Source organism: Salvia splendens, chromosome 1 (genome assembly GCF_004379255.2).
Source record: "Salvia splendens isolate huo1 chromosome 1, SspV2, whole genome shotgun sequence".
NCBI classification, from domain to species: Eukaryota; Viridiplantae; Streptophyta; class Magnoliopsida; order Lamiales; family Lamiaceae; genus Salvia; species Salvia splendens.
This window is the reverse complement of record NC_056032.1, coordinates 20,498,655-20,570,743: the sequence shown is the minus strand read 5'-3', so window position 1 is coordinate 20,570,743 and position 72,089 is coordinate 20,498,655. Positions and strand designations below refer to the sequence as shown.

Genomic DNA, 72,089 nt, shown 5'->3' with positions numbered 1-72,089 from the left:
TAGTTCGAAATCTTGATTTATTATTCTAGAATAAATTCCAATCGGCCGAGTTTCTAAAAAATAGATTTTTTTTCAAATTCATTTTGAGGATATTATCAAACTAGACTCACCCAGTACACGATTCACTGCAATTAAAATACTAACACATCTAGACATTGATCACCACTACCCAAAATATCAGGATTTTAAGATTACGAAAAATCCGCACCATTTGATAAATCAAAGTAGTGCATAATCATTATTGTATGCAAATGTTGTGTCAACAACGATTAAGAAATAACAATCACTTAGACCTTGTCTTTAGTAACTAGCAAGAAAGATTTATCTCAACTATTAAATCTTTCAGTGCTATATCACTAAGGTAAGGAAACATGCGGACTGACACTGCAACCTTTCACAATAGGTAGTCAAAGCCTATCTAGGTTGTGAAATTCTATTTCTCTTCTACAAAGAAGCGACTGCGTAACCTTCTGTGAACGTCGTTCACGACCAGACTACTATGCATAAGAATTAGACTTGACTGCTTCTTATACATTTAATGTTTGAGAAACATCTTATAAATGTATAAGGAAATACCAATGCGATAAAATTACTTCTTTTTGCCTTGGGTTAAAAGTGGATTGTAGAGTTTATTGTATACAAGCAATTCTATCCGCGCAACATGCTAGAAATATGCTTTTTAGTATACTAATCCAAATAATCTCCACTTATACTCAAAATCATGCTTTCGAGTATACCAACTGTCAAAACTCTCCCACTTATACTCTAAGCAGGTCTCGGACCATGATACATCGAACTACCATACTTTTCACCTCATGTGTAAAACATGTTGCCATATAGGCATTTTGTGAAAAATTCGCCAGATTGTTCTCTAATAATATCTTGGAAACCATAATGTCTAGTTTCGCACTTCATCCTTAATTAATTTTGTACTTCCTCTCTACGTGTTTGCTTAGTTTCATCATCTCGTGTTTCCCTCGAGTTAGACACATGATTAGAGTAATCGTAATAAAATATAATACTCAAATGCATACTCAGAATCACAGTCAAAGCTATTGGGAAGTTACTGAGATGAACAACTAGCTTAACAATATCCGATGAAACAACACTTGTAATTTTCATGATAGAGTCCGTGATGTAATCACACTCCTTCATGCCTTAGTTTTCAACTCCTAACGTTAACACATAGTCAGAGGAAGACTTGTTCGATCATCGGTCAATCATAAAATATGAGTCGATGTAACTGAAAGAGCAGGTTTCAACTACTTAAGGTGCGCAGAATCGTGTTAATCAACTGGCCAGGAAGGTACCTAGACCTAGTCGTGTCATTGACACGAAGACCAAAAGGAAACCTGTTATTAAGACCTCAACCCACTTCTATTGCCTAGTATAGTGGAGTAAAGGGTCGAATCCCATAGAGATGGATGCGTCTGAAGTATGATTGAGATGACATTTCGGAAGGTTGGTTTGCTACCACGCTCTGGGTTGAGTTTACCTAAATACGAAACGTAAATGGAACCTATACTATTCTGGTAGACTGCTAACTTATCGGCACGTGACTGTGTATGGAAATGTTGAACTGGTTGATCCTAGTGCATGTGTGATAAGGCTCATTTCATGCATGGGTTATGGGGTGAATTCTATGATTTCAATGAGCTAACGTGTGTTTATAAGTTCAGGTGCGTAGAAAATCTACCTGGCCCAGGAAACAGATACAAATCGACCGAGCAGATGTAATCAAAGGAAATTTCAAGTAAAGTACGCCAATTCGCCAAACCGACATGGGAGGATCATGGAAGCGATGGCAGGAGCAGATGTGAAGCGAAGAGGATATTTTAAAGGATCTTTCTCGTGGGCATATGTGTCAAATCAACAAAGAAAAGCGCCATAGGGATCCGAGTCTCAACTATAAAAAGGGACAACCATCTTAAGAAGAGGCAGCTTCAATTTTATTATTCATTCTTAGCTCACTCTTCTCCATAGCTCTCTTCACTTTTACATTTCTCTGCGCTCTTGGAAAATGGGTTCATATTCTGGTGGCCGTGGTGGTTTGTGCCTAGTGTTAGCCACGTAACACCGTCCCGTGGGGGCGAAGATACAATTATGGATGTGTCAGTTTGTGTTTTCTTTTGATTCTGATGCATTGATATTTGGTTTTTACTGATTTGGATGCATTTAGCAATTGATCGTAGTTTGGGTTTCGAATCGGTGAATTCGAGTTAGATTTTATGGATCTGAGGGAATGCGGTTTAATTTGACGGCGGTGATGTTGCGATCTTGTTGAATTGTGATGAATTTGGGTTGAAGTTGGTGGATCTGAATATCTCTGTTTCAATTCTGCATGATTATGGCTTCTTACTGTTTGTTTTCGATATGCTCGACCTAGTAGATTAGATCTGGTAGTTTTCTACTTAATTGTAATGTTAATGTTTTAATTCGAGTTTTTCTCTGTTTTAATGGTGTTCAATGCTCTATTTCGTTTTGTTGGCGTCAGTTTCCTGAAGAAGATGAAGTCAGTTGGTAGTTAGGGATCAGATCTGCATTGTTGAAGTGTTTGTTTACTTTTTGCAGCTTTCTCTGTCACCGTAGTTAGTTAGAGAAATTGGTCCCCACTGGTTTTTGCATGCTTGTTTAGCCATTTTAAGAAATCCTCAACATGACCCGGTAGTTGTAGTTGTTTAAGTTCCTCTAGTTAAATTTAAGTTTCCAAGTCATGCATGCATCTCTACAATCCTTGTTTCCTCTTCCTAGTAGATAGGATGGTTTCCTTAAATTCCGTTGAGCCTAGTAGTTTAAACTTAACCCATTAGTTGCGTGGCAGCAACCAACCCTTGTCCAAATCCTTCGAATACTTTCTAAACTCTTTTATCTCTGTGGGATCGATCCTCACTTCCATATACTAGCCTATAGTATAATGGGTTAAGGTTTTGAAGTAGCTTGAGAGTGCAACCAACGACATTCCAGATAGACCCGGCGGTTTAGTAAATCCCCTAGACCTGTTTGTTTGCTATCTGTTTAAACTCCAACGTGTGTGAACAAACGGACTGCATCTATCTCTCATCTCACTTCAATGTGAAAAGTGAAAGATTAGTATAAATGGCTAGACACGGTAACAGAGAATATTAGTGGGTACTGGGATTCTAATTGCCAGATCTGTTGGAAATGATTGAAAAGGTTAAAGGACAAAAGGTAAAAGGTGGCCAAAAGCATAAAGTGGTCCCAGAATTCAAATGAACACATTGTCTTCCTCACCAAGAAATGCACAAACACAGAGATTCACGAACTCCATTAACGACTTAAACGGCTCTCGCAACAGATTTAAACTCGAAATTAAATCCTAAAATTTTACGATTAAAAGATTCAGTTTCAAATCTATGCTAACTGGTTGACATGCGAGATGGCAGAAACAAACATAGATGATTTCCATGCATTTTCGAGAGACATTACTGATTAAAACTTGTAAAAACTTGAAGAAAGATTAGATCTAACTATGCTAAGCAGATTTAAGCATCCAACTACAGAAATCAACATAAAACTAATCGATCTAACTAATTAGGCAGAAAAGAAAATAGACGATGATCAAAACATGCAAGGAAAACGAAATCAACTTCATTACGAACGAATTCCAAAATTAGCATAGTTAAAACACGGAAATCAAGTTCGCAAAGCAAAAGATCTTCAAATCAACACGAGATTCACAACTAAATTCAAAACATAAAGATATAAAGATTATTTTGCAACGCGGGCGATGTAACAGTGAGTTTTCTAACTACGACAGCTTCACTGATCCGACGACGAACTATCCCCGGCGAATGACGGAGTCTTCAGGTGATTCTAACTAAGGGCAAGGAACGAGAAGTGGTGGAGCTAACCTCCATCTGTGGAATGGATATCTCTAAGTACTTTCTTCTTTCTTCATGTGACCTTCTATTTATAGGGTGGCTCCCACTGATTTTAGGGTTGTCTTTTGGCGTGAATAGTCGCTTTTACCCCTGTTGATTAGTTGGTCCTTCATAGCAATCCTCTCTTCTCCACCTCAATCCCTGCGGCATGCATCCTGACCAATATTGCACCCTTCTAATGTTCTTTTCACCTGAAACACTTTAGCACCCTTCCTTCAGACTCGTACCCTATCCTGCACACTTTAGCGGTATTCTTGCACAAAATATGCGATTAAGCTCAACAAACTGACCAGTAACCAAGGCCTTGTTAGGATTAGTATACTAAAAAGCATGTTTCGAGCGACTTCGCACGAATAGAATCTTGCTTGTGTACGGAAAAAACTCTACAATCCACTTTTGACCCGATTCAGTATCATTCGAGCAGTTTGCACGAATAGAATCAATATATTATTACATTGTGTTTGCTTGTGCGTTTATAAGATGTTTTATAAACATTTAAATGCATAAGAAGTAAACAAAGCCTACGTCTTTTACTTAGTAGACTGGTCGTGGGCTGCGCTCACTTTAAGGTACTACAGTCGGTTCTAAGCAATGCTTTGCAAAAGAGAAGAAGAATTTCACAACCTAGATAGGCTTTGGCTACCTATCGTGAAAGGTTGCAATGTTAGTCCGATTATTTCTAAGCCTTATTGAAATAAGATGACGTTGGTATGGTATAGCACTAAATGGATCTAACAGCAAGATGTGTCTTTAAGCTATCTACTGAAAGACGAGGTCTTGATAAATATCTATTTCTTAATCTACATACGTTAGCATTGAGCATACGACATTGAGTATCTACTACTTTGACCTACCAAATGTGCGGGTTTTTCGAAGGTGCTATTACGTTGAATCGTGCGCGAGGAGAGTCTCGTTTGATAATGTCCTCAAGAGGAGCTTGAACAAGGTTTTATTATTCGGAAACTGACCAGTTGGAGTTTTATTATTCTATGAATAATAAATAAGTGTTTCTTGCTAAGTCCACTCTTGGAATTAATAAGATGTTAATTAATTAAGTCCATAGCAGACTTTAATTAATTAATGGATATTTATATCTTAAGCACGAGAAATAAATAATAAACAAAATCGAAACCCGGATTACTTGTAATTTTGGATTTGGATGGGGAGTTCAATATTACTTCTGTAGTGGCTGCTCGTAATATTCCAATATAAGCTTGTATTAAATTGTGGGTTCAATTTAATTAGTAAAAAGCTAATTGGGGGAGCCCATATCCAAAACCTTCCATAGATCCTTGACTGGGACTAATATGAACTATTATAAATAGGAGAATAAAGGAGACAGAAGATAGACAATTAATCGTCATGAAAATTTCGCCCACTCTAATTTTAGAGGGGATGAAAATTTCAAAAAGATTTTCTACTCCGTGAGATTTTCAGCTCCTCCTCCGTGAGAAATTTCTGTCTTCTTTATTCAAGTCCTAGTGTTTCGATAAGATCAGCCCACCCTGATGTCGGAATAGAGTTCGGGACACCAGTCAGAAGATCCGTGGTCTAGTATTGAAGATCATCGTGGAGAAGGTGCGAGCAATCGATGATTCTTTAGAGAATCAACGAGGTAAATTGGCTAACTCCGTAGCAAGCATGCTTTAGGGATTTTGTGCTAAAGCATGTTTTAAATTCAAGTTATGAGCATGATACATGTGATAATTACGCGAATAGAATTTGTCTAAATAATCTGTAAAATAGATCCGTATATGTGATCCGTTAGAACGCATGCTTCCGCTGCCAACCCCTTCAATTGGTATCAAAGTCAGGTTTTGTCTCTGATTATTTGGATTTAAATTTCGCGAAATTCATGTATGCATGTATTATTTGAATTCGAAGCATGGTGTTTTGTTTAATTTATTATGCAAGATGAACTCAAGAACTATCGAATCAAAGAACTTGAATTACTCGATCGTACGAGACGCGCGATCCGTCGATGCTCGCGCCGACACGGATCGCACCACGCGCAATCGAGGTAGGGATGTCGAGACAGTGGGAACTGGGGAGCCACGATCACTGGGCGACGCGCAGACAAGCGAGGGCTCGCGCGCGCCGCCGGCCGAGACCGCAAGCCCCAGACGCACCCGCGTCGAGATCAACGCATGAAGCTGGCGAGGTGCGGTGATTCGTCCGAGAACTACCGAGACACCAGGCGCCGAGAGCTCCAACCCTAGGCGGAAGGACCGAGATGGGCGGTCGGAGATGGCCGAGAGCAGGCGCGCCTCCGTGCGCGCCGCTGGCCGAGAGCTCGCGCCACCCGACGGCTCGGATGGCCGAGACGGGCGTCAAGACGCTGGCCGAGAGGCGCGCGCCGCCGCGTACTCGCTTGGCCGAGAGGAGCCGCGCCTACGCGCACGCTCCTGGCTGAGACGCTGGCGACTCCCGACGAGTCGATGGCCGAGACGCCGTGTGCGTCGTATTCTGACAAAGAACTCGTCGGATTTTTGTCGTTCATCGTTCGTGCGAACCTCGTACGATGAGATAACAATGAAGGATTATTTTAATGATTATTTATTTATTTTATTAAAAGATATCATTAAAATATTATTATTTAATAGAAATAAAATCTTTTGGGAAGATTTCCCTAGATTCTTGGATTTTATTTTGGAAAATATTCAAGATGAATTTGGAAATAAGATTTGAATATAACTTTTATAGATTTTATGTATTATATAAGATTTGATTTAATATCAAATCATGGATTAATTATATTTTTTACTTATTCATTGGATTTATATGGATTTTATTCATAGATGAATCCTAGTTATATTTGGAAAATAATAATCTAAATTTTATCTATATCCTATGGATTTATATGGATGTATTCCTAGACAAATCCTAGTTGGATTTAGATAATAATAATATTATTTTATTCTTATCCTATGAATTTAAATGAATTTATTCATAGATAAATTCTAGATGGATTTGGATAGTGATAATATAATATTTTATTCTTATCTTATAGATTTATATGGATTTGTTCCTAGATAAATCTTAGATGGATTTGAATAATTATAATATAATATTATCTAATTCTATGGATTTATATGGATTTACTACAAGAATAAATCCTAGATGGATTAGGATTAATATTAATATTAATTTATTTTATCCTATGGATTTGAATAGATTTAAGACAAATCCTAGATGGATTAAAATAAGTATTAATCTATGATTATCCTTATCTTTTAAATTTATATCCTAGATAGATTAGGATAAAAATAATATATAAGAAAATCTGTATTTAATTGGATTTAGATAAATTAATTTATCAAAGAAATCCTAAGTAATATTTAATATATTCTAGATGTTATTCTAAATAGAATTAAGATTTGTATAAATCTTGGTTGATTGGATTTTATTTATCGTATGGATTATGATGGAAATATTTCTGTCTAGTAATATCCTAAAACGATTTAAATAATCATAATCCTAGATCAACGTTATCTTGAATTAAAGGATTTGATTTTATTTGGTGTTTATCTATTTTAAGTGGATTATCTGTCTTATCTGCTTATGTGATAATTATGCAAAAACCATATAAAATATCTAAGCGACAATTACAACAAGTGCGTTGTATATGGTCTCCATCAATTGGTCTGCAATTTATGAAGCTTTTTTCTAATATTATTGTCACCTGCTCTGTGGGGACAATAATCCTAAGAAAAAGCGAGTTCATGAGGCGGATCTCTCGAAAATAAATAGTATGAACTAGAATGTGGTTTCCAATATTATCGCCACCTGCTCTGTGGGGACAATAATCCTAAGAAACTGCGAGATTCAGAAGTTCACACAGAATTTATAAGATAGCTTGATCTTGTTAGCAGCACATGAGCATTGTTATGGGAGTGTGTTGTAGAAATGAGACTTTGTAATGCTAAATTCGGTGGTCTTGCTTAGGCAACATTAGGCTGCCATGCCACTCTATGGTCTCTGGACTATTTGTCGGTGTTGTGACCAGTAAAAATGTAAGATTTTAATGCGTATTGACTTCCTCTGGAGGATACAAAATTTTAATTTTACAGTTGCAAGATACATAATTGTTTTGTGGTTATTTGCAATTATGTATTGAGCATAAGTATGTGATAATAAGTTTATTTGCCAAATCTTCATTATGTCATTCAATATCTTGTCTGCGATCCTTAAAGAAATAAACTCGAATGCCGAAATTATGTAGACTGGAAATGAAAATGGATAAGATTCTCATCGCTAAAACTTGGAATTTATACTCAATGATTCATGTCCTCCATTTCCTCGACATAATTCCACGAAGATTGTTCGAGAATGCTTTTTGCTTGTACTTGACAAGTTCTTTAAGGAATAAGGTCAAGCTGTTTTCTTTTATTTAGCACGACAAGTCTTGGTTAGTGACGATGAAAGATGGATATCAATAGAATCTGTCAAGATGATTCGATTGGAATATCCTAAAGGGACAAAATATTTTGAGGAATCTTTTGATCACTCAAATAGTTTCTGACTCAAGTCATCGCCTGAAGTAATAAGAAATGACTAAAAGAAGGTTTAACCGAAAAGTAGAAAACCTTCAGAATATTAGTCGTTATATTACTGTTAGAGGAAAGTAATATGAAGATGATGAATTCGTAAAGGCTACATTTTTCCTAAGTCCTAGTTCATTTGAACAAAAGACTAGATATTGAAATGAGAGAGCCTGAATTGTCACCGAAGTTTGTTTAAAGCGAATGAAGATGTTTTGTAAGTTGGATTGACCTCTTTTAAAGAAGGACAATGACTTACATGGAAATGCAACTTCTAATTATGAGATCTTGATCCAGTTAGGTTTTTGTTGCAGTGGGAGCTATTTTTTGTTCAATTATTGTTTTATGGTTGATGTTTAAGGCATCATAGTATTGAAACAATATAGATGCAACAAGATTGAGTAGTAAACAACACATCAACTTCTTAAACAATGAATGATGAAGTATTTATGGCTCTTAGTCTTAAGGCCAAGAAAATACTTGGTTATTGTTTAAACTGATCTAGACTATCAAGATTTTAACAATTTGTTAAATAGTTTGAAAGTCGAGAATGTCTATTCGATGCACTATGAGTTAGAATCATTTGATTCAGAATACTTATATAAGTGCAACGTAGAAAGACTAGCAAGTCTCAATGGTTTACACTAATGAGGAGACGAGCAAAGCGTTATGATCAGTAGTGGGAGTCTAATCTCCATTAACGAATCCAAGCATTCTTTCAAAGAATGGGATAGTTATATAAGAAGGAATCGAAGTCTTTCTAAGACAAGTTTGATCAAATGAAGAGTTGTACTCATGAAAATCTTATCATTGATGGGACAAGCATTAAATATAACGAGATACACATTAAAGAAACTACCATCATCAGTACCTTCTACAAAAAAAGAGTTGTGGACTAGAGCGTCTCTAGTCTAGCACATCTCAAGGTGTATTGTTGTTCCAATGCATGTTGGAAAGGTATCCACATAATTGGAGTTGAGTACTGACCAGACATGTTTTAAGGTTTTCCCAAATGATGTAAGGTTATAAGTTTTGTAATCTTCAAAGATTGAATTCTTGTATGAAGATCAAGAAAGGAACTAAAAGCCTAACAGTGTGATAACTCTCAGTACAAAGAGAGATATCGAATTTTCCACGTTACCAAGGACTAATACCATTAGAAGCTTATGCACTAATAAAATCAACTTCAACACCTAAGATTGTTAGAACCATGTCGTGGTGGGAGCGTTCCTAGGAACATAACAAGTTCATGGGTCTAAGAGTGTTGCAAGATTCAGTCTTAGATTAACTTGAACATAATCCCTTTAACTACAATGTAGAATTGGTTCATTTGGATATTCATCCTTGGAAAGGTGGTAGATTCCAAACTACAATCTTAGATAGACAACATATTTTACAAGACTTGCAATACTGCCTATAGGTTGTGTCAGTCAGTGGGAGCTAGTACATTTGCAAGTGTAAATGTGGATCTCAAATGGCTAGTTAATGACAATGGGCTATTCCCAAAGAGAAATATCATATTCTTACTGTTGTTGTGCCAAGATTTGTTTGATCCTTCTGTCTATCAGCACTTATATAATTAGAATGACTGTATCATGATTGTCAAGACAACTTTCTATTAATAGAAGTCTTGAGGAAATCATCTACATGAAACACATGATTGGAAGCTAATGAAGACCTTTATGGTCTTAGGCATGCATCTAAATCAGAGTATGTGTTTTAGCGAGATTGTCAAATGTTTGGAATTTGACATGTGCCCTTAAGCGTGTTGTAAGCACAAGGAAGTTGAAAGTGCATTGAATATGGTATTATTGGTACTCTACGATGATGAAATCTATAAAAGTGCAAACAACTAAGATTGGCATCTAGCGTAGGAAACTGGTTGTCTACCCAGTTTAAGATAAAGGATTTAAGAGAAACTAATTACATTCTAAGCATCTAATTCTTTGAGTTTCCTAGAAAGAATGTTGAGATTCTCTTAGGAATCCTATATCTATACATTGCTTGGAACATTTTAGCATTAGAATTTCCATGAAAAGGTTTTTACCATTCAAGATGGAATTGTCTTGTCTCTAGTCAAGTGTCGTTTGACAGTTAGTGAGAACAAGAATTATGAGACTGGTTCTGCAGATAGATGTCTCATGTATGCTATGATGTGTACTAAGTTCGATATTAGTTGTGCTTTTGCATAGCAAGTATATATCATATTAACCATGGCAAAGGACTTTGATTGAGGTAATGGATATACCATAGTACTTGAGAAAGACTAATCGCTATATTCTAGTTTACCAGTCATTCATGTAATGTCCTTGGGGTTACACTGACTAAGTCTTATGACTAATCAGTGATCGAGTAAGTCATCCTCATTATATGTGTTTACATTAGGAGTATACTCCTAGAAGCTTTGATCGTAAGTTTGAGTATGCCTATGAGTATTTTTACTCTAGCAAAGGCTAACTCAAGGGAACACGAGATCATAAGCTAAGAATTCACACAGTGAGATGAAATTAATTAAAGATCAAGTACGCAACAAAGACATAGTGGCGGAAAAGATATTATCAGAGAACAACCAAGCAGATTTTTCACATAAATTGCCTTTGTGGCAACATGTTTCAAACATGATGTGAAATGAATGGTAGTTCGATATATCTAGGTCCAAGACCTGCTTTGTGTATAAGTGGGAGAGTTTTTGGTAGTGGGTATAAGTGGGAGATTGGTAGGGTTAGTATACTGAAATGCATGTTTCGAGCGACTTTGCACGAATAGAATCTTGCTTGTGTACGGAAAAAACTCTACAATCCACTTTTGACCCGATTCAGTATCATTCGAGCAGTTTGCACGAATAGAATCAATATATTATTACATTGTGTTTGCTTGTGCGTTTATAAGATGTTTTATAAACATTTAAATGCATAAGTAAACAAAGCCTACGTCTTTTGCTTAGTAGACTGGTCGTGGGCTGCGCTCACTTTAAGGTACTACAGTCGGTTCTAAGCAATGCTTTGCAAATAAGAAGAAGAATTTTGACAACCTAGATAGGCTTTGGCTACCTATCGTGAAAGGTTGCAATATCAGTCCGATTATTTCTAAGCCTTATTGAAATAAGATGACGTTGGTGTGGTATAGCACTGAATGGATCTAACAGCAAGACGTGTGTTTATGCTCTCTACTGAAAGACGAGGTCTTGATAAATATCTATTTCTTAATCTACATACGTTAGCATTGAGCATACGACATTAAGTATCTACTACTTTGACATACCAAAGGTGCGGGTTTTTCGTCACCCAACGAACGAGGTATATTGGGTAGTGGTAATAATTATATAGCGGTGCTAGGATTGCTATTATGTTGAATCGTGCGCGAGGAGAGTCTCGTTTGATAATGTCCTCAAGAGGAGCTTGAACAAGGTTTTATTATTCGAAAACTGGTCAGTTGGAGTTTTATTACTCTATGAATAATAAATAAGTGTTTCTTACTAAGTCCACTCTTGGAATTAATAAAATGTTAATTAATTAAGTCCATAGCAGACTTTAATTAATTAATGGACATTTATATCTTAAGCACAAGAAATAAATAATTAACAAAATGGAAACCCGGATTACTTGTAATTTCGGATTTGGACGGGGAGTTCAATATTACTTCTGTAGTGGTTGCTCGTAATATTCCAATATAAGCTTGTATTAAATTGTGGGTTTAATTTAATTAGTAAAAAGCTAATTGGGGGAGCCCATATCCAAAACCTTCCATAGATCCCTGACTGGGCCCAATATGACCTATTATAAATAGGAGAATAAAGGAGACAAAAGATAGACAATTAATCGTCATGAAAATTTCGCCCACTCTAATTTTAGAGGGGATGAAAATTTCAAAATGATTTTCTCCTCCGTGAGATTTTCAGCTCCTCCTCCGTGAGAAATTTCTGTCTTCTTTATTCAAGTCCTAGTGTTTTGATAAGATCAACCCACCCTGATGTCGGAATAGAGTTCGGGACATCAGTCAGAAGATCCGTGGTCTAGTATTGAAGATCATCGTGGAGAAGGCGCGAGCAATCGACGGTTCTTTGGAGAATCAACGAGGTATATTGGCTAACTCCGTAGCAAGCATGTTTTAGGGATTTTGTGCTAAAGCATGTTTGAAATTCAAGTTATGAGCATGATACATGTGATAATTACGCGAATAGAATTTATCTAAATAATCTGCAAAATAGATCCGTATATGTGATCCGTTAGAACGCATGCTTCCGCTGCCAACCCCTTCAGGCCTAGAATAAAATTAGTCAAACTGCCCACACTTAACATATACTTGTTCTCAAGTATGAAGAAACAAGTCAAAACAAGCAATAAGTCGAATTCTGGCCTGGCCTGATCAACCTAAAAAGACGCTAAAACATAAATTCACGCAACATAAAGGAAAAATGAAAAATAAAAATAACACATAAAAGAATACACATAAACACATAGAACAAGCTATATTTTCAACTAACCCTCCCCTCCGGTGTGACTTCAATCCGGCTGTAAGCAGCTTCGACTTCGGCCACCCCCTATTCAATCCCAGCTAGTACATCAGCTTGTCAAGATCGCCCAATCATTAGCCAACACTGGATTTGCTCAGTCACTCATACCTCATCAGGGATGTTAGGACTGTTCTCTCATCAATGCTAGGCCATAGATGTGTCAGACTCAGATTCACTAGCAGCTTCTAAGGGTCTTTAAATGGTTGTAATGGGGCCATGGGTTTGTAATGTACATGGTGGTTGTTACTAAGGCTCTATGGTTCAAAAAGTGTTTTATTTTGATAGATGGGGGAATGGTGTAGGTTCGAGGCATCCGATAGGTTGACCTTTCTCTTCTTGGTTTGATCTTTCTCACCTTATTCTCTTCAACTGGTCAACAGACTTGTCAGTGGCTTTGCCACCTTATTCGTTCTTCCTTTTTTTCTGGACCGGGTATTTTTTTCTGGCCCTTCTTTTCTTTTTCTTATTTTTGTGTGACCAAGTGTTGTTCTGGTTAATTTCTTTTCTTTTCTTCTAACTTTTTTTCTTCATTTTTCTTCCAGTTGGGTTCTGTGCTTCAGCTTCCTTGTCAGATATCCTGCCTCGTACTCTTCACAAACACCTTCCCTTGTGCCTTTTGGAGTTCAGAAAAAAAAAGTTATAAAGGCTCAAAGATCGTTACTAAGGGTGGGGATTTATTTTTAGTTTTTTTTCGGGTGGGGTTTCCTATTGCCCTTAAGATTTGCTGCTCACGGTCACCTTGCCCTAAACACCTTATAGTAGCCACTCTCTATTTTTTCAAGTGTTTAGCTGAATGTGGTTCCACTTTAGGCATTTTACTCACCATTTAGGAGGGCTTTCGCATTCAGCTTTAAGATTTGACTTTTTCTTTCATACTCGTATCCTCTATGCTGGTCAGGATCTAATGGGGGAGGTGGTTTCAATTTTTAGCATACTTTGTTCCCATCAATCCCTCTCGCCATAAGTTCAAGTCGATTGAGTTTTAAGCCTATTCATTTAATACATACCCTAAAAAAAACCATCCCAGACTTACGACATTGACAACACATATATACGTATCATACTGGCCATTATCCCCCTTCCCACTTCATGTGTGCTTACCCCCAAGCTTGGGCAGTGAAGTGGAAAATAAGATGGCTAGTATGATGACTCACGTAAACACATAAAACATGGAAAACATACTAAGTACATAAAACATTCTCACACTTGGACTATACAATAGGCTAAGTGAGAGAAGGTCTAAAGACGCACATAAAACAAACACACTTATTAAAACAAGCATTACGAGTTGTGAACCCTTCTCTTCTCACACTTAGACTATAAAATAGTCTAAGTGCAATGAATTAGGGTTCACGCATGCTAACACATATACCTAACTAACATGATTAACTAAAATAAACATAAAAAAACAAAATAAAATAAGAAAAACTAACTGATCAGTGGGGTAAGGTGGTCATCGCTTCCCCTGGGTCCTCCTCACGGTGAGGCTCGGTGCAGGTGGTTTGTCAGGTACATCCTCTGGTGCTTCACTCATATCATCTTCCGATTCTTGGGGTTCGTCGTCCTCTTCCCCTGGTTGCTCTGGTTCATTTATCCTGCTGGCGTGGCCACTCATCCATCACATCCGCTAGCCTGGTCAACTCAGTACGGGCCTCCCTATTCTCCGTTGCCAATTATGCCACTGCCCTTTCCATATTTGTCTGCCTCTGTTGGCTTGTCCTCCTTGGCCCGCGATTACCCTTCCAGCAGGGATTGCAGCTTCACTCATGGCGCAAAAGTGGGGAACGCCTTCCTTTATGTAGACAGTGTTCGTGCGGGTGAAAAACTGAATATCAAACAAGCTAGGAGGGTCCACCATGAACATTGGGGATAGATTCTCTGTTTCGATTATTGCAATGTTGTTGCGCACAAAGACCCCTAGTATATGGCAAAGAGACAAGTTCCTGGCAGGGTGTGTGGCAATTAGATGGCACTGGTAGGCAGTCCGAAATCCCAAGTGTACCATCCTGCCGCGCCTTGCACACCACAGGAGGTACAGTTCTGTCATAAAGATCCAAATGGCTAAGTTTTTCTGGCCCATTAGGTTATAATCAAGGTAAAGCTGAACAAGGCGGAGGATGGGATTATTAAAGTGGATCGAACGGGATAGGGTAGAGGCAAACTGGCCAGCAGCTGGGTGGGTCAATTCCTCCCATGCTGCCTGGGGGTTTAAGTCGACATTCCTTCTTGGTATCCCCCTCTCCCTACTCCTCCGTTTAGACCCAATCGCCTCTTCCAGGCTACACATCCCCAACCTCACAGTCCATTCAATCAAATTCATACATAGCTCCCTGCCAAATACCCGGAAGGAAATAGACACCTAATCTAGGTTCGTAGAAACTTGGAACCTAAAAGTGGTGAAAAATTCCTTTGCTAGACAAACGGGTATAGTGGTACCTTCATTCTCCAACAGCCAGTCAAAACCCAAGGCACGCATATACGAAAGGAAAGGATCACGAGCAGCTAATTCATCCAAAGAGGGGAGATGGAGTACCTTGCCGCACTTGATTTGTTTACTGTTGTCATCATTGTCATCGAAGGCATCCTGGAGCTTCTTTGTGTTGTAGTGCTTCATATCCTCCACCATATCATCGTCAAGCTCCACTTGACACGGCTGGTACTCTATTATTTCCACCAGAGGATGAATAAGCTCGCGGTGGTTCTCAGCCAACTGCTGCTCCTGGAAGTCTTCATCCTCCAATGACACGTCTTCATCTAAGTCTTGTTCCTCACTAGAGGCGTACACTCCATCACTACTTTCCTCTTTTGGTGGCAAGCTCCTTTGCTCGGGTTCACGGATCACCACCCCTGTATTGGCTGTTGATAAGTCGCATTCTATGCCTTGGTTACTGATCAGTATGATGAGTTTAACGTGAATTATCTGCAAGAAAGTTGCTTAATTGTGAAGGAAAAGGGGTACAAGTCAGTAAGAGAAGAATCGGAAGATTCAAGTGAAAAGGACACTAGAATGGTGCAATACTGGTCAGGATGCATGCCATAAGGCTCGAGAGGGAGAAAGAAAGATTGCTAGGAAATGACCAACTACTAAAGGGGGCAAAAGCGACATTTCACGGGGAGAAACAACCCTAATTTTGAGGGCCAACCACCCTATAAATAGAAGGTCACATCAAGAAAGGAGACACAAACTAGAGAGACACACTCGAATATCCTTAGTTCCTACCACGAAGAAAAGCTCCGACACTTCTCGTTCCTCGCCGCCAGTCATGATCACTTGAAGACTCCGTTACTCCGCTGGAGGGAGTTCACCACCGTTCCATCCAGCCGTTGTAGTCTCCAGAATTACTGTTTTATCACCCGCGGGGCCAAACAATCTTTACTTTCTTTCTGTAGTTTAACTCTAGTTTTACTTGTTTTATTTGGATCTCTTGTTGATCGTCGTTACTACATGGATTTGACGTATTGTGATTTAGATCCAATCGTTATGAAGTTGAAATTTACTTTTTTTTCATCTTTAGGTTGCAAATGCTTTCTTCCTGCCTAGATTAGTTAGATCTAGTAGTTTAGCGTAAATTTCCAACTATTTGAGCATGCATTCTTTTCAATAGGATAAATATGGTTTTATAGAGCGAAATTCCAAGTGTCTGATCGATTAATTCGGTCACCTTGCATGTTAGTCACTTTGCATGATCTAGGATTACCAATGTTAATCTTTTCGATTTAAGCTTTTAATTTCATATCTCAATTTGTGGAAAGTGTTAATTCAAGATGTTGTTCATGGAGTTTTTTTTTTATCTGCAACTTTTGCATACTTGTTGGAGAAGACAACACCCAGATCTGATTTGTGGACCACTTTACACTTTTTAGCTACTTTACCTTTAGTCCTTCCACTTTCGCAAGCTTTACTGCGGATCTGGCAGTTCATCAGCCAGTTCGGTCGAATATTCGTTGCAGTAGTTGTTTGTCTATTTTTAGTAAATTTCCACTTTTCACATGCACTTAAGTCTTATAAACTCACTTCTCACGTACTCGACTTCATTCCGATATGAGACCGTCTTACCAGTCAGGAGAGTATAGGTCTTTTTAGAGTTTTTGCGTCAAGGTAGATCTAAACCTAAAGCATGGTAGCTAACCAACCCCTTCCAGATTATCATCTCAATCACATTTCGCATTCATCCATCTCTGTGGGATTCGACCCTTGCTCCACCATACTAGCCAGTAGAAGTGGGTTGAGGAATTTTGTTGATAATAGGTTTTAGGTCCTCGTGCCAACAACGCAACTAGGTTTGGGATTTTCCCCAGAGCAGTTGATTACATGACCCTACATAAAACCTGCTCTTTCAGCTGTGCGGGCCTTCTTGTTGCTTTGTTTCTTTTGAACTGGGTCCTTCCCCTTCCTTTTCCTTTCCAACTAGTATCTCTTCTCTTCATCTTCTCCTTCTGGCTTTATGTCTGTTGTTGCCGAGGGTTCATCCTCGGCAGTAGGCTGGGTCACCTGTTCTTGAACGATCACCTCCTCTACTAGCTTGGGAGGAACTTTGGTTGGATTCTCCATAGGTTTTGTAGGAGTCCCCTTCCCCTAGCTAGTAGGGGTAGGCGTTTCTGGTTCAGTAACTGGGCGACTCTCTTCTTGGGTGGCGGTTGAGTTGGGATTCTCCCCAGGTTTTGTAGGAGTTTCCCGTTCTTCGCTGGAAATTTCCACTGCTTCAGATGTAGTGTTGGCCACTGCCTTTTTGGCCGTCCCACACCCTTGGCACCTTTGTGACACACGCTTAGGTTTCTGCTGTTGTTGACACCTCTGCCTTAGATTGGGCAGTCGCGATCTTGGGTTCCTTTTCCACAACTCTTTCTGACTCTGCCTTACCTACTGGCTTACCGGGTTCCTTCTCTGATTCTTTTAACGATTCCGTTAGGCTTTTGTTTCCTACTACCTCAGATGCGAGATCCGGACCCTCAGCCATCTTGGGAGCGTCTTCTTCAACCTTCCTAACCCCATCCAGAATTGATTGGAATTCCTCGTCAGTCATCAACCCTTGCTTTATCACCGTTTCGTTCAAATCAACCTCCACAACTCCCCCTCTTTCCGTTGCGTCTTTCTCGGTTGGGGTCTCCTCCGCCATACGCTTCTCCTATTTACTCCCTTCCCCATCTGCTACCTTTTCTTCTTCAATTTCTTCTTTCGCCTCCGGTTCCCTGTACATTGAAATAGGGCTAACGTCCAAGGGTTCTGTTAAGGTTGGTTTTGGGGAGGGAGTGGTAGTATCGGTGGCTGCAGCCTTGTTTGGGCAGGGTTTGGTGGGATTTGGGTTGGTTGCAACCGGAATGGTTTTAGTAGAAATAGTAGCGGCTGTAACAGGTGCTTGGCTTAAATTTTCCAACGTCGCCACCCAATTTACTTTGGAATTTGTCACTTGGAGGATCGCGGCCAAGGAGTGGGCCTGAATCATGGTTCCTGGTTGTAAAACTGGAGGTGCTGGCGGTTGATTCGTTAGTTGGGCTCCACCCGGTGGGTTTTCCGGTTGCTCTCTCTGAATCGGAGATAGGGGTTTGGATGGGGTTGGTTTTTGGGTAGATTTTTCCTTAGTCATGGCTTGTATATCGGTGGAATTAGGTTTCCGGTGGTGTTTTTGTGTAGTGTGGTAGTGGTGGTGGTGGCTTCGAATTTTTGTAGTGTGGTGTGGTAGTGGTGGGCTTCGAATTTTTGTAGGGAGGATTTTTGATCTGGGTTTGTGAAAAAATGAGAGGGAGGGGTAGCTTATGGGTTATATAGGGGCCTGAGGCAGCACTTGCATGGTTTCAACCAGCTTGAGCGGTTACCAGGTCGCGCCTCTTCACCTCTGGCGGTTTCTGACCCATGCGGTTGATTGGACGGCTCCCGTCACTTCAGTGACTCATGCGCCCGCTTAGTCGCAGCCTACACCTGCAAGGAGCACACTAGAAGACAATTAAAATAACCACCCCTTCCCTTTAATTCAAATTTCCCCATCTTTTAGCTAAGAATGGAAATAAAGAAAAAGGACACTTAAAATTTTCAGAGTTTGCACAAATTCGGAAACTGCTTCCTCAGTCAATACACACCCTAAATAAATATTTAAGTTCCGAAAATATTTTTTGGGAAACACCTAAATTAAACTATTAACATTATTTACATTAATTACAGCTCCCGCTCTAGGCAATTTAGAATTCCACCTGGTCCGTAAACAACATGCAAAAATTTAGATAACGACCAGGCTTTCCAAATTCCTAGCTTCCTGATCCTTTGTTGGTTCCCATTTTCCAAAAATATGGGTCGTCCCAGAAGTTATATTTTTCCTCACTTCTGATCTTCATTTCCTAAGCTATCGTAACATCCAGTGCATTGGGCAGCTCCTCAGTCACTAGGTAGTTCACTAGATCAGCGAACCAGGGTTCCCCCTACTTTCTCTTTCCCTTTTCTTGTCGTCTCCTGATTAGTAATTTTTCATAACCTTTTCCCAACCAATAGGTCGAGCAGCGAACGTTACTTTACATAGATGTTCCTCCGGAAATTTGTCTTGCACGTCCTCGCTACCAGTGGCGGACCCAAGAATATTTTTCAGTAGGGGCTCCATTATATATACGATCCCTTCGTTGCCCAATATATGTCCTATTTTGATCCGACATGGGTTTATAAAAAATACTTTTACTTATTATGTTTGCATTTTCATTATATTTTTATTATATTAGTAAATAGACCGTGCATTCTAAAAAAGTAGACTCTGGTTCCAAAACATTTCGCTAACTTTTCTTTATATTTTTTTAAAAAAATGCAGAGTTAAAAAAAACATATACCAAAAAATATGTGAAGTAATAGCATAGTATAAAAAATCACAATTATAAAATCTAATCAAAATAATGAAACAATTCATAATTTACCTATTCCTTTTCTTATCCTTGAATGTTAATAAAGAAATAAAGAATGATAAAAACAATTCTGCATGATTTAATAAAGAAAAGAAATAATTAGAAAATTGAATAGTAACAACAAACAAACAGCGCCTAAAAAGAATTAAAGGTTCCAATGTAGAAAATGATATATAAAGAATTAAAATGATCAAAATAGTAAGTTAGATTCATTTTAAAATAATTTTAAAACTAATCGATAGTAGTTTTGCACGTTTGCAGAGACACTTAACACTTAAAAAAGTTACTGTAATAATCATAATATTATAATATTATTATTTTTTTATTAGCTAACATCATCTTCTTCCTTAAAACACCAAACTTTTCTTATTGTTTTCTCTGCCATTTAAAATTTTTTAATTTTCAGCCCTTTTTATCCTTTAATTTCCAAGCATTTAACCTTCGATATCATTAAATTGGTGAGGGCAGAGCAAAATTTTTTAAGATTTCGAAAATTTTATAAATTAAAAAAACACAAAAAAAATATTTGGGTAGGGGCTTAAGCCCTCCCTCTCTTCCTACTGTGTCCGCCCATGCTCGCTACTTTCCCCTTGCATAATTCTACTCAAATGATCCGCGACCTTGTTGTCGACTCCTCTCTTATCTTCGACATCCTAGTCAAATTCTTGCAGTAGGAGCACCCAACTGATCAGTCTGGGCTTCGACTCCTTCTTCACAATCAGATACTTGATCGTTGCATGGCCAGTATAGACAATTACCTTAGATCCCAACAGATATTGTCTGAATTTCTAGAACAAATACACGACGGCCAACATTTTCTTCTCAGCCGTGTCATAGTTTGGGCTTTATTCAGTGTTTTCGATGCATAAAATATCACATATCTCTTCTCATTGATTTTCTAACCCAGTATAGCTTTGACTGCGTAGTCTTAGGAGCTTGTCGAGTTAGATCCACGTAGTTACGGATCCAGGATTGACAACCCTAGTATTAGTAATCTACGCTTGCGCCACATGGACAAAACTTATGTGACTCGTTCTATCGAAGTATAAACTATGCTAGGGTATTGTAGTTGGAATTTGTATAACCATAACTGTGAACACACATACCTGGAATTCTCTTATCTCTCATATTTTATCTCTTTAATTATTTGCAATTAGTTGTTTTATTGCTTTCAAACTGTTTTTAGTTTTCAAAATATCCAAAACTTTCGGTTTTCCAAATAGTGAACGAAGCTTCACAGAAAGTAGCCAATCAGTGATTGTTTTCCCTGTGTTCGATATCCAGTACTGACCTTTAGCTATACTATATATACTCTGTATACTTGCAAGTTTATTTAGTGCTAATAAAAAGTGCATCAAATTTTTGGCGCTGTTGCCGGGGAATACTTTCACTTCGTGATTGGTATCTTCAAATAGATGAATTTGCTACTTTGGATTTTACTGCTTTTATTTTTATTTTTATTTTTATTTTCTTTTTAGTCTAACGGATTTCTCCACAGGAATGGAGGGTCCATACAGTTACAGTGATGAGCAGCAAAGAGGATACTATGAAGAGTGCAATAGCCCCGACCAAGGGGGATCATATTATGACCCAGACTGCTTTGATTTTTCATACGATGCACAAGATCATTATACTAATGAAAATTTTGAAACATGTGCAGGTACGAAGGGACAACCCCTCTCCAAATGGGAGGAACTGCTAGAAATCTGAATCATCAAGTTTCAGGAAAATAGGAAGGTGACTAATCAAAGGCTGCTCAATTTGGAAAGAAACCCTGGCCTTTTGGAGCAAGGATTGGAAAGTCTAGCCGCACAAGTGGGGGAGTTATAATTTAACATGGGAGTTCTAGCCACATCAATAGGGAGCAAGCACACTTCAGGGACACTTCCTAGCCTACCAGAGATCAATCCAAAAGGAAATTGTCATGCTTTGAAACTTCGTAGTGGGACCACATACAAGCCTCCACAGGCAGGGGATCTAGGCATGGGAAGAAAAGAAAAAGAACAGGGGCCGACCGACTTCATGCCAGCTGCCGATCAATCCCAGCGGCTCGTTGCACCACCACGCAGCGGTCCACCGGAAATTCCCTAGCTAGCTGAGCTCGATTCAGATACTGATGCAGAGCTGCTGCCAGCGACCACTGCACCACTTCGCAGCGGTCCGCTACCCGAGAGCCAGCCCTCAGATTTGCAGTTTCCCAGCACTGCCACCATCCCGTATCCCTAGCGATTGAAGAGCAAGAAGCTAGACGCCCAGTTTACCAAGTTCTTGGAAGCCATAAGCAAGGTCCACATCAATATACCATTGGTGGAAACACTACAACAAATGCCCAACTATGCCAAGTTCTTGAAGGATGTGATGGCCAAGAAGACAAAGTCGGGTAAATATGAGACCGTGGACCTAACAGAGAATTGCAGTGCTATAATTCAGAAAGGATTGCCTAACAAACACAAAGATCCAGGGAGTTTTACTTTATCTTGTGTTTTGGGAAATAATGTAGAGGGTAAGGCATTTTGTGATTTAGGAGCAAGTATTAATTTGATGCATTTATCTTTCTACAGGAAGCCCAACATTGATAATCTCCGCCCCACTTCGATCACCTTGCAAATGGCAGACAGAACAACAACATCACCAAGGGGAATTGTAGAAGATGTTTTGGTAAGAGTAGGAGATTTCATTTTTCCCGCTGACTTTGTCGTTTTGGACATGTAGGAGGAAAAGAAGGTGCCTTTGATACTTGGAAGACCATTTCTAGCCACGGGGGGAGCCATGATAGACGTCCAGAAGGGGGAGCTAACAATGCAATGCATAATGAGACTATCACCTTCAAAATCTATGACGCTTTGAAATTCCTTAGGAAGGAAGGTGCAGAAGGCTATCAAGAGGGTAGCGTCATCTAAGTGGTCACAAATTGTGTGGGGGAAGTGGAAGTCACATACCACCAAACTCAGGACCCTTTTAGAATCTTGTCTCATAAATTCGTTCACTCCTACTTCTGATTCATCTTCTTGTGATGCTAATGTGGTTCTATGATTGCAGAACTCGAGGTTCTTCCTGAAAGAATCCCTCAAAAGAGGAACATATTCTTGCCATTGCGCACCCCGGAAGAAGAAGAAGAGAAGAAGGAAACATTAACAACACCACGAGGACCACCTAAGGTAGAATTGAAGCCACTCCCGGAACACCTCAGGTACGCGTTTTTAGGGCCAGATAATACTTACCCTGTTGTCTTGTCCGCCGCCTTGAGTGAAAAAGAATGTGAAAAGTTGTTGTGTGTGCTAAACAAGTATAGGTCCGCTATAGGATGGTCTATTGGTGATTTGAAAAGGATTAGCCCAACCACATGCATGCATAGCATTTTACTTGAGGAGGGGCATAAGCCTCGTGTGCAAAACCAACATAGACTTAATCCAATCATACAAGATGTAGTAAGGAAAAAAGTAATTAAGTTGCTAGATGCAGTGATTATATATGCCATATCGGATAGTGAATGGGTGAGTCCTATGCAAGTAGTAGCTAAGAAAAGGGGCATGACTGTGGTGCCCGGAAAGGATGGTGAGATGATTGCCACGAGAGTAGCCACAGGTTGGAAAGTTTGCATTGATTATAGGATGTTAAATGCAGCCACTAGGAAATATCACTTCCCTTTGCCTTTTATTGATCAAATGCTTTATACATTAAGGGGATATGATTACTACTGTTTCTTAGATGGTTATTCTGGTTATAATAAAATTGCAATTGCCCCCGAGGATCAACATAAGTCTGCCTTTACTTGCCCTTATGGGATATATGCTTATAGGAAGATGTCTTTTGGCTTATGTAATGCTCTTGCCACTTTCCAAAGATGCATGATGGCAAATTTTCATGATTTGATTTAGAATGTGATGGAGGTCTGTATGGATGACTTTTCTATTTTTGGGAAATCTTATGATCATTGTCTTGACATTTTGGCTATGGTTTTGCAGAGATGTGTAGAAACTAACCTTATTTTTAATTGGGAGATATGTCACTTCATGGTTAAAGAAGGTATAGTTCTAGGTCACAAAGTGTCTTCTGCAGCGATAGAGATTAATAGAGCCAAGATTGCAGATTACCACCCCATCTAACAAGAAGGCCGTGAAAAGCTTTTTGGGACATGCAGGGTTCTATAGAAGATTTATCAAGGACTTTTCAAAAATCTCTAAGCCTCTTTGTAAATTACTTGAAAAATATGTGAAATTTATTTTTACTTCTGACTGTTTGCAGGATTTTGAAGATTTGAAGAAGGCTTTAGTGAGTGCTCCCATTCTCATCACCCCCGATTGGGGCCACCCATTTGAAATCATGTGTGATGTAAGCGACATTGCCGTGGGTTCCGCCTTGGGGCTGAAGAGAGATAAAATTTTTAGTCTTTTATTATGCTAGTAGAACCTTAGATTCTGCACAATCTAATTATACGCCCACAGAAAGGGAGATGCTTGCTATAGTTTATTCTTTTGATAAATTTAGAGCTTATCTTGTTGGGACTAAAACCATTGTTTACACTGATCATGTAGCTATTAGGCACTTGTTTACAAAGAAGGACGCAAAACCAAGACTCATCCGGTGGATCCTACTACTACAAGAATTCGATATTGAAATAAGAGATAGAAAAGGATGTGGGAATGTAGTGGCGGATCACTTGTCTCGGTTGGAGCACCAGGTGGAAGGAGAAGATCTATCACGGGAAATCAATGAGGACTTCCCCAACGAGCATCTATTCTTCACTCAGGCCACTTTTCCATGGTATCCCGACATTGTTAATTATTTAGCAGCCAAGAGATGTGCAGATACAATACTTAGGAGGTGTGTACAACAATAAGATTGGGCAACCATAGTAGAAAGATGCCACTCGTCGCCAACTGGAGGACACCTTGGTGTGCAAAGGACCGCCATCAAAATCCTACAAAGTGGGTTCTATTGGCCAACCATTGACCGTGACTCTGCCAGTTTTGTGCTCCAATGCAACGAATGCCAGCGCACGGGGGGGGGGGGGGGGGTATCAAAAAAGAAGGAGATGCCTATGAACACCATCATTGAGGTAGAATTATTTGATATATGAGGGATAGACATGGACCATTTCCGAAATCAGGAGAGTACCAATACATTTTACTTGCAGTTGAATATGTGTCTAGATGGGTGGAAGCAATTCCTACTAAAACTAATGATTCTAAAGTTATAACTGATTTTGTGAGGAAAAACATTTTTAGTAGGTTTGGTACACCCCGCTCTCTCATAAGCGATGGAGGACTTCACTTCAACAATAAGTGGCTAGACAACGTATTGGATAAATATGGAGTCAAGCACAGAGTCACCTCGCCATATCATCCCCAAGCCAATGGGCAGACTAAGGTTGCAAATAGGGAAATCAAGTCCGTCTTACAGAAAACAGTGAGCACTAATAGAAAGGATTGGGCACTCCGTTTGGATGATGCGTTTTGGGCATACCGTACTGCAAACAAATCTCCTATAGGTATGTCTCCTTATCAATTAGTTTTTTGAAAATCATGTCATTTGCCTTTTAAGATGGAGCATAGGTCTTATTGGGTGATAAAGAAGTTGAATCAAGATTTTCAAAAGGCCGGCGAGGAGAGGCGTCTCTTTCTCAATGAGATGGACGAATTTAAAATGGAAGCCTACGATAGCTCGTCTACTTACAAAGAAAAAATGAAGGGTTACCATGATAGGATGATTAGTCCACGGGAACTCACCTTGGGGGATGTAGTTTTGTTACACAATTCGAGACTCTTTCTTTTCCCCGGAAAGTTGAAGTCAAAATGGACCAGTCCGTACATGATCAAGAAAATCTATAATAGTGGGACGGTTGAGTTGCTAGCTCTGGATGGGATGTTGTTTCAAGCCAATGGATACCGTGTGAAGAAATACTATAGTTCGGACAAGATGATGGAAGAGGAAGTGGCACTAGAAGAACCACCCAAGGAGTAAAGAAGGGGTAAAGTCAAGCTAATGACTATAAAAGAGAGCTTGTTGGGAGACAACTCGGCCATTTTTTTCAATTTTTGTTTAAGTTTTTGAGGTCTTTTTGGTTTAATTTTCGTTTTTGTGTTGATGAAAATTTTCGCAGGTTTTTGGACTTTCGTCAGCGACTGCTGCAGTGTCTGTAGCGGCCGACTGGCCACCTTCTGGAATGATTCAGAAACTTCGCAGGGACCGCTGGTGGACACCCAATGACCACTGCCCAAATGTAATTTCCAGCGCGATTTTTTGATTTTTTTCAAATTTTTGCCCCGTCCAGCCACTACGCGAAAAATTTTCACGGTATATTTTCCTTTAAGTAGTGTATTCACGTCCCTACCAACTCTACAAACTTATTTTACACTTTGTTGTAAATAAATTTGGGGTGATGAAGTGGTGGATTGTGAGTCTAGGTTTTTAGTTTTTAGGGTTTTAGTTAAAGTTTTTGTTTTAAAATCCCAAAGGTGAATCCATGTCATGAACTTAACATGAAGAACTTAGAAACACGCATGCTTAGGGAAAAATTAGACCGAGTTGCCAATGATATAAAGTTCTTTTCATCTTTGATTAAATATGGTTTGACGTCTTGATAAGATGGTTTGATGAAAAGGTGCATAATTAGTGAATTGCTTGTTCGCCTTGAATCATGCTTATACCTTGTGAGATTTGAGGCTAATTTCTTTCTTGTGAGATCTATCAGCATTCATTTATATGTTTCTAGAACTTGCTCCTAGTCTTCCTACATTTACATAGTGTTTAAGTTGATTTAGGAGGATGTTAGGCCATCTTTTCTTAGCTACTTTTATACCCAAAATTTTCGACCCTCTCAATTTTTCCCTTTGGAGCCAACTTTTGAGCCTTTAAGCCTATTCTTTGGAAGCCAAATAAATGGGGACAATTCCTTGGGTTAGTTTAGTTTTTATTATCTTTTCCAAATGAATTGGAGAGATAAGGAGGAAAGTATAAAAAGTAGTGTGCTTAATGTAGAAAAGTGCAAGTTGTTAAATAGTGAAAATCCAAAATGTGTGCTTGATCTTAGAAAGGATGCTTAGAAAAAAAAGAAAAGAAAGAAAAAGAAAAGAAAGAAAAAGAAAAGTTGTGAAAAGAAAAGAGAAAAAATCAAAGGATTGAAAAGTGAGTTGAAGGAAAAAAATAAGTGTTAAAGTGTCTTGGGTTTTAGAAAAGTGGAGTCATTTTAACTCTACTTGGGATATTTTTATTTTGAGTCACTTTTTAGCCAAATATGTCTCACCTACCAAAGAGCCTACATTACAACAAAAAATAAAGACCTTTCAGACTTTTGATGCTTAATCACATCAAATAGATGAGGGATTAGACTTTGAGCAAGCCTGTGGTAAACTTTGCATGATGCATGATTTGAGTGCTTATACACTTTACCTTTATACACTTTGAGAGTGAGAGAAAGAATCACTTCCCATATTTAGAAATTTGCCACATGTGAGTGCATGAATTAAGGGTGTTCCACGAGTTAGTAATAAAAGTGCACTAATAAGCTTTGCTTGATTTGATTGCGTTAATACATGCTTGATCCTTCTATTTCGTACTTTAAGGCAATTACAACGTCTAGTCCTTGTGCATTCCGTGCGTCTATTTTGTGTCTATATTGTTTTGTTCGAGGACAAAAAAAATGTAAGTTTGGGGGAGTTGATACGCTCGGATTTTGCACTGTTTTAAGGCCTTTATTTGGTCCGTTTTTAATGTCAAAATCACAATTCATGTCCATATTTTGCATATTTTCACTATTTTGGTATTTTGGCGTGTTTTGTGAGATTTGTGCATATTTGAGCCTAAAAAGACAGCAAAAAGTCGAAGTTGGAAATATGGAGCCTTCAAGATGCCCAGCGGTCCGCTGCAACATGCACAGCGACCGTTGGGACCCAACAACCGCTGAGCCAGTAGCGATCTGCTCCGTAGAAAATTGTGCTGAAATGAAGAACATGCCCAGCGACCGCTCGAAGAGTTTCCGAAGCTACGGGATTATTCACAGCGACCGCTATCCAAGAGGCAGAGGCAGAGGCTACGGATCAACATGCAGCGACCCCTGGCCAAGGCGTAGCGGCCCGCTGTGAAAATGCGGAGCACGAATTTGACCTACTCTCTCCCCAAGATTTACCAAACTTAGCCACCTTTTACCTTATGTCATGCTGCTTGATTTTTCCTCTATAAATATCCCCTTATACCTCTTTTGGTATCTTCTTTTTTCCTTATAATTCTAGAACATAAAATTGAGAGAGTTCTTCATTGTGCAAGAGGTTGAAGATGGAATCAAGAGAAGATCAAGGCTACAAAGATTAAACCTTTATGTTTTATTGATTTAGTTCTTATGTTCTTTTTTTTTCCCTTCATTTTATGTTTTTAGATTATTCAATTATGTGTAACTAAATTCATAGGATTCTAGGGTTATACAATTTCATTTTCTATTTAATATCCATTTTGTTTTTACTTCGTTTCTTCCCTAAGTTGTGAACAAAGCTTAGTAGAAGGTAGTCAATCTGTGATTGTTTTCCCTGTGTTCGATATCTGACCTTTAGCTATACTATATATACTCTGTATACTTGCAGGTTTTATTAGTGCTAGCAAAAAGTGCATCAGAGTGTTATATTGCTAACTCAATACTTAATTGCTAACTATAATTAAATAATAGTCATTAGATATTTAAATCAAGGGCCTAGATTATCAACCCCGGAATGTCAATACGATCAACAAAAAATGTCAATAAGGGTATTAAGGTTAATTTACAACAAATTAGTTGTAACTAACTTTTGAAAAATATCCCTAAATTTTTAATGCATATAACTATCTCGATTTAAATTATTTTTCCGCATAATTAAAGATAATTTTATAAGGATTCTAACAAGATCCAACATGCATATGTTTCGATGTCAAAATTTGATAAAAGTTACTTAAATATTCATAAATTTCGTACAATGCTTGTCCAATACAATGCTTGTGCAATGTTAATATGAAATTGTATTGACATTGTCATGTCATTGTGTTGATGTATTTCATACACTGTATTGACATTATGTTTATATACCCTAAATTTGATAGTTGCTATTATCTTTTTAACATTAATAAATGAAAAACGAAATTACACATGACAAATTTTAGACCATAAGATTTCTAAAATCCTATGGTCTTTGAAGAGTGTCGCTAAAGACTCAGAGTTCACATGCTAATCAAATAAAGCACATAGAATTCATGCACTTGGTTAGGCAAGACTTAGTAAAGGGAAGTAAGGGTCGAATCCCTCAGGGACAGAGGCAAGTTGAGTTGTGATTCGGACATTGGGAGGTTGGCTGCGGCCATGCTTTCTAGTGGGTTAAGTTTAAACTAAGAAACAAGAATTGATCAACTTACTAAACTGAATTGTTCAATCTAGACTAGACAGGCTCAAACTAAGGAACAACTGGCTTGATCAACTAGACTGAGAACGGAAAGGTAAAAGTAACTTGGGACCACTGACACAAGTAGGTGCACTACTAAAAAGCCGTAAACAACGAAAAGGTGACAGGAACTGCTATTCAAACAGACTACGACCTTGTTCTTCGCTAAATAACTAAATAAAAGCACCTACGACAGATCTAAACAGAACAGCTAGCATGAAAACGGAAATCAGACAAATCGAGCATAGATCCATGTAAATTTGACGTAAAGAAGACAGATCTAAAGTATCTACCATATTCTCATCCAAGTTGACAAACTAAAAACTCAGATCTAACTACGAAAAAAAACATAAATAGGACAAAACTAAAACTAAAGAAAGCAATTAAATCAGAGAACATCAGATCCAAAACAACGTGCATTAAAAATTCCATTTCATAAACGATCTTTAATAAACACAACTCAAACAGAATTCCAAACACAGATTTAATGATCGATTAACATACGGGAAAGTAACTAGAGTAGAAACTAGGAGAAAAACATTAAAAACAACTAAGCTACGGAAAAGATGAACTAAAAACAGAGTAGAAATTGTTTTGACCCCTCGGGGTGTAAGCAAAATACAAACTACGAAGGCTTTTTAGCAGATCCAGGTCCCTCCTTCTTTGACGAGGAAGAAGAGATGAAAGTAGAGGTAGAACGATGACTCCAACTGCTGCTAACTTGCTTGCTCTATGCTACGAAAGGATGATGATGCAGAACTCTTTTCTATGTGCATTCTCTCCACTATTTATAGGATGACATTGGGCCCAAATCCCTAGGGTAAGCTTATCCTGCCTTGACATTAATGCCCTTGAGATAGCATCTTCTTTTTTCTCTCCTATGACTCATCACCTAATGTGGTGAACTCCATTTGATCAACTTGTTGGCTAGGCAGGCTTCACTGCTTGTACGCAATTGATCAACTTATCTTCAATTCTGGCCATTTTTCACTTCTTTTCTGAGTTGATCAAGTTGTTCCTGCACTTTTCCGCTTCTACACTTTATAGCTTCTGCGCACTTAAATTCACCACTTTTTCACACATTATCAACCATGTTAGCGTAATAAACCCCTATAAAGCCATGTTTGTAATGAGCCCTATCAAACTGCTCACACTTAAACAATGTTTGTCCTCAAGTATGAACGAACAACAAGAAAGGGGAAAGTTACATGCATGGGTCCCTGACCGACTCGTAAAAAATTAAAAACGAACTACTAACTCAACCTACTCTCAAGACAGACTGACACACAAACACTTAAACAAATATTTACATCTCCATGGTTGAAACTGGCTCAACTTTTGGCAATATTCCCCACAAGCTTAAGTTTATTCCAAATATTTTGCAGTCTCAAATTCTTCCCTCCCATTTTGTTCAGTCTAATCAGCCCATCAGCTCGTCAAGATAGCCCCTACTCTAGCCAACTGTTGGATTCGCTCGTTCACTCATTTCTCACCAGAGATGTTAGGAGCATTCTTTCATTTATTTTTCCATACCATTGATGCTTGAGTTCCATAGGCATAGACTAGTTCATTGAGGTCTTTCTTAAGGTTGTAACGGGGCTAGGGGTTATGATGTAAACAGGTAAGGATCCGACATCTGCCATATCTATCACTCATCACTCAGGGACAGGAAGCGGTATATGTGAACCCAGAAGTTCTTGCCATCTTACCTACCTTTTTGGGTGTGAGAGCTGAAAGTCTGATTGAATTCCTTCGTGAGTTCGACAAAATTTATAGAATGTAGAAAAGGCTAAAGGGGTCAAGTGAAGAGGATTTTAAGCTAAGGGGCCATTTCCCTCTATTTGAAGGGCGAAGCGGATATTTAGTTTAGAGGATTGGAACCCAACAGCATCAAGAGGTGATCAACTTTCAAAATGGAGTTCCTAAACCAATTCATTCCAACAGCAAAAACAAATGCACTGCGAAGGGAAATCAGAGAGGCTACCCAAGGGTACGGCGAGAGCTTGGGCAAATACTGGCACAGATACCTAGGTCTACTGGATGCATGCCCAAATCACAACCTGGTTGAAGTGGAGGTCTACTCAAAGTTCTACGATGGAATGGATGCAAAGTGCAAGGACCTAGTGAACTCATCAAGCGGGTGAAGTTTCTACAAGCTAAGGCTGAGCAAGGCCAAGATTGTCCTAGAAAAGCTTCTAAACTCAAAGAGGGGGTACGATGATACATCAGTGACCCCACTGCAAGAGAAAGTGAAGAGTACTCCCACAAAAGAAAATGACAATCTACTGAAGAGCCGGATTGACAAGCTAGAGGAAACACTCCAGTTAGTGATCGAGTCAAGCCAACCTCAAGTCCTTCCAATCCAAACCCACTCCCACACTGATCAAGTGAACCTTTACCAGAATAGGGGAGAGTTCTGGAGTTCAGATACATGTTGGATCCCTGGAGGTCAAGCAGAGGTGTATCAATGGGAATACCCACACTGTGGAGAACGGAGCTGGGCAGAAGAATACACACATTTCCCATACCATACTGAACCCTATCCGATCTCTACCTATACACCCTCTTGGCAAAAGGGATATCCACACTACCAACCTTACCCCGAATTTCAAAGCGATGAGTTTAGCCCACCAGCATACCCACCTGACTATTCCAGTCATTACCCTTCATTCCCAAGTCATCCTTATCAGACCTAACCTCCCGAGGCAGGGAATAACTTTCTTACATAGTCGAATGAGGATTGGCAAACTCAAAAGATTCCTTATTCCCAAGACCAAACTTGTCATGATCAACATCAATATCAACCTCAACCTCAACAGAGTTTTGAACCACCCTTGAACGAGAATCGACATGTAGAATCTGCGGCGGTAAAGAGTGAGGGGTTGAACGCATCACATCAGAACATGAGGAGCTGCACTAGGTCAAATGATGAATTGGTGATGGAAATGCAGCGCACCTATGATGAATAGAAATCCGACACGGATGAAATGATCAGGCAGGTAGCTCTACTAACTGATATGATGAAAGTCATCCAAGAGTACATAGCCAAGTCAGAGGAGAGGAGAAAGGTGTAAGAGAAACCGAGGAAAAGGAAACATCTAGTGCTGAGAACAAGTCAGAGCCGTCACTGAAAATTGAGGTGAATTGGAAACTGTTGAGATAGAATCAACTGAGAAAGAGACACTAGCCGAAGATGAGTCTATTACCACACCTCCTGATGATGAAGCACTACAGGAAATTCTAGAGGGGGCAAATGATGAGACTCAAGAGAAAGAAGATGGGGCCATCAAGCATAGTGTGGAAATCGACAACTCCCTATTCTACTTCCAGACAGGAAAAGTGCATGTGCTTGATGAAAAGGTGGAAGACTCTACAACTGCGGGAAAGGAGAAATTGCACCTGCAGAGAGACCACCTCCAGTGATCGACAAGTCTGATAGGTGTTGGTACAAAGACAGTGAACCAGGACTGAAGGAAGAAAGATTGAGAAGAAAAGCTGCAAGATCTATCTACTGGGTGCAGCTACAACCATGGCCGGAACCGCTTGAGGTGAATACACCTCCCGACCCTGGATTACGTCCCAAGGAGAAGGAAAATATTCAGGGGACGTACAAGAACCACAAGAAAAAGTGGCGTACCATGATATGACGAGTCCTTAGAAAAATCGATGGATAGCAAGGAGAAAAGTTAATTCAGGATCTCTAGTCAAAGATTATTCCCATAATGGTTTTCCGACTTTTGAGCTGATCAAGTTGGAAAGAAACTCAAAACCACTTGATCAAGTTGATTGTGAAAGGGGCAACGGGAACCAGAGATTGGATGGAAGCTGCCTAACCATGAATACAGAGGTACAAGGATGATTAACTGGGCAGAAAGTACTACTTCTCAAGTCTCAGTGGACCGCGAAGCAAGTCAAAAGATCAAATGCAGACTTGTAGCTCTAGTGATCCACCACATCATAGGAGCTACAAAGTTTCAGGGAGTATCATGCCTTATAACTTTCTCTTTGTCAATCCATCTGAAAAGAAAAGAAAGAAATAAATCGGTGATATGTGTAGTGGGAGAAATCCCACTATGCACACTCAGCTCGATCAATTAAATAAGTGGTCACTAGACAATTCTCGGAAATTGCTAGGCTCAATACACATGAGTGAGCGATTTACTTGCTCAAGTGAACTTCGAGAATTGCCTACAACCTGGAATAAATGTTTTTATTTTATCTCTTGTTTTTATATTCAGAAAATTTCCAAAACAAAAATATTAATTTTTAGAATACGGAAAAAATATTTTCAAAATTCTTGGACGTACCTCGTAGAGATTTAAATGAAAATAAATCTTGAAGATTTTCTACCAGTGTTTCACAAAACTTTTAAATTTTAGCACAGTTTTAGCAATTAAGTGAAAAAGGAAGTTACTATGCAATTTTTGCCTTTTAACCGGAAGAAAGATAGAAAAGGAAAAAAATAAAAGGGATATTATAAATCCTCGAATTTTGAATTTTGGCGCAGGAAGGCGAACATGCACTGACGTCACGGAGATCGTGTCATCTTCCTCCGTTGATATCTAAATGTACTTCCCCCCTTCTTTGCATATCCCAACCCAAATTAGACCGCCTATTCTCGAAGGAAAGAATAAACATCAAACCCTAATCCTCTCATCCTCAACCTTCTGTAAAGTATCCTTTCAGCAAAAAAAATGGACAAACCCTTCACCTCTGGTCCACCATAGAAACCTTCCACCGGACGATGGGTTCGGTTGATTCCTGCAACTCCGCGACCCGAGGGCACAGTGCCTCTAACAGCACAACCAGTAAGGATTCCGAATGTGGGTACATCGCAGCCACCAGAGGCGTCCGTCGGCAACTTGTACTCCGATATCATCAGGGAGGCGATGGCCAAATTAAAGCGTTTCAGAACCACTGCAGAAGAGACAAACTCGCGTTAAAGTTTGATAGAGGCTGCAACCCAATGGGCCACTAAAACTAGCCCAATGCCGTCATCTTCACTCAGATTCAGCACAGACGATGAAGGAGAGGCGGAGGAAAGCTAGAGGAGGAAGAGAACAAGTCAGACTTTCGAAGAAATTGCGTCTGAAGTGATTAGGGAGATGCGTGAAACCGAAGGGAGGAAGGAGGAAAAATCAGAAGAAAAGCAGGAAGCTGAGGAACCACTGCAAATATCTGCAGAAGAAGCCAATAGGGAACCCAGGAGAATCCCTTTCGAGAGATTCACGACCTCCCAGAGACAGATGACGAGGGCGTAGCTGTGTCTGATGACTGGAGGAAACAAATGGAGGACACGGTGAATTTACTGATAGCAGAGAATGCAGAACATAATATAATGCTGAAGGCCCAAAGGGAGCAAATGACCAAGATGGTCAACCTAGTGGATAGGGTGATCTCATGGATGGACAGGGAGTCTCAATCATCCAACCAACTCTCATCAGCGGTCTCAGCAGCAGGACACAGTGTACTTCAACAGAATGTGCCGGACACCAATCCTGCAGGAACATCGAGGAAAAGGAAGCCAACCACCACCAGCAGCCAACCACCCTCTGCAGATCCTGCCACATCTGCAACAAGGAGGACCAGGCACTCTGGCTCCCACGGGAGCCAGAAAAAGAAATAAGCTAGCCGAACCAAGTAAACTTTATTTTTAGTTCAAATTTTAGCTCTTTCAGATTGATCATGCTATTTCCTCCCTGTGTATATTTGATGGTTGATGAATTTTGTGCTCTTATCCCACTTAGCCCTCTGTTTCGTCTAAATGTGAGAAGTTTATGTGTGATAAACGGTGACCTATGCCTCATGAGATAATTTTTACTCATGTTCCTGCTATAATGTTCGCGTACTCCTATTTGCTTATATGTGTACTTCTCCCACTTAGCCTAGTGTCTGGTCGAAGTGTGAGAAGTTTATCTATTTTCCTTATTGATGTGTATGTATGCTCTGTGTCCTTCCCACACTTAGCCCATTGCATGGTCTAAGTGTGATAAGTTTGTGTAAAAGATATGTTGCGTATTTTGATTTTTTGTCTGACCATCTCACACTTAGGCCACTACCTGGTCTAAGTGAGAGAAGTTTTTTTCTCTGCTTTTGACACCAACCACCCTATTTTCCACTTCATCAAGTCACTTTAGGACAAGCTGTAATGAAGTAGGAAGGGGGAAGCAGTTCGTGTAGTTAGTGTCAAAGTTCTGTGTTGATAGCTAGGAATCTTCTGTTAGTGTTTTGTTTTATGTGTTTGTATATAAGAATTGGTTTAAGAAAATAAAGGCAAGATTCCCTTAGTAAGAGTGATTGAAGAAATGCTGCATGTTGATTTGTGAGTTTCCTTTCTTTAATAAACCAAAATCTGCTTGGAAGATGTGAGGAAGATAGAAGTAGCTTTAATCTAATCCCTTTGTGAATTCCTCTAAAATGTGATTTAGAAGCCAAAGTAGAACACTTTCTAATAAAATGAAAAAAATAGAGAGGTTGTCATTGATGCTTAGGGGGAAATTACATAGGCTAACTAGGACTAGAGGTAATAGGAATAACCAGTTGAGCCAAATTCTTTCGAACCAGATGAACCTGCCTCACTGTAAGGGCATCCCCTAGTTACATCTTTGAGCCTTAACTATGATCACCCCTTCTTTAGAAACTCTAAGCCTTCATGTTATGTGAACAAGGGAATAGGCTAGGGCAACTCACTGTTTGGGGATAGGAAATATATTGTGAAATAAGGGAGTATAAAACAGAGAGTTAGAAAGAAAAGGTAGGAAGCATTGTAACCTGACCCAGAAAAAAATAGAGAAAAAAAAAAGAAAGAAGAAACATAGAAAATGGGCAAGAAGAATATATAACCTGACCTATACAAAAAAAGAGAAACATAATAAAAAAGGGAGAGGGCAGGAAATGATGTAACATGACCCTATGAAAAAGTTAGAAAAATAAGGTCAAAATAGCCAGGGGTAGTTCCTAAGTTTCAGATTGTACATAGGGAGGTCGTTCTAGTTCTGTCCCTAAGTTCACATGTCCTTCACACTTCTACATACATTATGAACTTAGAACCCGTAGGACCCTCACCTTTAAACACTGCAACCTTTGCCCCATTACAACCTTAATAAAGACCTTAAGGTGTTAGCTTCTGTCAACAGAACTCTAGCATCAATGGTATGACAAAATGAATGAGAGAATGGTCCTAACAATTCTGGTGAGGATTGAGTGATCGAGTGAATCTAACAGTTGGAAAGATAGAAGCTATCTTGACAAACGGACAAGCATGATTAGGTAGAAGAGGGGAGGGAAAAGAATCTGAGACTGTAGACGATTGGATTAACCTTAAGCTTGTGGGGATGATTGCCAGACAACATAAACCAGTTTTGTCTTTTCTCTTTACTTGTTAATGTGTTTAATTTATTTATATGTCTTTCCTTTCTAGGTCCTTTACATATGTGTGTTGGTTTACTGTTTCTGAATAAGAACCATGCTTTGAAACATGCCTCTTTTCTTTTTCTTTTCTTTCATACTTGAGGACAAGTATGGTTAATTGTGAGTAGTTTGATGAGGCTCATTTCAACATGTGTTATGTGGTAAACTACATCAAATTCTGTAACTAACAACCAATTTTGAGCCAGGTGTGTGTGAAAAACCGCCATATTCATAAAATGAGCAAATCAGTTGGGCGGACAAAATCAAGAAAAGAAGGCAAAAACTGCGGCGTTAGGTTGATTAAGTTAGGAATTAGATGGAGCCAGTATGAGTTCCGCATTGGAGATAGAGCTGTAGACCCCACCACAAAATGTAAAGGGCAGGAGTGACATTTCAGAGAGGATGGTACCCTAGTGATCAGAGCCCTACGCCTCTCTATATAAAGGAAGCCCAACACAAGAAGAAGAGAGTCCCAGCCGTAGGTAGAAGGAGGGGTCTCAAACACTCTTAGTTAGAATATCTTTAGGAATTCAGCTCTCTTCTATGGCTGAAATCGGAGATGTTTTACTTTATTTTCTTGATTCATGTTGCACACACACACTTGGTCCTAGTTTAGTTCAGTTTAGCTGGTTGTTTGGTGGTAGTTTTCTGCACTGTTATCTTTCTGTTCTGTATTCCACTCCGTGAAGGGGTGATGTAACAATTTACTACTTTCCTGGTAGTTTTTCAGTTTACTTTTGTTGTTATCGACATTCTGATGTTTTTGATATAGTCAATTTAAAGCTATGTTTTCGTTTCCAGCTGATTTGTTCTGTTTCAGGCATGATGTTTCAGATTTGTTTTCGGTTTCCTTTTCATGTTGCACATCTTAGCTCAAAAATGTCTTGTTTCGTCTGATTTGGACAGATCTAGTGTTTTGTGTTTGAGAGTTCTTAGGATGTTTAGATCTAGTAGTTTATGTTTCATTTCTGCATGATTATGAGTTAGTTTCCGGTTTACGTAATCGAAGCTTAGATCTTAGGAGTAGTGATAAGTCGTATTCTAGGCCTTGGTTACTGGTCAGTATAATGTGCATAACTGGAATATATTCTGCAAAACAGTTGCTAAAGTGTGCAGGATGAGTGTTCTAGCCAGTAGGCAAAGCTTCGGATACTTCAGGTGAAAAGAGCGTCAGAAAGATTACATACTGACCAGGATGCATGCAAAAAAATATGGGTCGAGATGGAGAAGAAGGATAGCTGGGGCTGGTCAACCAAAATTAAGGGCAAAGAAGTCATTTCGCAATGAGGTTTTACCCTAAAATCAAGGGCAAGCCTCCCTATTTGGAGAGATAAGAATCATCATCATCCACTCTTAGGTAGAAATCTCTCGGGAGTTCAGTTCTTCAGTCCAGTCCAGAGTCTCATTCCTCGCCATAGCCATGATCACCTGAGTTCCAGAAACCTCCGGAGTTCCAGACGTTCTCTTTCCAGTCAGCACGATTGTAGTTAGCATTTCCATCGCCCGGAGTGGCAAAAACAATCTTTATTTGCTTTCTAGTTAATCTTGTTTGATTTCTCTACGTTGGATTTTTTGCATTTCCAGTATTTTTCTTATTTTGAAGTCTTGGTTGTGATCCAAACGTTTTCTAAATGCTATGAAGTTGTTTCGTTTCGGTTGTATCATTGTTCTTTCTTCTTTCTGCCTAATTAGCGTAGATCTAGCATTTTTGGTTGTCTCTAGTGTTAAATCGCATATTTCAGTTTAGTAGTTAATTTCTCTAAGTTAGCTGGATGTTTACTGTTTGACCGCGTTTGAAGATTGTTACATGCGAAGCTCAGTTTACGTAATTCTTACCACCTTGCATGTTGGCCGTAGGCGAAGTTTCATTTTCAGTGTTTGAGTTAGAGTTGGAATTTTGGTAGTAGATCTGTGTTCTGAAGCTGTTAATCTGTGTTTTCATGGCGTTGAATCTGGTTGTACCCTACAGATCTGTCAGCCCAGTCACCATAACTACCACTTATTCTCTGACCTTCAGTTTAGTCTTTTATAGAAACCCAGTACTTTTCACATTTTTTTTCGTGTCGACCACCTTCACCCGTCCTAGTCAGTAGAGTACCATCTTAATTTCCCGTCTAGGTAGAAACTCAACCCAAGCGTGGTAGCTAACCAAATCTTCCAGAATATCACCACAATCACTCCAAATCTTCACCATATCTGTGGGATTCAACCCCTACCTTCACTATACTACCCAGTAGAAGAGAGTTGAGGAATTATTGATACCAGGTTCAGGATTAGCTGAGGCTTGTTTTATCCTGATCAGTAGGATACACCTGGGCTTGAACGACACCTGACGCAAACCTGCTCTTTCAAATGGCGCCGTTGCCGGGGATGAATGGCGTTATTAACTGTTATTGTGAGTGATACTTTGGTGTATATACTGTGCATAATTTTTCTCTTTTCCTTTCGTTTCAGTTTATGAGCAGCAGCTCGGCTCCTGACCATCAGGGACCGAAGATACTCCAGCGAGGGACTATACTCGTGACCACTCGTTCTGGCATGTCAATAACTTTGTCTGACTTAGGTTCGAGTAGTGACGAGGAGCAATACACCTTAGAAGGACCAATACCGGAAGAGATACCAAGGATAGAGGGAAACCCGAGAAGGATGGCCGCTCAAGGAGAAGAAGATCCTGAGATCGGGACGCTGAACGCACATACCGAGGGAGAACCACCTCAAGCCATAGTTGTGACCCCAGGGCAAACTGCCTGTGATGTGAAGCCTCACGTGATCGCAATTCTGCCTACATACTGCGGGAAGAGTTACGAAGGGCCGTATGAGTTCCTTCATGAGTTTTGTAAAATTTGTAGGGCACAGAGAAGGCCAGCAGGAGCGGCTGAGGATGATTATAGACTGAAGGCCTTGCCGTTCGTACTGAAAGGGGAGGCTAACACCTAGTTCATGCGTCTGCCCCCCGACTCCATTGAGAGTTGGGCTGATTTCAAGTCAGTATTCCTAGGTGAGTTTTTCCCGTCATCCAAGACAAGCGCGCTGAAAAGGGAAATAAATAGTGTGAAGCAAGGGTACGATGAACCTTTGAGTGATTATTGGGCGAGGTATATGGGCCTTTTAGTTGCATGTCCCAATCATCGCATGGCGGACATTGAGAGACATCATACCTTCTATGAGGGCCGTTTAGTTGTGTGTCATGCAAAGAGTTTGGTCTTGAACTTTGAGAAGTGTCATTTTATGGTCACCGAGGGGATTGTTCTAGGACACGTGGTCTCAGAGAGAGGAATCCAGGTGGATCGAGCCAAGGTGGACGTTATATTTAAATTGCCATTTCCTACTGATCAGAAAGGGATAAGGGGCTTTCTGGGGCACGCCGAATTTTATCGAAGATTTATCAAGGATTTCTCTAAGATCGCCCAACCCCTTACCCGACTTCTTCAGAATGAAGTGGAGTTCGTTTTTGATGAGCAATGCAAGGCTGCTTTCAACCTTCTCAAGGAAAAGCTGATATCCGCACCTATCATACGGGCTCCTGACTGGGACTATCCTTTCGAAGTAATGTGTGACGCCAGCGACTATGCAGTGGGAACCGTACTGGGTCAGAAGATCGATGGGAAGGGGTACGTAATTTTTTATGCATCTAAGACTCTGAATCAAGCCCAGCGGAATTACGATACCACTGAAAAGGAGATGCTGGCAGTGGTGTATTCTTTCGAGAAGTTCCAGCCATACTTGTTGGGATCCAAGGTCATCGTATATACTGACCATGCAGCGATTAAGTATCTGATTGCCAAGAAAGAATCCAAACCCCGTTTGATCCGATGGGTACTCTTGTTACAAGAATTCGATTGGGAAGTGGAAGATAAGAAAGGAGTCGAGAACAAGGTGGCGGACCATTTGAGTAGAATAGTGCAAGATGGAAATAGCGAAGTGGTGCACGACAAGTTTCCAGAGGAGCATTTATGTGAGGCTATTTTTGAGGTCAGGAAAATTGACTGGGAAGAAGTGATGAAGCTTACTGGCCAGTACGATACAGAAATAGGGAAAGAAAAGGTAGGGCAAGAACCATGGTATGCAGACCTAGCCAACTACCTAGTGACTAGAGAGCTTCCAGAAGTACCGAGCATTACCAAGGCCCAAAGAATGAAGATCAAGAGTGAAGCAAAATACTACTTTTGGGACGACCCCTATCTGTGGAGAGTGGGATCCGATCAAGTGATAAGGAGGTGCATTCCTGACTGGGAGCAGCGGGATGTCTTGATCCATTGCCATTCGTTAGCGTGTGGAGGACATTCAAGAAGACGACAAGGAAGATTCTGGATAGTGGTTTTTATTGGCCAACCCTCAACAAGGATGCATACAAATTCTGCAGAAGCTGTGAACGTTATCAACTGACTGGAGGAATATCTGCCCGGGATGAAATGCCGCAGGTACCCATCATCGTTTGTGAGTTGTTCGACATATGGGGAATGGATTTCATGGGGCCTTTTCCTTCATCCTATGGCAATCTGTATATCCTAGTCGCGGTGGATTACGTTTCCAAATGGATAGAAGCAAAGGCCACGAGCACGTGTGAAGCAAAGGAGGTGGCCAAGTTCTTAAAGAGTCAGATCTTCAGCCGGTTCAGAGTTCCGAGGGAGATCATATCTGATCAAGGTACACACTTTTGTAACCGTACAATTGAAGCTGTAATGAAAAAGTACGGTGTGCACCATAGACTTTCGAGACCCTATCATCCGCAAGCTAATGGTCAAGCGGAGATTTCTAACCGAGAGATAAAGAAGATTCTGGAGAACACTGTAAATCCTTCTAGGAAGGATTGGAGTGTGAGGTTAGAGGATGCTCTATGGGCCTATCGTACAGCCTACAAGACCCCCATAGGAATGTCCCCGTACCGGATCGTTTTTGGGAAGATGTGCCATTTACCGGTTAGAATTGAGCACTGAGCATACTGGGCAGTACAACAAGTGAATATGGATGCTACAGCTTGTGAAGAGGAAAGGAAGCTGCAGCTGCAGGAGTTAGAGGAACTCAGATTGGAGTCATTTGATTCAGCCATGTGGTACAAAGAGCGAACCAAATTGTGGCACGACAGGAATCTGAGGACCAAGAATCTTCATGTTGGGCAGAAAGTACTACTCTTTCAGTCGAGGTTGAAGCTCATGCCTGGAAAACTCAAGTCGAAATGGACAGGGCCTTATGTCATCATCGCACTCCGTTCTAATGGAGCAGTGGAGATTTCAGGGAGTCTTCCTAACTCTGAACCCTTTATTGTGAATGGGCATAGGCTGAAGGTATTTAGGGCCAATAGTGATGTGGCTGTAGTGGATGAAATCCCACTGCAACCACATACTCAGGTTTCATACTGACCGGTAGGATGGGGATTGGAATTCCACTGAGCTAGTTCCTTTTAGCGTAATGTGCATATGCTGGCAAAGTAGAATTCCAATTTTCCTAAGGAATATGTAAATATGGTACATATGTGGTAGTTAATTAATTTGAACCTTTGCATGCTAGTTAGTTTTAAGAAAAACCAAAAATATTTTTCAGACCTCAAATATTAATTGGGAGTACGTATTGACCATCAGAATATCATTTTGGTGAAACTCCTATTTTATTTAAGTGTCCTTTTTACTTTATTTCTAATCTAGGAAAATATAGGGGGAAATCATTAAGGGACGAATTTGAATTTGTGGACTTTTTGCAGCTTTTGCAGGGTGGATGAGAAGGCCACGAAGCAGGGCGTAATGACCGATGAAGAATTTCAGGCTATTTTAGATGATGTCAATCGGATGGAAGATGACAATGCCGCGGTGGCTGAGGGGCTAGACCTGGCATCACGAGCAGTAGGAGAGAGTGAAGAAGCCGAAGAAGGAAACCGCTCGGAAAGCCAAGCTAGGGAAGAAGAGATTATGCCGGAATCACCCCAGCCAGAAGCAGAGAGGGGTGATACATCTATTGAAGAACAGGAAACGAAAGCAAAAGAAACAGAAGCAAGACCAGAAGTACCCAACCCAGTGGCACCTCCGGTGACAAAACCGAAGGCCGTCAAGAGGAAGTTGGTGTTGAAGGGCGAACCTAAGGCTAGTCGGCCAAAGCCGCAAAGGGTATCTCAACGATGCTTAGGAAAGTGGGCAGCTAGTAGGGCGAAGCCGAACACGGAGGCAGATCCCGTGGAGATCTTGAGTGAAGAGGAGAGGACCACTCCCACAAAACCTGGGGAGGAGTCTTTACCTGTTACTGACCTAGAGGATACTGCAATGGAAACCGAAGCGGTCTCTCCAACACTGAGTGGCCAAGGTGAAGAGGCTGACGGGATGGCTGAGGGTCTGGACCTCGCATTCAGATCAGTAGGCCACAAGGAGACCGGCCCTACTACCCAGGATCCACTTTCGACAAGCTGAGAAGGAACCCGAAGAAGAGAAAGACAAGGATGACGGAGAGGAAGTTAGAGAAGTGTCATTTTATGGTCACCGAGGGGATTGTTCTAGGACACGTGGTCTCAGAGAGAGGAATCCAGGTGGATCGAGCCAAGGTGGACGTTATATTTAAATTGCCATTTCCTACTGATCAGAAAGGGATAAGGGGCTTTCTGGGGCACGCCGAATTTTATCGAAGATTTATCAAGGATTTCTCTAAGATCGCCCAACCCCTTACCCGACTTCTTCAGAATGAAGTGGAGTTCGTTTTTGATGAGCAATGCAAGGCTGCTTTCAACCTTCTCAAGGAAAAGCTGATATCCGCACCTATCATACGGGCTCCTGACTGGGACTATCCTTTCGAAGTAATGTGTGACGCCAGCGACTATGCAGTGGGAACCGTACTGGGTCAGAAGATCGATGGGAAGGGGTACATAATTTTTTATGCATCTAAGACTCTGAATCAAGCCCAGCGGAATTACGATACCACTGAAAAGGAGATGCTGGCAGTGGTGTATTCTTTCGAGAAGTTCCAGCCATACTTGTTGGGATCCAAGGTCATCGTATATACTGACCATGCAGCGATTAAGTATCTGATTGCCAAGAAAGAATCCAAACCCCGTTTGATCCGATGGGTACTCTTGTTACAAGAATTCGATTGGGAAGTGGAAGATAAGAAAGGAGTCGAGAACAAGGTGGCGGACCATTTGAGTAGAATAGTGCAAGATGGAAATAGCGAAGTGGTGCACGACAAGTTTCCAGAGGAGCATTTATGTGAGGCTATTTTTGAGGTCAGGAAAATTGACTGGGAAGAAGTGATGAAGCTTACTGGCCAGTACGATACAGAAATAGGGAAAGAAAAGGTAGGGCAAGAACCATGGTATGCAGACCTAGCCAACTACCTAGTGACTAGAGAGCTTCCAGAAGTACCGAGCATTACCAAGGCCCAAAGAATGAAGATCAAGAGTGAAGCAAAATACTACTTTTGGGACGACCCCTATCTGTGGAGAGTGGGATCCGATCAAGTGATAAGGAGGTGCATTCCTGACTGGGAGCAGCGGGATGTCTTGATCCATTGCCATTCGTTAGCGTGTGGAGGACATTCAAGAAGACGACAAGGAAGATTCTGGATAGTGGTTTTTATTGGCCAACCCTCAACAAGGATGCATACGAATTCTGCAGAAGCTGTGAACGTTATCAACTGACTGGAGGAATATCTGCCCGGGATGAAATGCCGCAGGTACCCATCATCGTTTGTGAGTTGTTCGACATATGGGGAATGGATTTCATGGGGCCTTTTCCTTCATCCTATGGCAATCTGTATATCCTAGTCGCGGTGGATTACGTTTCCAAATGGATAGAAGCAAAGGCCACGAGCACGTGTGAAGCAAAGGAGGTGGCCAAGTTCTTAAAGAGTCAGATCTTCAGCCGGTTCAGAGTTCCGAGGGAGATCATATCTGATCAAGGTACACACTTTTGTAACCGTACAATTGAAGCTGTAATGAAAAAGTACGGTGTGCACCATAGACTTTCGAGACCCTATCATCCACATATCGAGGGAGAACCACCTTTCTGCCTACATACTGCGGGAAGAGTTACGAAGGGCCGTATGAGTTCCTTCATGAGTTTTATAAAATTTGTAGGGCACAGAGAAGGCCAGCAGGAGCGACTGAGGATGATTATAGACTGAAGGCCTTGCCGTTCGTACTGAAAGGGGAGGCTAACACCTGGTTCATGCGCCTGCCCCCCGACTCCATTGAGAGTTGGGTTGATTTCAAGTCAGTATTCCTAGGTGAGTTTTTCTCGTCATCCAAGACAAGCGCGCTGAAAAGGGAAATAGCTAGTGTGAAGCAAGGGTACGATGAATCTTTGAGCGATTATTGGGCGAGGTATATGGGCCTTTTAGATGCATGTCCCAATCATCGCATGGCGGACATTGAGAGACATCATACCTTCTATGAGGGGATGAACATAACAACCAAGGACCTGGCCAATTCGTCGTCGGGAGGAAGCTTCACGCAACTACGGGTTAGCGAAGCGAAGAGGGTCCTAAGGAAACTACTGAGTGCGAAGAAGGAGTATGACCATTCAAGGGATGGATACAACCGAGAAAGGGTTGCAAGTGCCTCGTCTACTGACCAGGAGCAGAAGCTTGAACAGAAGATGGATTTGAAGATGGATGAATTGAAGAAGTCACTCCTGAGCCCAATCGAGAAGAATACACCGCTGACTTCCCCAGTTGGAAACTACAAGGGTGCAGAACAGGGAAACTGTCACGACCGCCCATACTAGGGTTGCTACAAACGCGGCGATCGTGATACAACATGTAAAGGGTAGATTTCTATTGAAAACTTAATTAACTTAAAGGATAAAGAAAAATCTTCTTTTTGTTTTAAAGAAACTTAAAATTATAACTTTGCTATTAAATAAAACAACATATGATAAACATTTTTAAAAGAAGCAGCGGAGAAAAATAGTTATTTAAGACCCAATCAACTTCTAAGAAAAACATGTAGTCTAACTCACGTGAAAGACATCATTTTCAGACAATAATGTAAATAGACGTTTAAAACCTAACGTGACCAAAACATGCTCATCATAGTACGAAAAGATTTAAGTATTGAAACATGATTCAAAAACCTAGCAGCGGAAATAAGGTTCAAAGGGAGAGTCAAGGATCACGCCTATGTGTGAAGACACGACGCATCCTAAGGCTAGCTCAACATCCTCCGCAACATCCTGCTCAACCTGCACATAAGAAAATAATATGCAGGGCTGAGTACTTGATGTACTCAATGGGCTCATGCCGAAAACATTTTAATAAGTTATGTCATCCATACCAGTGATCTCGAGTTTTAAATATCACGAGAACACAAAAATCCAAGTCTGGCCAGACAATTTATCTCCTCATTTTCCACATCAATCAATCAATCACATCCTCTTACCGTAGTGCGACGAAAGTGTGGCCACACTATTCGCCCATGAGACCGGCCGACTAGCAAGGACGGCTCACGATCCCCTCTGTGTACACAGCCTGATAGGGTTTGCGGCCCTACTCAGACCCGAATTCGTTTATCATAGCCATATAGCCTAATGGAGCGAACTCACAAACTAGGCATCAAACACAATCTCAACATAGCCCTATAGCCTAACGGAGCAAGCTCAAACGAACTAGGCATCAGGCAAAATCTCAACATCAAAACAATCACGGCATGACATAACACTTTAAACCACCCTTATAACACCACATCATATTTTCGGAAAAATAAAGAGGTTTGAAAAGAAAGCCCACCTCGATCGCTTAGCAAATTCACAACCCAACTTATACCAACTCTCGATCCTCAAGTTCAAGAATACACAACACCCTTGTCAATGACAACACAAGTCAGTCTTCCACAACAACATTTTACTATGCATGTCCTATCGTTTTCTCTCTCATCGTTTTTCTCAAATTCCCCAACCCAATGTTCGTCACAAAGATGGAAAAACACACCATAATATATTTCAACGTATCTCACGTGATCACATCATTAAACACGTTCCTTGGACATACATGCATCATATAATACTTTTAAACTTGAAAATAAGTGTCATTTTATCAAGGCATAAAACTGGCAGAACTGCGCGACCGTTTTGTAAAAATCACTATAAATTCACCAGACCTCATATGAAGCTAAATTTTGGTCACAATACACAGGACACATTCAAGTTCATCTATGAAAATATTTACACCTAAATCACGTCATTTAGTCAGTCATATCACATATTAAACTCTCTGGTCGGAACATACAATTTCTGACAGCACTGCGCAGTTTATTTGAAAAATTTACCATAAATTCATCCGATGCCCAAAAAGGCTGAAAATTTAACACGACTCAGAAGACACTTCAAATTTTCATCTAGTTCAAGAATCACATCAATCGGAGGTAATTTGGTCAGTCAAACAGAAAACGAAATTCATTAAAAATTTGCGCAGTCAACTTCAAAAATTTATTAAAAATTCATTTTTCGATAAAAAGGGCTGAAATTTACACGAGACACAGGTAACACCTTGAAGTTTACTCAGTAAAATTTTCATATCAAAATTCGGCCGTTTGATAGATCAATTACTCATCAGAAGCTACTGGTCGAACATCACAGATAACAGATACACAATTTCTAAATTAGGGTTTCCTTCTCAATCATCCAAACACCAATTCTCATGCTTATAACACACAATCATGCTTGATTAGACTCTCTTAATCATGTTTGCACATAAACTTACATCATTCACCAAAGATTCCAATCAAACTTCACACAATTCAATTGAAACGCATATTTATCAAGGTTTTCAAGCAAACTCACTTTCCCTCCCCGATTAAACTTGCGATCTACGATTCCTACACCCACTACATGCATGTAGGATTAAAGAACATGGTTCAAATGAAAAGAATGAGGAAAAGTGAAGCCATTATACTTTCTTTGACAAAACGAATCGGTAGAACCAAGAAACGAGGTGATTCGTCGGAGATTCTTGAAAATAAACTTCAATGGATGCAAGAAACAATGGTGGAAGAAGTTTTTTTGGAGAGAATGTGGAGAGGGAGGAGGGAGGCACGAAAATTGAGGGAGAATGGGGGCTAGGGTTTAGTTTAGGTGTTTTTATAGGATTAGGGTTAGGTTTAAAATCAATTAATTAATTAATTGTGGGGGAAAATACAATTAAATAAATCCCATAATTAAAAGAATAAAATAAGCATGTGGGAAGGGGAGGAAATTTTTGAAAATTCCATGTAGGAATAGCAAGGAATTTATTTGGTATTTACTTGGAGAGAATATATTCACAACTTAGGAAATAAAAGTGAATATTTCATAAACAAGGGAACAAAATAAATTAAATCTCCAAGTATGAAAATAATGGTGGGGGCCGAAAATTTCCATAAGGAATTTGCACAAGGAAATTATTTAAATCCCCAATTAAAAGAATAGGATTTAAATTAGGCAATTTATTTATAGGAAAAAGGCTCCCATAAAATAGGCAACAATTAATTAAACTCCCACAAGGAAAATATTGCATAGGGGGCGTGTGATATGGGAGAAAAGTAGGAGAAAAAAATATTCACATCCCCAATTAATTAGACATAGGAATTTATTTGAATAAAAAGGGATTCCACAAATTAGGAAACAAATAAAATATCATCCAAAATTTAGTGGAGGGGCCGAAAATTGCTAACCAAGGAATGTCCCAACTCTCTATTTATTTTAGGTGAAGAAATAAATTATAACATGATTTAATTGGATTAAATTCAAAGGAAGAGAGTCAATAAAGTACCAATTAAATCAAATGAAAATAATTCTTTCTCCTATAGGAGATTTTCGAAAACTCCCAAGGAAAATAAAAATGGAGTTCGAATTCCATGTAGTACCATTTAGGGTCATTTGGTTTGGATTTAATTTGGATAAGTATCCCAAGACAATTAATTAAATCCAAGAAATGAAATACTATTTCAATAATTAGGAAGGGCCGAAAATTCCAATGAATTGGTTCGAAAAAAATAAATGCATGATCCTATTAATTATTTCCCCACATTGAAAAATATAAAACATCAAGCTCATCATTCCACATTAACCACGAAAATTTATTTCACGCAAAACACTTAATCACATAGAAACGAAAGTTTCATAATTCCAAGAATCCAAAATTCGAATAACATATAAGAAGAGTCACAAAATTTGGGATGTTACATCACGCAAAACACTTAATCACATAGAAACGAAAGTTTCATAATTCCAAGAATCCAAAATTCGAATAACATATAAGAAGAGTCACAAAAATTTGGGATGTAACAGAAACCAAGAACCGAGCTATGATCAGCCAATCGACTCGGTCAGTATGGAGCAGGCTAATGCTCCATACTGGGAATTGGATCCAGGGGAGACAACGGGACGCACCATGGAGGGATCACCCAAATTTTCGATGGGGAGATGGGAACCAAAATCAAAACCAAGGTCAAGGTCAAAACCAATATAACCCCCACTTGAACCAAAACCCCAACCGTGGGCCAGCAAACCCGGACCACCAGTTCAACTGGTCAGGAAGGAACCAAAAGTCCCCAAACCAAAACCCACAACACCAAAACCGAAACCTTGTCTACATTTCACCCCACCAGAGAAACTTCCAAAATTACCAAAATCAGCTGAATCAAGCACCCCAACAACATCAGAACCAAAATCATTTCCAAAACCAGAACCAGAACCAGAACCAATATCACCAAGACCAGTATAACTCTCCTGCCCAGTATAACCAGTACCCACCTAACCAGAACCAGCAAAACTTCCAAAATTTCCAGCCCAACCAAAGATCCCAGTATAACCAGCACCAAGGTCCAAATCAGTCACAATATTCCAACAGGACCAGACGATCCATGGAGGACATGATGGGAGAATTGCTCGCGTCGCAGCAAGGTATAAAGGGCGAGTTGCAATCCCACAACGAAGTAGTGCAGGGGATGCAAAATGCCCAGAAGGAACATAAAGCTAACATGGATATGATGAATAGGCAGTTGGCCCAGCTGGCCAGTTTGGTGGGTGATTTGAAATGAAATGCAGGGAAACTCCCGTCTACAGTTCAAATACCCAAAAAGGCGAATGTGAGTAAGGTTACATTGAGGTCAGGAACTACTTATGATGGACCTCGACCGAAACAACCAAGTGGAGAGCCGAGTGGAACGAAGATAGGGGGCGACACCATCTCAGTGGAAGAGCTTAATAGATCCATACCTCGGATGCAGGACCCATTTTTCTTGGGGGAGACGCCATGTGGATGAGGTGAACCCGAGAACGTACTGGTCAGGAAGGAACCCCATCAAGAGGTAGAATCCAGAACGGAGGCTCAGTTCCAGAACTTGCCCAAGGAAGATTCCAAGGAGGTTGTTGAGGGACCGGTAGAGGAGAGAAAGGGGGAGAAACCATTCCCTTTCCGCTTTGTTACAAAAAGAAAGAAGGAGAACCCGGTGGATTACTTGTTAATTTTTGGGAAATTGGATGTCACCATACCATTCCTCCAAGCCGTGAAGCTACCCCCTCTTGGGAAATTCATTAAGGAGTTCATAGCCGGGAAAGCCCAGGAGGATGGGAAGATCATGGTGGAAGGGATAGCGTCGGCGATTGTGCAGGAAAAACTACCACCCAAGAGAGCCGACCCAGGTATGTTCACTCTACCCATAACTGTAGGAGATGTAAAAGTCGAGCATGCAGTGTGTGACCTGGGGGCATCTATAAATGTTATGCCATTGTCAATCTATAACCGATTGAAGGGAGTTAGATTGTCAAGTACTAGGGTGTTGATCCAACTGGCTGATACGTCATGCATAAGTCCTGAGGGTGTTTTAGAGAATGTGTTGGTTAGAGTGCATGATTTTACCTACCCTGATGACTTTTATGTGATTAAAATGAGTGAGTCCGAGGCTAGGGAATCTAGTGGCATATTGTTAGGGAGACCATTTTTTAGAACGGCCAAGACAATAGTAGACATGGCTGAGGGGACAATTTGCATTGATTTCATTGGGGAGAAATTTACTTTTGATATCAATGAGGCCATGAAGAAGCCTATTGATTCTGAAAACTTATGCTATGTTGATGAGATTGACCCCTTAGTCCAAGATTTTCTTGAGACCGAACTATTGCAGGAGAAACTTCAAGCTTTAGATGTGTATGAGCAGGCTGACGTAGAAGCTGCTGCATGATGCGATCTGATCAGTAGCCAAGGGTTAACTGATGAAGAAATAGAAGGAGCGATCAAGGAATTTTGCCAGAAATCAGAATTCATTGGAGCCGCAGGGGCTCAGCTACCAGCTAGTATAGAGAAACACCCAGGGGGAGAATTAGAAAAAGAAGGAGAAGCTGAAAGAAACCCTCTACCCGAAGACACACTTCCACCCCAAGTCGAGCTGAAGAAACTGCCATCGAATCTGAAGTATGCTTTCCAGTGATCATCAGCTACAGCCTTACAAAGGAACAAGAGGCGAGGCTACTGACTGTGCTGAGCAAGAACAAGAAAGCGATTGGATGGAGTCTTACAAATTTGGTGGGGATAAGCCCCGACGTCTGCATGCACCATATTAGGCTGGAGGAAGGAGCAAAAGCGCATCGAGATACTCAAAGGAAGGTAAACCCTAACATGCGAGAAGAAATATTGAAGGAAATCTTGAAATTGTTGTCGCTAGGGATTATTTATTCAGTGCCAGACAGTGAGTGGGTCAGCCCGATCCACATGGTTCCAAAGAAGTCGGGAATCCAAGTCGTTCAAAATGAGAGGAATGAGCTGATTCCAACAAGGCTAGTCACGGGTTGGCGAATGTGCATCGATTACCGAAAGCTGAACAATGCAACGAGGAAGACCATTTCCCTTTGCCTTTCATAGACCAAATGTTGGAGAGACTAGCTGGTAAGAAGTACTTTTGCTTTTTGGATGGATACAGCGGATATTTTCAAATTTACGTGGATCCTTAGGACCAGGACAAGACTACATTCACTTGCCCATTCAGAACCTATGCATACAGACGCATGCCTTTCGGCCTATGCAACGCTCCAGGTACGTTTCAAAGATGTATGATGAGCATATTCTCCTATCTAATTGAGGACTGTATAGAGATATTTATGGATGACTTTACAGTCTACGGAGATTCTTTCGACTCATGCCTTCATCACTTAGACATAGTTCTCGAAAGCTGTCAAGCAAAGAGTTTGGTTTTGAACTTTGAGAAGTGTCATTTTATGGTCACCAAGGGGATTGTTCTAGGACACGTGGTCTCAGAGAGAGGAATCCAGGTGGATCGAGCCAAGGTGGACGTTATATCTAAATTGCCGTTTCCTACTGATCAGAAGGGGATAAGGGGCTTTCTGGGGCACGCGGGATTTTATCGAAGATTTATCAAGGATTTCTCCAAGATCGCCCAACCCCTTACCCGACTTCTTCAGAATGAAGTGGAGTTCGTTTTTGATGAGCAATGCAAGGCTGCTTTCAACCTTCTCAAGGAAAAGCTGAAATCCGCACCTATCATACGGGCTCCTGACTGGGACTATCCTGTCGAAGTAATGTGTGACGCCAACGACTATGCAGTGGGAGCCGTACTAGGTCAGAAGATCGATGGGAAGAGGTACGTAATTTTTTATGCATCTAAGACTCTGAATCAAGCCCAGCGGAATTACGATACCACTGAAAATGAGGTTTTGGCGGACATTGAGAGACATCATACCTTCTATGAGGGGATGAACATAACAACCAAGGACCTGGCCAATTCGTCGTCGGGAGGAAGCTTCACGCAACTACGGGTCAGCGAAGCGAAGAGGGTCTGAAAGTGGCTTCCTTTTATAGGGAGGCTTACCCTTGATTTTTAGGGTAAGACCTTGCGGTGAAATGACTTCTTTGCCCTTAATTTGTGATTGAGCAGTCCCAGCTATCCTCCTTCTCCATCTCGAGCCATTTTTGCATGTATACTGGTCAGTACGTAATCGTCCTGACGCCCTTTTCACTTGAAGTGTCTGAAACTCTGCCTACTGGCTAGAACGCTTACCCTGCACGCTTAAGCAACTAGTTTTGCAGATATAATTCAATTATGCACATCATACTGACCCGTAACCTAGGCCTAGAATACGACTTATCAAACTGCTCACACTTACCACATGTTTGTCCTCAAGCGTGAAGATCAAACAAAAATGAATAAGTCGAATTCTAGCCTAGTTACTCCCCTGACCGACTCCACCTAAACTAGACTCTATACTACAACGATGCAAAGAAAAACACTTGGTCAAACACAGAAAAAAAACACACAAACATAAATAAAAACTAACACACAAAGATTGGGCTATATTTTCAACCATCCCTTACCTCGGGATCTGGTGCAATCCGGCCTTAGACAGCCCTGAACTTCTGCCACCCCCCATTCCTTCCTGGTCAGTATATCCGCTTGTCAAGATCGGCCAAACTCTCGGCCAAACACTAGATTCACTCGGTCTCTCATACCTTACCAGGAATGTTGGGACCGCATTCTCTCAATATGCTCAACCACACTTGCTTCGGACTTGGATCTCACGTGCAGCTACTGAAGGGCTTAAAGGCTTGTAATGGGGCTATTGGGTTGTAGTGTTTTGGGGTAGATGTTCCTAAGGCTCTAAGTTTCAACATTTCTATTTTATTGATGTGGGGGGGGGGGGAGGGAACTGTGTGCATTAGGCTTCTGATCAGTTGCTTCTTAGCTGGAGCTTCTGGCTTGGGTCTCCAACTGGTCAGTATCATCTTGTGGCTTTGCCACCCTTATTCCTTCTCTTTTTTTGTGTGGTCAAGTTTCTGACCATTTTTCTCCACATTCTTCTCTCTCTTTTTTTCCTTTCTCCTTTGTGGCTTCGCCACCCTTATACCTTCTTCTCTCCCCCTTTTATTCTTTTTGTGGACCCGGGATAACTCTCTGGTCGATTTTCTTCCGAACTTTCTTGCCCAGCTGGAGTCTGCTCTCTTTCACATCTTTCTGGCCAGTAAGCTTCCTTTGCCTCATACCTTACACACACAGCCCCAGTGGCTAGGGATATTTATCTGGGTAAAAGAGTTGGGAAAAGAGGTTCTAAGGGTGGTTTTTTTTTTTTGGGGGGGGGGGGGCCTTCAGTGTTTGCTACCCGTGGTCACTTAATCCTAGGCAAATTGTGGCAGCCTCTCCTTTTTTTCAATATTTGTGGAAAGTGGTTCCACTTTAAGCTTATAACTCACATTTGAAGAGGGCTTTCGCGTTTGGCTCTAAGTATGGGCTTTTCTCTCATACTCACATCATCTATCCTGACTAGGAGGTACTAGGGAGGGTGGTTTCGGTTTTCCAGCATGTCTTATTTCCCTCAGTTCCCTTCACCGTCAGCTCAAGACGGTTGAGTTTTAAGCCCAATCAACACACAAAATAAATAAATAAAAAAATACTATACTTAACAAGACACTAACACAAGCACGAATACAAAAACTACACATATACACATATGCACATACTCATCATACTGGTCATTGCGTCCCTCCTCCCACTTCACAAGTGTCTGCCCTCAGATAAGGCTGTGAAGTGGAAAAGGTAATGACCAGTATGATGGACACATAGACAAACATACAGAAACAACAAATTAAAACTAAAACTTCTCACACTTAGACTATGAAATAGGCTAAGTGGGAGAGTTCGAAAACATAAACAGACCAACGAAACACACATATATATAAAACTCCTCACACTTAGGCCGTGCAACGGACTAAGTGTGAGTCAATCATGCGTACGAAGAAAGAAAAAGAAAAGAACAAAAACATGCTACACAGAAACAAACACCAACAATTATGAAAAAAAACTTAAAAACAAACAGAAAGCTAAAAATAAAACTAACTTGTCAGGGTGGGGGATGGTCTAGCGAAGTCTCCTGCTCCTCCGTGGGGCAGGTGGTGTAGGCTGCTTTTCCAGGGGTTCCTCTTTCGTTCCAGTGTGATCCTCATTTTCCTTCGCCGGTTCCTCGGCCTCTGCCGGCACCTCGGCGTTCTCTTCCTCGGGCTCTTCTATCATTGTCTCTGGTGGGTGGGTCTCATCGTCCTGGCCTCCATGGCCGCTCGTTCCTGTAGCTGGTTCCTTCTTCCGGCTGGTCACTTCCTTCAACAACTCATCTATCACGGATGCCATTCAGCCCATCTCCGTGATTAATCGATGGTTCTCCTCTCCTAAAGTAGTCACTAACGTCTCCATAGCATCTTGCCTCTGAGCCAATGTCCTCTGCTCTGCAGACCCTTCCAACATCCGTTCCACTACTCCCGCTAGCTTGACCATCTCTGCCTTCAACTGCTTATTCTCCTCTCTAACTTCGTCCATTGCCTTCTCCATTCTGGCTTGACGCTGTTCCTGGTCTGATGCCAATCCGATCATTTCTGCCCTTATCTGTCTGCTTTCCTCCGCTATTTCCTCCACAGCTTTTTCCATCCCCTCTTGCCTCTGGTCGTGTGCCGGTGCTTCATGAGCTACTGCTAACCGAGGAGTGGGTATAGCTTCCTCTCCCATCGCATAGAAGTGTGGCACGCCTTGCCTCATGTATACCGCATTCGTCCGGACGAACAGGGGGGTATCAAACAATCCTGGGGCGTCCACCATCATCAAGGGGGTTAAATCTTCGTCCTCCAAAACGGTGATGTTGTTTCTCACAAAGATTCCCAATATATGGCAGAGGGAAATATTCCGTGCTGGGTGGGTAGCGATGAGGTGACATGTGTATGCAGTCCAGAACCCTAAGTGCAACTTCCTGCCTTTCTTGGCACACCACATAAGATACAGCTCCGTCATCGATGTCCGGACTGCCGAATTGGACTGTCCTAAAAGGTTGTAATCCAAGAAGAGTTGAACCAGGCGTAGATTAGGATCGTTGAGATGGATAGATCGGGAGATAGTGGACTGAAATTGTCCTGCCCCGGGGTGAGTAAGTTCTTCCCAAGCTACCTGGGGCTCGAATTCCACATGCCTGCGGGGAATCCCCTGCTCCCTATCTCTCCACTCGGGCCCTATGGCTTCCTCCAAACTGCATATTCCTAGCCGAACAGTCCATTCAATCAAATTCATCCTAATCTCACCTCCAAATACTCTGAAACTGATACACTCTACATCCAAATCCGTTGTGACCTTGAATCAAAAGGTCGCGAAAAATTCTTTGGCCAAATCGACCGGAACATTCAAATTCTCATTTCTTAATAGCCATTCAAAACCCAACTCATGCACAAGGGCGAGAAACGATTCCCGAACCTTCAATTCATCTAAAGAGGGGAGATGAATTACCTTTCCACACTTAACCTTCTTGCCTTTTGCGTTCTTGGTGCGATAGATGGATTGGAGCTCCTTGGAGTCAAAAATTTCACCCCCTCCACCACGTCATCTGTGAGCTCCACCTTCCAACGCTTATATCGGAGTGGTTCTGCAGGTGGATGCAATAATTCCCGATGATCGTTAGGGAGTTGCTGCTCCTTGTACTCCTCATCTACCATGGTTGTATCGCTATCGGATTTAGATTCTTCACTGATCTCATATTCACTGTCACTCTGTGTTTGCCGGTTTGATGGGGTCCTTGGGTCAGCCTCCGTGATCACTATGCTTGTGTTCACGGTACGCGGTTTTTTAGTACTCGGCTTGTTCTTCACAACGGCTTTTCCTTTCCTTTTTCTTTCTATCTGGTACCTGGCTTCCTCCTCAGCTTGGAGTATGGCCTCATCCTTCTCAGATCCAGCAGACTTTCCTGACTCTGATGTGAGGTTCGGTCCCCCAGCCATTCCTTTTGTTGTCGTGCCCGGTTCGTTCTGTACTGGAGACACCCCTGTGTCTTCCTGATCAGTAGCTTGAACAGGTTCACCTTCAGCCTCTTTCGGAGTGGCTCGCTCTTCCTCGCTTGCGATCTCTATGGGGTCCTCTGCCGTGTTCGGTTTTGCCCTGCTGGAGGCCCACTTATCCAAACAACGTTGCGATACTCTCTGCGGCTTGGGCGAGTCTGCCTTGGGGTCTGCTTTCACCACCAGTTTTCGCCTGACCGGAATCGGCTTTACAACCTGAGGTGCCACTGGGGTGGGTGCTTCTACTTCCGGCTCTGCTGTCTCTGTTCCTGCGTCCTTGGCTTCCGTAGACGCAGTACCTTCCTCTTCTACTAGTACTTTATCATCCCCGGCTTTCACTTGGGGGTCTACTGGTTCTTTTTCTTTACTCGGTAACTCTCCTTCCCCTCCTACCAACTGGAAAGGTCGGCCTTGCGGTATGGTTCCTGATGTGGCTTTCTCCCTGTCTCCTACTGCCCCCAATGCGAGGTCTAGACCCTCAGCCATTGGTGCAGTGTCCTCTTCTCTCCGGTTGACCCTGTTCAGAATCGAGTCAAATTCTTCGTCTGTCATGAGGCCTTGTTTTCTGGCTGATTCATTCAAATCTATTTCTGGCCTTCTCAATTCTTGAAATACCGGCTCCGCTTCAGGCGTTCTCTCTGTACCTTCGCTCCCCTCCGGAGTCGTCTTGCCTTGACTCGACTTTTTCTTACGCTCCTCAGAGTCGGAGTCGTAATGTGCGGCGATAGCGTCGAGTTCTGCCGAATCCGATACTGAAACTGCTGCATGACTGACCGGCACAGGTGGAGCTTCGCTGGATGTGGTTCCGACACCCCCCGTTTGGCCGAAATTGGTCAGAGCCGTCGTCCAGTCCCTAGTTGGGTCCTGTTGGCGAAGAAAAGCCATCATGGCATCCAAGGAAACCATGGTCGATGGCTGAGCGACGGGTGCTGGTGGGGTTAGCTGTGGTCGTGCCTCTGGGGTTTCTCGGCGGTTGGGTTTGGTTTTCTTGACGAATGCTTTCTTACCCATGAGCGGAAATTACGATCTGGAAATTAGGGTTGGGAGTCGGCGGAGATGAAGGAGGAATTTTTCGAGAGAGAGTGTAATTGCAAAATGAGGGTTTGTGAGGGGAAAAGGTAAAGCAGTATGGTTATGTGGGAGAGAGAATGCAGTTCCAGGTGGTTGTAACCGGGTATCAGGGGTAGCCGGTCGCGACGTTTTAGACGGGAAGGGCAGTTGAGGTTTCTGGCCTCTGATTGGTCCGCGCATCTTTTCCCTCTGCTCACGCGCCATTTTTCCTGCTGCCACCCTGCAAAAGCTGCACAAGCTTTAATTCAAATTTTCGTCCTCTCCATAATTTCTCCTATACTTACCTAAAAAAGAAACTAATTCAAATGGGCACTTAAATAAAATTTTGAAATAGCACCAGATAAGTAATCCCTTGGTCAATGTGCACTTCAAATTAAAATTAAGGCCCGAAAATATTTTCGGATTTTTAGGAATTATCTAGCGTGCAAAGATTAATTACGTATTTACAATATTTACAACTTCCTTAGGCAATTTGGAATTCAACTTGGCCAGTATATGCAAACTATTTTTAAAGGGAAACTGGCCGCGCGGAACTCCAAATTCCTATCTTACTGATCAGTATGAAACCGATGTAAGTGGCTGTAGTGGAATTTCATCCACCACACCCACCTCGCTATTATCCCTGAATATTTTCAACCTATGCCCATTTACTATGAAAGGTTCAGAGTTAGAGAAACTCCCTGAAATTTCTACTGCCCCATTAGATCGGAGTGCAGTTATGATGTAAGGTCCTGTCTACTTGGACTTGAGTTTCCCTGGCATAAGCTTCAATCTTGACTAGAAGAGTAGTACTTTCTGGCCAACATGGAGCTCCTTAGTTCTCAGATTTCGATCATGCCATAATTTAGTTCGTTCTTTGTACCACATGGCGGAGTCGAATGACTCCAATCTAAGTTCCTCAAGCTCCTGCAGTTGCAGCTTCCTTTCCTCTTCACAGGCTGTAGCATCTATATTCACTTTCTGTACTGCCCAGTATGCTCGATGCTCGATTCCAACTGGTAAATGGCACATCTTTCCAAAAACAATCCGGTAAGGGGACATGCCCATGGGGGTCTTGTAGGCTGTTCGATAGGCCCAGAGAGCATCCTCTAACCTTACACTCCAATCCTTCCTAGAAGTGTTCACCATCTTCTCCAAAATTTTCTTTATCTCGCGGTTAGAGATTTCTGCTTGACCATTTGCTTGTGGATGGTAAGGGCTGGATAGTCTATGGTGCACACCGTATTTCTTCATCAAGGCTTCAATTGTGCGATTACAGAAGTGTGTACCTTGATCGGATATGACCGCCCTGGGTACACCGAATCGGCTGAAGATATGACTCTTTAAGAACTTGGCCACTTCCTTGGCTTCACACGTGCCTGTGGCCTTGGCTTCTACCCATTTGAAGACGTAGTCTACAGCAACTAGGATATACAGATTCCCATAGGATGAAGGAAAAGGCCCCATGAAATCCATTCCCCATATGTCGAATAGCTCGCAAACTATTACGGGTACTTGCGGCATTTCATCCCGGGCAGATATTCCACCGGTCCGTTGGCAACGCTCACAACTTCTGCAAAACTCGTACGCATCTTTGTTGAGGGTTGGCCAATAAAAACCGCTATCCAAAATCTTCCTTGCCCTCTTCTTGGACCCGAAATGTCCTCCTCATGCTAATGAATGGCAGTGGGTTAAAACATCCCGCTGCTCCCAGTCAGGAATGCACCTACTTATCACTTCATCGGACCCTACCCTCCACAAATAGGGGTCGTCCCAAAAGTAGTATTTCACTTCACTCTTGATCTTCATTCTTTGGGCCTTGGTAACACTCGGCACTTCTGGAAGCTCTCCAGTCACTAGGTAGTTGGCCAGGTCCGCATACCATGGTTCCTGCCCTACCTTCTCTTTTCCTTTTGCTGTATCATTCTGACCAGTAAGCTTGAACACTTCTTCCCAATCAATTCTTCTGGGCGCAAAAATCACCTCACACAAATGTTCCTCTGGAAATTTATCGTGCACTTCGTCACCGTTTCCATCTTGCACTATTCTGCTCAAATGGTCTGCCACCTTGTTCTCGACTCCTCGCTTATCTTCTACCTCCCAGTCGAATTCTTGCAACAAGAGTACCCATCGGATCAAGCGTGGTTTGGATTCCTTCTTGGCAATCAGATACTTAATCGCCGCATGGTCAGTATACACTATGACTTTGGATCCCAACAAATATGGCCTGAACTTCTCGAAAGAATACACCACTGCCAGCATCTCCTCTTTAGTGGTATCGTAATTCCGCTGGGCTTGATTTAAAGTCTTGGACGCATAAAAAATTACGTACCTCTTCCCGTCGATCTTCTGACCCAGCACGGCTCCTACCGCAAAATCGCTGGCGTCGCACATTACTTCGAAAGGATGGTTCCAGTTAGGAGCCCTTATGATAGGTGCGGATGTCAACTTTTCCTTGAGAAGGTTGAAAGCAGCCTTGCATTGCTCATCAAAGATGAATTCCACGTCATTCTGAAGTAATCTAGTAAGGGGCTGGGCGATCTTGGAGAAATCCTTGATAAATCTTCGATAAAATCCGGCGTGCCCCAGAAAACCCCTTATTCCCTTCTGATCAGTAGGGTATGGTAATTTGGATATAACATCTACCTTGGCTCGATCCACTTGGATACCTCTTTCTGAGACCACGTGTCCTAAAACTATCCCTTCGATGACCATAAAATGACACTTTTCAAAGTTCAAAACCAAACTCTTTGCTTGACATCTTTCCAAAACTATATCCAAATGGTGAAGGCAAGAGTCGAACGAGTCTCTGTAAACCGTGAAATCGTCCATGAATATCTCTATGCAATCCTCAATCAAATCGGAAAATATGCTCATCATACATCGTTGAAACGTACCTGGAGCGTTGCACAGGCCGAAAGGCATGCGACAGTATGCATAGGTTCCAAACGGGCAAGTGAAAGTGGTCTTGTCCTGGTCCTCAGGATCTACGTAAATTTGGAAATACCCGCTGTACCCATCTAGAAAGCAGAAAAACTTCTTCCCAGCTAATCTCTCCAACATTTGGTCGATGAACGGCAGGGGAAAATGGTCCTTCCTGGTCGCATTGTTCAGCTTACGGTAATCGATGCACATTCGCCAACCCGTGACTAGCCTCGTTGGGATCAGTTCATTCCTCTCATTCTGAACTACTTGGATGCCCGACTTCTTTGGGACCATGTGGATCGGGCTGACCCACTCACTATCCGGTACTGAATAGATAATCCCTAGCGACAACAACTTCAAGATCTCCTTCAATATCTCTTCTCGCATGTTAGGGTTTACCTTCCTTTGAGCATCTCGATGTGCCTTCGCTCCTTCCTCCAACCTAATGTGGTGCATGCAGACATCGGGGCTAATTCCCACTAAATCTGTAAGACTCCAACCAATCGCCTTCTTGTTCTTGCTCAGCACGGTCAGTAGCCTAGCCTCTTGTTCCTTCGTAAGGCTGCTACTGATGATCACTGGATATGAGTTCTCCTCTCCGAGGAAGGCATACTTTAAATTTGGTGGTAACTTCTTCAGCTCAACTTGAGGTGAAAGTGTGTCTTCGGGTAGAGGGTTTTTCTCAATCTCTCCTTCTTTTTCTAAATATCTCTCCGATGGTTCTTCTATACTGGCTGGTAGCTGAACCCCTGCGGCTCCAATGAACTCCGATTTCTGACAGAATTCCTTGATTGCTGCTTCTATTTCCTCATCAGTTAACCCATGGCTACTGATCAGATCGCACCATGCAGCAGCTTCGATGTCAGCCTGCTCATAAACATCTAACGCTTGGAGTTTCTCCTGCAATAGTTCGGTCTCAAGAAAATCTTGGACAAGGGGGTCAATCACATCAACATAACACAAATTTTCAGAATCAATCGGTTTCTTCATGGCTTCATTGATATCAAAAGTGAATTTCTCTCCATGAAAATCAATGCAAATTGTCCCCTCGGCCATGTCCACTATTGTCTTAGCCGTTCTCAAAAATGGCCTTCCTAACAACACTCCACTAGATTCCCTAGCTTCATGCTCACTCATTTTGATCACATAAAAATCAGCAGGATAGGTAAAATCATGCACTCTTACTAACACGTTTTCTAAAACTCCTTCAGGACTTATGCACGACCTATCAGCCAGTTGGATCAACACCCTAGTATTCGACAATCTAACTCCCTTCAATCGGTTATAGATAGACAATGGCATGACATTTATGGATGCCCCCAAATGACACATTGCATGTTTGACCTTCATATCTTCTATAGCTATAGGCAGAGTGAACATACCTGGATCGGCTCTCTTGGGTGGCAACTTCTCTTGCACTATTGCTGACGCTATCCCTTCCACCATAATCTTGCCATCCTTCTGGGCTCTCCCGGCTATGAAGTCCTTTATGAATTTCCCAAGAGGGGGTAGCTTCACGGCTTGGAGGTATGGTATGGTGACATCCAACTTCCCAAAAATCGACAAGTAGTCAACCGGGTTCTCTTTCTTCCTCTTTGTAACAAATCGGAATGAGAATGGTTTCTCCCCTTTTTTCTCCTCTACTGGTTCCTCAGCAACCTTCTTGGAGTTTTTCTTGGGTAGTTCCTGGGTCTGAGCCTCCATTCTGGGCTCTACCTCTTGAGGAGGTTCCTTCCTGGTCAGTAGGGTGTCGGGTTCACCTTGTACACTTGGTGTATCATCCAAGAAGAATGGATCTTTCATCCGAGGCATAGTTCTCCCTAATTCTTTTGCTGAAATGGTATCACCTCCTATCTTCGTTCCATTGGATCCTCCACCAGGTTGTTTCAGTTGAGGCGCGTCATAAGTGGTTCCTGACCTCAACGTAACCTTACTCACATTTGCCTTTTCAGGCATTTGGACTGTAGATGGAAGTTTCCCTGCATTTCCCTTCAAATCACCCACCGAACTGGCCAGTTGAGCTAACTGCCCATTCATCATATCCATGTTCTCCTTATGTTCCTTCTGGGCATTTTGCATCCCATGCACGACCTCATTATGGGATTGCAATTCTCCTTTGATGCTCTGTTGTGACGCTAGCATTTCACCCATCATGTCTTCAACGGATCTCCTTGACCTGTTCGAGTTTTGGAAATGACTTAGCCCTTGGTGTTGATAGTTCTGGGAGTTTTGCTGGCCTTGATTATGCGGGTATTGGTTATACTTGGCAGGAGGGGTGTACTGATCTTGAGGATATTGATTCTGGTGCTGGCCTTGGAATTGATTTTGGTTCTGATGGTTTTGGGGTCCTGGGTTTGGCTGATTTTGGAAGTTTTGGAAGTTTCTCTGGTGGGGTGGCACATAGACAGGGTTCGGGTTCTGGTTTTGTGGGTTTTGGTTTTGGGAATGTTGGTTTCTTCCTGACCAGTTGGGCTGGTAGTCTGGGTTTGCTGGTCCACGGTTAGGGTTTTGGTTCGGATGAGGGTTATACTGGTTCTAACCTTGGTTCTGATTTAGGCTCCCGTCACCCCATCGGAAGTTTGGATGATCCCTCCATGGTGCATCCCGTTGCCTACCTTGAATCCAATGCCCACTAGAATTGAAGTACCCCGCAGCATTAACTTGCTCCATATTCCCGAAATCATTATGCTGATCATAGTTCGGTCCTTGACTTCCCTGCTCTGCACCCTTGTAATTCCCAGCTGGGGGAGGTGGTGGAGTGCTCTTCTCGATCGCCCTCAGAAGTGACTTCTTCAGCTCATCCATTTTCAAATCCATTTTCTGATCCAGTGTATTTTCCTAATCAGTAACCGAGGCAACGGAAGCCCGCTCTCGGTTGTATCCTTCCCTTGAATGGTCATACTCTTTCTTTGCATTCAATAGCTTCCTTAGGACTCTCTTTGCTTCGCTAACCCGTAATTGCGTGAAGCTTCCTCCTGACGATGAATTTGCCAGGTCCTTGGTTACCGCGTTCATGCCTTCGTAGAAAGTATGATGTACTTCAATGTCCGCCATGCGATGGTTGGGACATGATTCCAAAAGACCCATGTATCTTGCCCAATAATCACTCAAGGGCTCATCATACCCTTGCTTCACATTAGTTATTTCCCTCTTCAGCGCGCTTGTCTTGGATGACGGAAAAAACTCGCCCAGAAATGCTGACTTGAAATCGGCCCAAGTCTCAATAGAGTTGGGGGGCAGGCGCATGAACCAGGTGTTAGCTTCCCCCTTGAGCACAAATGGCAAAGCCTTCAGCCTATAATCATCCTCAGTTGCTCCTGCTGGTCTCCTCTGCGCCCTACAAATTTTGCAAAACTCATGAAGAAACTCATACGGCACTTCGTAGCTCTTTCCGCAGTACGTAGGCAGGATCGCGATCACATGAGGCTTCACATCGCAGGCGGTTTGCCCTGGAGTAACGACTATGGCTTGCGGGTGTTCTTCTTCAGTATGCGCGTTCAGCGTCCCGATCTCCGGGTCCTCATCTCCCTGGTTGGCCATTTCCCTTGGGTTGCCTTCCAACCGTGGTATCTCTTCTGGTATCGGTCCCTCTATGGTGCCCTTTTCTTCGTCACTACTCGTGCCTAGGTCAGACAAGGTGGTCGACAGGCCAGAACGAGTGGTTACGAGTATAGATCCTCGCTGAAGTATCTTCGGTCTCCCCTGGTCAAGAGCCGAACTGCTTCTCATAAACTGAAATGAAAAGAAAAGAAAAAGAAGATTATGCACAATATATACGCCAAAGTATCACACACAAAAGTAACTAGTAACGCCATCCATCCCCGGCAACGGCGCCATTTGAAAGGACCATAGGTGTGTAGGTGTCGTTCAAGCAAGGATATATCCTACTGGTCAGGATAGAGATCCTAACTAAGCCTAGACCCAGGCTTCAAAGATTCCTCAACCCACTTCTACTGAGCAGTATGGTGGTGGTAAGGGTCGAATCCCACAGAGATGGTGCGTTAAAACTATTGTGGTGATATTCTGGAGGGTTTGGTTAGCTACCACGCTTTGGGTTGAGACTTATCTAGGCTGGAATTTAAAGGTGGTACTCTACTGACTAGGAGGTGGGAAAGGTGTTGGACAGGCGGCTGTGTACGTGGAAATGGGGAGACATTTTTGTAACAGAAAATATTTGGAAGGTACGGGATTCTATTTTGGGCTAGACAGAATATTCAGAGGGTAGTGGTAGTCATGGTGACTAGGCCGACAAATCTGCAGGTTATAACTAAAAGTAAATGACAAAAAGCAAAAAGCATCTAAAAAGCAAAGTGGTCCCCAACATCAGACATGGACATCTTCTTCTTCAACAACACAAACTAAAATCAGAAAATAATTCCAGATTCAACACGGAAACACAGCTTATCAATTCGCGAACACAGATCCAGAAATAAGAACACCAAATCTGAAATCAAAACACAGAAACTGCAACTCCGCGTACTGGTCAACAGGAAACGAAACGAACTCAAACTAAACTTCACATGCAGCGATTCACTCACGATCGAATAGTTCCACGTTTAACTAAGGAAATTGCGACGGAAACAAGGAAAGAAAAGATTCAGCACTTAAAACACCAAGGAACCTTAGATCTAAGCTAACTAGGCGGAATGGGAAGGAAAAGAAATCATCACAATAACCGAAACGGAAATCAACTTCATGGCATAAACACGTTCAGATCTTCAAAAAGTACTTCAAAAGCAGAAAACATCCAAAAGCAACAAAGATCCAACGTAAAGAAAGCAAGTAAATTAAACTACGAAAGCGAATAAAAGTGTTTTGCCACTCCGGGCGATGAAATCTCTAAGCTACGGTCTTGCTGGCTGGAACGGACGATTTGGAACTCTGGGAACATCTAGATCTTCAAGTGACCATGGCAGTGGCGAGGAACGAGATTCTGGACAGGGCTGAAAGACTAAACTCCGAGAGAACTCTCCTAAAAGTGATGATGATGAATGATCCTCCTCTTTTTCTCTCCAAGTGGCTTCCTTTTATAGGGAGGCTTACCCTTGATTTTTAGGGTAAGACCTTGTGGTGAAATGACTTCTTTGCCCTTAATTTGTGATTGAGCAGTCCCAGCTATCCTCCTTCTCCATCTCGAGCCATTTTTGCATGTATACTGGTCAGTACGTAATCGTCATGACGCCCTTTTCACTTGAAGTGTCTGAAACTCTGCCTACTGGCTAAAACGCTTACCCTGCACGCTTAAGCAACTAGTTTTGCAGATATAATTCAATTATGCACATCAGACTGACCCGTAACCTAGGCCTAGAATACGACTTATCAGGGTCCTAAGGAAACTACTGAGTGCGAAGAAGGAGTATGACCATTCAAGGGATGGATACAACCGAGAAAGGGTTGCAAGTGCCTCGTCTACTGACAAGGAGCAGAAGCTTGAACAGAAGATGGATTTGAAGATGGATGAATTGAAGAAGTCACTCCTGAGCCCAATCGAGAAGAATACACCGCTGACTTCCCTAGTTGGAAACTACAAGGGTGCAGAATAGGGAAACCAAGAACCGAGCTATGATCAGCCAAACGACTAGGTCAGTATGGAGCAGGCTAATGTTGCCGGGTATTTTAACTCAAATGGGAATTGGATCCAGGGGAGACAACGGGACGCACAAATGGAGGGATCACCCAAATTTTTGATGGGGAGATGGGAACCAAAATCAAAACCAAGGTCAAGGTCAAAACCAATATAACCCCCACTCGAAACAAAACCCCAACCGTGGGCCAGCAAACCCGGACCACCAGTTCAACTGGTCAGGAAGGAACCAAAAATCCCCAAACCAAAACCCACAACACCAAAACCCAAACCTTGTCTACATTTCACCCCACCAGAGAAACTTCCAAAATTACCAAAATCAGCTGAATCAAGCACCCCAACAACATCAGAACCAAAATCATTTCCAAAACCAGAACCAGAACCAATATCACCAAGACCAGTATAACCCTCCTGGCCATTATAACCAGTACCCACCTAACCAGAACCAGCCAAACTTCCAAAATTTCCATCCCAACCAAAGTTCCCAGTATAACCAGCACCAAGGTCCAAATCAGTCACAATATTCCAACAGGACCAGACGATCCATGGAGGACATGATGGGAGAATTGCTCGCGTCGCAGCAAGGTATCAAGGGCGAGTTGCAATCCCACAACGAAGTAGTGCAGGGGATGCAAAATGCCCAGAAGGAACATAAAGCGAACATGGATATGATGAATAGGCAGTTGGCCCAGCTGGCCAGTTTGGTGGGTGATTTGAAAGGAAATGCAGGGAAACTCCTGTCTACAGTTCAAATACCGAATAAGACGAATGTGAGTAAGGTTACATTGAGGTCAGGAACTACTTATGATGGACCTCGACCGAAACAACCAAGTGGAGAGCGAGTGGAACGAAGATAGGGGGCGACACCATCTCAGTGGAAGAGCTTAATAGATCCATACCTCGGATGCAGGACCCATTTTTCTTGGGGGAGACGCCATGTGGATGAGGTGAACCCGAGAACGTACTGGTCATGAAGGAACCCCATCAAGAGGTAGAATCCAGAACGGAGGCTCAGTTCTAGAACTTGGCCAAGGAAGATTACAAGGAGGTTGCTGAGGGACCGGTAGAGGAGAGAAAAGGTGAGAAACCATTCCCTTTCCGCTTTGTTACAAAAAGAAAGAAGGAGAACCCGGTGGATTACTTGTTAATTTTTGGGAAATTGGATGTCACCATACCATTCCTCCAAGCCGTGAAGCTACCCCCTCTTGGGAAATTCATTAAGGAGTTCATAGCCGGGAAAGCCCAGGAGGATGGGAAGATCATGGTGGAAGGGATAGCATCGGCGATTGTGTAGGAAAAACTACCACCCAAGAGAGCCGACCCAGGTATGTTCACTCTACCCATAACTGTAGGAGATGTAAAAGTCGAGCATGCAATGTGTGACCTGGGGGCATCTATAAATGTTATGCCATTGTCAATCTATAACCGATTGAAGGGAGTTAGATTGTCGAGTACTAGGGTGTTGATCCAACTGGCTGATACGTCATGCATAAGTCCTGAGGGTATTTTAGAGAATGTGTTGGTTAGAGTGCATGATTTTACCTACCCTGCTGACTTTTATGTGATTAAAATGAGTGAGTCCGAGGCTAGGGAATCTAGTGGCATATTGTTAGGGAAACCAGTTTTTAGAACGGCCAAGACAATAGTAGACATGGCTGAGGGGACAATTTGCATTGATTTCCATGGGGAGAAATTTACTTTTGATATCAATGAGGCCATGAAGAAGACTATTGATTCTGAAAACTTATGCTATGTTGATGAGATTGACCCCTTAGTCCAAGATTTTCTTGAGACCGAACTATTGCAGGAGAAACTCCAAGCTTTAGATGTGTATGAGCAGGCTGACGTAGAAGCTGCTGCATGATGCGATCTGATCAGTAGCCAAGGGTTGACTGATGAAACTGCCATCGAATCTGAAGAAACTGCCATCGAATCTGAAGTATGCTTTCCAGTGATCATCAGCAACAGCCTTACAAAGGAACAAGAGGCGAGGCTACTGACTGTGCTGAGCAAGAACAAGAAAGCGATTGGATGGAGTCTTACAGATTTGGTGGGGATAAGCCCCGACGTCTGCATGCACCATATTAGGCTGGAGGAAGGAGCAAAAGCGCATCGAGATGCACAAAGGAAGGTAAACCCTAACATGCGAGAAGAAATATTGAAGGAAATCTTGAAATTGTTGTCGCTAGGGATTATTTATTCAGTGCCAGACAGTGAGTGGGTCAGCCCGATCCACATGGTTCCAAAGAAGTCGGGAATCCAAGTCGTTCAAAATGAGATGAATGAGCTGATCCCAACGAGGCTAGTCACGGGTTGGCGAATGTGCATCGATTACCGAAAGCTGAACAATGCAACGAGGAAGGACCATTTCCCTTTGCCTTTCATAGGCCAAATGTTGGAGAGACTAGCTGGTAAGAAGTACTTTTGCTTTTTGGATGGATACAGCGGATATTTTCAAATTTACGTGGATCCTTAGGACCAGGACAAGACTACATTCACTTGCCCATTCGGAACCTATGCATACAGACGCATGCCTTTCGGCCTATGCAACGCTCCAGGTACGTTTCAAAGATGTATGATGAGCATATTCTCCGATCTAATTGAGGACTGTATAGAGATATTTATGGATGACTTTACAGTCTACGGAGATTCTTTCGACTCATGCCTTCATCACTTAGACATAGTTCTCGAAAGGTGTCAAGCAAAGAGTTTGGTTTTGAACTTTGAGAAGGGTCATTTTATGGTCACCAAGGGGATTGTTCTAGGACACGCGGTCTCAGAGAGAGGAATCCAGGTGGATCGAGCCAAGGAGGACGTTATATCTAAATTGCCGTTTCCTACTGATCAGAAGGGGATAAGGGGCTTTCTGGGGCACGCGGGATTTTATCGAAGATTTATCAAGGATTTCTCCAATATCGCCCAACCCCTTACCCGACTTCTTCAGAATGAAGTGGAGTTCGTTTTTGATGAGCAATGCAAGACTGCTTTCAACCTTCTCAAGGAAAAGCTGATATCCGCACCTATCATACGGGCTCCTGACTGGGACTATCCTGTCGAAGTAATGTGTGACGCCAACGACTATGCAGTGGGAGCCGTACTAGGTCAGAAGATCGATGGGAAGAGGTACGTAATTTTTTATGCATCTAAGACTCTGAATCAAGCCCAACGGAATTACGATACCACTGAAAATGAGGTTTTGGCAGTGGTGTATTCTTTCGAGAAGTTCCGGCCATACTTGTTGGAATCCAAGGTCATCGTATATACTGACCATGCAGGGATTAAGTATACTGAGCAAAAGCGCATCGAGATGTTCAAAGGAAGGTAAACCCCAACAATGCAGAAGAAATATTGAAGGAAATCTTGAAATTGTTGTCGCTAGGGATTATTTATTCAGTGCCATACAGTGAGTGGGTCAGCCCGATCCACAAGGTTCCAAAGAAGTCGGGAATCCAAGTCGTTCAAAATGAGAGGAATGAGCAGATCCCAACGAGGCTAGTCACGGGTTGGCGAATGTGCATCGATTACCGAAAGCTGAACAATGCAACGAGGAAGGACCATTTCCCTTTGCCTTTCATAGACCATATGTTGGAGAGACTAGCTGGTAAGAAGTACTTTTGCTTTTTGGGTGGATACAGCGGATATTTTCAAATTTACGTGGATCCTTAGGACCAGGACAAGACTACATTCACTTGCCCATTCGGAACCTATGCATACAGACGCATGCCTTTCGGCCTATGCAACGCTCCAGGTACGTTTCAAAGATGTATGATGAGCATATTCTCCGATCTAATTGAGGACTGTATAGAGATATTTATGGATGACTTTACAGTCTACGGAGATTCTTTCGACTCATGCCTTCATCACTTAGACATAGTTCTCGAAAGGTGTCAAGCAAAGAGTTTGGTTTTGAACTTTGAGAAGGGTCATGTTATGGTCACCAAGGGGATTGTTCTAGGACACGTGGTCTCAGAGAGAGGAATCCACGTGGATCGAGCCAAGGAGGACGTTATATCTAAATTGCCGTTTCCTACTGATCAGAAGGGGATAAGGGGCTTTCTGGGGCACGCGGGATTTTATCGATGATTTATCAAGGATTTCTCCAAGATCGCCCAACCCCTTACCCGACTTCTTCAGAATGAAGTGGAGTTCGTTTTTGATGAGCAATGCAAGGCTGCTTTCAACCTTCTCAAGGAAAAGCTGATATCCGCACCTATCATACGGGCTCCTGACTGGGACTATCATGTCGAAGTAATGTGTGACGCCAACGACTATGCAGTGGGAGCCGTACTAGGTCAGAAGATCGATGGGAAGAGGTACGTAATTTTTTATGCATCTAAGACTCTGAATCAAGCCCAGCGGAATTACGATACCACTGAAAATGAGGTTTTGGCAGTGGTGTATTCTTTCGAGAAGTTCCGGCCATACTTGTTGGGATCCAAGGTCATCGTATATACTGACCATGCAGGGATTAAGTATACTGAGCAAAAGCGCATCGAGATGCTCAAAGGAAGGTAAACCCCAACAATGCAGAAGAAATATTGAAGGAAATCTTGAAATTGTTGTCGCTAGGGATTATTTATTCAGTGCCATACAGTGAGTGGGTCAGCCCGATCCACATGGTTCCAAAGAAGTCGGGAATCCAAGTCGTTCAAATGAGAGGAATGAGCTGATCCCAACGAGGCAAGTCACGGGTTAGCGAATGTGCATCGATTACCGAAAGCTGAACAATGCAACGAGGAAGGACCATTTCCCTTTGCCTTTCATAGACCAAATGTTGGAGAGACTAGCTGATAAGAAGTACTTTTGCTTTTTGGGTGGATACAGCGGATATTTTCAAATTTACGTGGATCCTTAGGACCAGGACAAGACTACATTCACTTGCCCATTCGGAACCTATGCATACAGACGCATGCCTTTCGGCCTATGCAACGCTCCAGGTACGTTTCAAAGATGTATGATGAGCATATTCTCCGATCTAATTGAGGACTGTATAGAGATATTTATGGATGACTTTACAGTCTACGGAGATTCTTTCGACTCATGCCTTCATCACTTAGACATAGTTCTCGAAAGGTGTCAAGCAAAGAGTTTGGTTTTGAACTTTGAGAAGGGTCATTTTATGGTCACCAAGGGGATTGTTCTAGGACACGCGGTCTCAGAGAGAGGAATCCAGGTGGATCGAGCCAAGGAGGACGTTATATCTAAATTGCCGTTTCCTACTGATCAGAAGGGGATAAGGGGCTTTCTGGGGCACGCGGGATTTTATCGAAGATTTATCAAGGATTTCTCCAAGATCGCCCAACCCCTTACCCGACTTCTTCAGAATGAAGTGGAGTTCGTTTTTGATGAGCAATGCAAGGCTGCTTTCAACCTTCTCAAGGAAAAGCTGATATCCGCACCTATCATACGGGCTCCTGACTGGGACTATCCTGTCGAAGTAATGTGTGACGCCAACGACTATGCAGTGGGAGCCGTACTAGGTCAGAAGATCGATGGGAAGAGGTACGTAATTTTTTATGCATCTAAGACTCTGAATCAAGCCCAGCGGAATTACGATACCACTGAAAATGAGGTTTTGGCGGACATTGAGAGACATCATACCTTCTATGAGGGGATGAACATAACAACCAAGGACCTGGCCAATTCGTCGTCGGGAGGAAGCTTCACGAAACTACGGGTCAGCGAAGCGAAGAGGGTCCTAAGGAAACTACTGAGTGCGAAGAAGGAGTATGACCATTCAAGGGATGGATACAACCGAGAAAGGGTTGCAAGTGCCTCGTCTACTGACAAGGAGCAGAAGCTTGAACAGAAGATGGATTTGAAGATGGATGAATTGAAGAAGTCACCCCAATCGAGAAGAATACACCGCTTACTTCCCTAGTTGGAAACTACAAGGGTGCAGAATAGGGAAACCAAGAACCGAGCTATGATCAGACAAACGACTCGGTCAGTATGGAGCAGGCTAATGCTGCCGGGTATTTTAACTCAAATGGGAATTAGATCCAGGGGAGACAACGGGACGCACCATGGAGGGATCACCCAAATTTTTTATGGGGAGATGGGAACCAAAATCAAAACCAAGGTCAGGGTCAAAACCAATATAACCCCCACTCGAACCAA

General features: G+C 41.8%; 1 protein-coding gene and 1 pseudogene across 1 annotated transcript; both read left to right on the top strand.

Annotated features, from left to right (window-relative positions):
- Nucleotides 1-22,160: 22,160 nt before the first annotated feature.
- On the top strand, nucleotides 22,161-23,713 carry LOC121746809. The gene is made up of 3 exons (XM_042140779.1): nucleotides 22,161-22,338; nucleotides 22,548-22,721; nucleotides 22,875-23,713. Exons 1-3 carry the CDS (start codon nucleotides 22,161-22,163, stop codon nucleotides 23,711-23,713), a joined length of 1,191 nt encoding a protein of 396 aa, XP_041996713.1.
- A 1,198-nt stretch (nucleotides 23,714-24,911) lies between these two features.
- On the top strand, nucleotides 24,912-69,294 carry LOC121746715 (annotated as a pseudogene).
- Nucleotides 69,295-72,089: the final 2,795 nt, after the last annotated feature.

Bases quoted from the DNA above. Each gene is read 5' to 3' on its own strand.
- LOC121746809 (XM_042140779.1), top strand. From the start codon at position 22,161: ATGCCCAACTATGCCAAGTTCTTGAAGGATGTGATGGCCAAGAAGACA. The intron at 22,339-22,547 runs GTAAGGCATTTT...TTGGACATGTAG, and splicing joins TTTGGGAAATAATGTAGAGG to GAGGAAAAGAAGGTGCCTTT. The intron at 22,722-22,874 runs GTAGCGTCATCT...CTATGATTGCAG, and splicing joins TGCAGAAGGCTATCAAGAGG to AACTCGAGGTTCTTCCTGAA.